The 72089-nt window shown below is 34.8% G+C and overlaps 5 protein-coding genes across 6 annotated transcripts; 4 read left to right on the top strand and 1 right to left on the bottom strand.

Moving 5' to 3' along the window:
* Positions 1-14140: 14140 nt before the first annotated feature.
* LOC133032438 (beta-galactosidase 13-like) lies at positions 14141-19820 on the bottom strand. Its single transcript, XM_061106382.1, has 19 exons — positions 19349-19820; positions 19145-19240; positions 18869-18981; positions 18699-18765; positions 18502-18594; positions 18253-18396; positions 18056-18150; positions 17843-17948; positions 17668-17752; positions 17459-17577; positions 17200-17367; positions 16921-17099; positions 16728-16837; positions 16513-16622; positions 16311-16418; positions 16113-16217; positions 15868-16013; positions 15416-15761; positions 14141-14504 (listed from the first exon to the last, which is right to left on the bottom strand). The coding sequence occupies exons 1-19, from the start codon at positions 19535-19537 to the stop codon at positions 14379-14381; spliced, it is 2505 nt and encodes an 834-aa protein (XP_060962365.1). The 5' UTR covers positions 19538-19820; the 3' UTR covers positions 14141-14378.
* A 15771-nt stretch (positions 19821-35591) lies between these two features.
* On the top strand, positions 35592-38684 carry LOC133031924 (uncharacterized). Of its 2 annotated transcripts, XM_061105702.1 has the most exons (11): positions 35592-35866; positions 36003-36183; positions 36272-36346; positions 36522-36759; positions 36855-36979; positions 37233-37266; positions 37348-37394; positions 37504-37644; positions 37739-37803; positions 37906-37978; positions 38079-38684. In XM_061105702.1, exons 1-11 carry the CDS (start codon positions 35770-35772, stop codon positions 38242-38244), a joined length of 1242 nt encoding a protein of 413 aa, XP_060961685.1. In that variant the 5' UTR covers positions 35592-35769; the 3' UTR covers positions 38245-38684. The 2 variants fall into 2 exon arrangements, with proteins under 2 accessions (XP_060961685.1, XP_060961686.1); XM_061105703.1 differs by lacking the exon at positions 36272-36346.
* Positions 38685-48805: 10121 nt separating this feature from the next.
* LOC133032489 (rac-like GTP-binding protein 5) lies at positions 48806-52060 on the top strand. The gene is made up of 7 exons (XM_061106455.1): positions 48806-49341; positions 50160-50247; positions 50332-50441; positions 50531-50594; positions 51201-51265; positions 51394-51459; positions 51551-52060. The coding sequence occupies exons 1-7, from the start codon at positions 49243-49245 to the stop codon at positions 51650-51652; spliced, it is 594 nt and encodes a 197-aa protein (XP_060962438.1). The 5' UTR covers positions 48806-49242; the 3' UTR covers positions 51653-52060.
* A 5108-nt stretch (positions 52061-57168) lies between these two features.
* On the top strand, positions 57169-58369 carry LOC133032002 (uncharacterized). The gene is made up of 2 exons (XM_061105810.1): positions 57169-57387; positions 58061-58369. The coding sequence occupies exons 1-2, from the start codon at positions 57169-57171 to the stop codon at positions 58367-58369; spliced, it is 528 nt and encodes a 175-aa protein (XP_060961793.1).
* Positions 58370-65642: 7273 nt separating this feature from the next.
* On the top strand, positions 65643-67248 carry LOC115704810 (ubiquitin-conjugating enzyme E2 10). The gene is made up of 4 exons (XM_030632021.2): positions 65643-65852; positions 66415-66542; positions 66650-66754; positions 66865-67248. The coding sequence occupies exons 1-4, from the start codon at positions 65783-65785 to the stop codon at positions 67006-67008; spliced, it is 447 nt and encodes a 148-aa protein (XP_030487881.1). The 5' UTR covers positions 65643-65782; the 3' UTR covers positions 67009-67248.
* Positions 67249-72089: the final 4841 nt, after the last annotated feature.

Here is a 72089-nt window from a genome sequence, read left to right as displayed (position 1 = left end):
AGGGTATTTCTAAAGCTAGGGGTAAAATGGTCAAATTCCATAACCCCGCTTAATCCCGATATTTTATTTTCTCTAAAATAATTCCCACTAAGAAATAAAGTTCTAAACTTACTGATGTGATCAAACTAGCCATCCATCGCATTTTCCGTTGTCGCCGAGCAAAAATTACAAAAATTGCATATTTCACATATAAGACAAATAATACCCCTAGAGTTTAATAAAATCTCCGAAATTGAGAAATTATAACTCTAATGCTCATTTCTAATATTGGGGTCCACAAATAATTAATTTCATAAATAATCATAAGCCTAAAAGAAATTAGTGCTAATTGCCTTTACTAATTCAAATTACTAAAGCGGTCATTACAGATTTTATTTTTTATTATTTTATCATATATATGTAGCACATGTCTCTGCTTATATATATTATTAGTTTGACAAGAATTTAAAGTCAATGATTTGGATTCTAAGATCATGTGGTGGTCGACTATCTCATGTGGCACTATTCTTTTTTGTTGTGACTTTCATCTCATTTTCTTTGATTTTATTGTGCTGCTTTTGTAAATGCTATAGAATTATTTAGCAAATCGAGTTGTAAAGCTACTGCAACTAGTTTTAAATTATAAATGTTAAACTTATTCAAAATAATATTTTATTTTAGGAGTGCTTGATATAAATAAGAATTAAGTGCTGATACAAACGAGTGTTCACATTTAGTAAAAAAAATCAAAAGAGAACAGAGGGATGCTAATATAAAATCTTGACTTGAAATTTTCGTGGCTTGTGCTAGCTACACATAACCTTTAAAATTGACAAAAATATCAATTGGCATGTAGACTATTGACGATACAACGTGAACCAATAATTTGATATCACATGGACCAACCATTTGAAGCAACGTGTGCTTATCAATTCACACCATGTGGACTTATCAATTTGTGACAAGTGGACTAATCAATTTACACCACGTGAACTAATTAATTCATGCCAAGTGGACCAATAAATCCATGCCATGTGGACCGAGTGATGTGTGCCACGTGTGTGCTACGTGGCAACCATGTCATCTGCCACATATTATAACATGTCATGCCACATAAGTGTACACATCATCAAACACATCACCTGATGGCTCATCATCTGATTCATAACTTAGTGGGGTCCACTTTATTCTTTACCTACTAATATGAATAAGTGTAGGTGAAGACCCTTTCCCCACGAACTTTTAGCTACACATCTCTACAGATTTATATTTGTAGGTAAACCCTATTCCCTACTAATTGTGTAGCTTTTCCTACACTTAAAATTAGTAGGTAAAGACCCCATTTTCTTGTAGTGTGGGAGCTGATCATAGGTATGGAATCTATAACTTCTATAAGTATTTAGAAGTGAAACGATGATTTCCTTCGAGCTTGGCTGAATAGAGATAAATGATTGAGATCTCATTTCAGTAATTATAGTAATTTACTGAAATATCATTTATAGGTTGCTAAGTGTTTTAAGGATAAAATACATTGAAGGGTAGAACGGTAAATTTTTCCCTATTCATCTATAGAAGATCTTTGACAATTAGGATTGTAACAATGGATAAATCATAACGTATCTATATCGTGGTACATATAGAGCGTTCTATATAACTTAGAGTGCTATTCAATTCTAAATCTATAGTGGCGCAAGGCGAAATTAATAAGTTGATATACTTATTGAAAGCTCGGTTATATAGGCCTATGGTCCCCTCACTAGTTGAGATAATATTACTTGCAGACTCATTTAATTGATTTTAATTAATCAATTATAATTTTAAAATTAGACTATGTCTTATTTAAGACTTTTCACTAAGTGAGGGCTTAATTGTGAAGAAAAGAAGTTTTAGGGTCAATTTTTTAATTAAGAGACTTTGTATGGTATAATTAATAAATTACATAAATGATAATTTTATTTAATAATTAATTATAATTATTAAATAATTTTGGCATTTATAGGATTGAATTGGAAAATATGGTATTATTGAAAAGAAGAATAAGTGGTTTAAATAAAGTGGCAAAAATCTAACTAGAGATTGGTCCACTATTGTGTACGGCCATAAGTGATTTTCGCCCAATTATTTTATTCTTTTTTAATCCACATAATTCAACCCTAAGCCCTAGTTGAAAACTATAAAAGGAACATGATGCTCTCATCTCATCCACTTGACACTTTTTCAAATTAATGTCAAACCTGATTATTCAACCAACCTAGATGAGAGAGTTCCTTCTATAGAGATTTCACCTCCTTCATTGTTCTTCACATTCGAAATACCTTGAGTGAATGAGTGTCATGCCCACACATAGCAAGTCAAGTACTCAATCATAGTGAGTAAGACGGTGGTAACCAAACCCGAAGGAAAGAAAGAGATCCAGGTTCAGATCCTAGTAATGCTCTGCTACAGAAAGGAATCAAGGGCTAGAGATCTTAAACGGAAGGAGTCATTATATTCTGCTGCAATCAGTGTAAGGTTTTCTTAAACCCTTATGTGTTTATTTTCATTTTTTTTAAGAATTCATATTTAGGATGTTAATTCAATATACTTGTTAGTAAATCTAGATCCTGGTAAAATATTTTCAACAAACCCAAAAAACTCCCACTTGCACTAATATAAAACAAAAAGTGCATTTTAAATAATCTCAACACTTTGATATCCAGATCAAGTGTAGTATGTAGTATTCTCTCCGTAATAGGATCTGACAGTTTGTATTCAATACAAACTTTCATCCACCATTATATTTCCTTAATCACAAAATCCTTGATATTGTGAAATTCCTCTCTATATGTCTACTCCTCTAAGGATACTAGATTCTTTACTTTTTGGCAACTACATCTGTGTTAGTGAGGAAGTAACACTAGTAGTTAATAAATTATTAGTACTATGCCAAAAACTGTATAGAACATTCCATAGACTGAATAAGTATCTTTCCTGTGACTTTAACATTCAATCTCACTGGTAGAGTTAGAGACTTTAGATAGGTTTTTACACTTCTCCAAAATCACTGCTCCACTCTCGGAGTAATCACCATCTCATCAATAGACTTTCTAGCATCAACGCAAGTCTAGAAGCCTGATTTGGTGTAGTCTAAGAATATTAAATACCACCCTTATCGACTAACATATAGTTCCTCTTCTTGATCTTAAGATTCACTTGATTTTCATCCAATGTTCCTTTCTTGGATTAATCTGATACCAACTCATTACTCCCACTCAATAGTAGGTGTCTGGTCTAATGCATACAAAAGCATGTCTGAGACATCTCACTATTGATCCTAAGGAATTATTTTCTTGGCCTTTATCTTTTCTGGAATAGTTAAAACTTTTCCTTAGATAAATAATATCTATGTCTAAAAGGCGAGAAGCTTCTATAAATGTAGCCATTAAAAAAAAATCAGCAACTCACTAAAGTAAGTTGCTTGCACTAGAGTAAGTAAAATTTCTAGGCACCACAAGCCATAGGTTTAGATACTCTCAAACCTATAATACTAGGAACAGGAAGTTTTATTAAGTCCATTGAATAAACTTATTATCAAATTTTCTTTCTTATCCTTATAATAGAAAACTTTTGGTTACTCCGTATGAATGGTTTCAACCATAGTTCTCTTGGCTTTGCTTCTTAGTTCCTTATTATGACAATCCATTACTTGTTTAAACTAACAATGGATTTTCATCACAAGTGTCTTCCAAGTCATAACAGGGTGAGCTCCTTGAAACACTCCCACTACGACAAAGTACTGTGACTTTCTGTCTAAGAACATAAGTGGTATTGTCCTCTTCGGTTAGCTTCCACAAACAACTTGAATAACATAAATAATACAACTAAGTTGAACCTAACCATATCAAGATTAAGATCCATACACCTAAGATCAACCATTGATATTGACTTAGAAAGATATAACGGTAAGTTTATGATATCTTATCCAAGATTAATACCGATCTCTTCCAATATATACTCCATACATCCGATACTGGTAAACTTTGTTAATGCCCTGGAAAGGACATAACACTTATCCAAGGCATCAAGTGAATGTTATGTCCTTTCCAGGGCACTAGTCAAGTTTACACCTTGGATTGACACAACCGAAGAGGACAATACCACTTATGTTCTTAGACAGAAAGTCACAGTACCTTGTTGTAGTGGGATGGTTTCAAGGAACTCACCCTATTATGACTTGGAAGACACTTGTGATGAAAATCCATTATTAGTTTAAACAAGTAATGGATTGTCAGAATAAGGAACTAAGAAGCAAAGCCAAGAGAACTATGGTTAAAACCATTCATATGGAGTAACCAAAAGTTTTCTATTACAAGGACAAGAAAGGAAATTTTGATAATAAGTCTATTCAATGGACTCAACAAAACTTCTTGTTCCTAGTATTATAGGTTTGAGATTAGCTAAACCTATGGCTTGTGGTATGCCTGGTAATTTTACTTACTAGAGTGCAAGAAACTTACTTTAGTGAGTTGCTGAATTTTGCTTTAATGGCTACATCTATAGAAGCTTCTCGACTTCTAGACATAGATTTTATTTATCTAAGGAAATTTTTTTACTATTCCAGAAAAGATAAAGGCCAATGAAAGAATTTCTTAGTATCAATAGTGAGAGGTCTCAGATATACTTTGCATTAGACCAGACACCTACTGTTGAGTGGGAGTAATGAGTAAGTATCAGATTATTCCAGGATAAGAACATTGGAATACAATCAAATAAATCTTAAGATCAAGAAGAGGAACTACATGTTAGTCAATAAGGGTGGAATTTTTTTTACTCTTAGACTACACCAAATCAAGCTTCTAGACTTGCGTTGATGCTAGAAAGTCTATTGATGAGATGGTGATTACTCTGGGAGTGGAGCAGTGATTTTGGAGAAGTGTAAAAACCTATCTAAAGTCTCTAACTCTACCAGTGAGATTGAATGTTAAAGTTGCAGGAAAGATACTTATTCAGTCTATGGAATGTTCTATACAATTTTTGGCGTAGTACTAATAATTTATTAACTACTAGTGTTACTTCCTCACTAACACAGATGTAGTTGCCAAAAAGTAAAGAATCTAGTATCCCTAGAGGAGTAGACATATAGAGAGGAATTTCACAATATCAAGGATTTTTTGATTAAGGATATGTAATGGTGGAGGAAAGGTTGTATTGAATACAACCTGTCAAATCTTGTTACGGAGAGAATACTACATACTACACTTGATCTGGATATCAAGGTGTTGAGATTATTTGAAATGCACTTTTTGTTTTATATTAGTGCAAGTGGGAGTTTGTTGGGTTTTGTGCCCTAAATAAAATCTATTTCAAAATAATCAGATTTACTAATAAATAAATATGTTGCACGGTTCACATGATTTATTTCATGATTATGTTTAATATATAAATTCTATTAATTCCAGAACATATGTATACATATATATTTGTTCATGATTATAGTATCGTCAGCACAGTGGAATATAATCATGATTTTATGTTCAAAAGTTTAATTCCCGTGATTTGTCAGTTCACTGAATTTAGACTGGCATGATAATCAGCGATAAGGTATACTTACACCTTGGATAAGTGTTATGTCCTTTCCAGTGCATTAGCGAAGTTTACCAGTATCGGATATATGGAGTATACATTGGAAGGGACCGATATTGATCTTGGATAAGATATCATAAACTTACCGTTATATCTTTCTAAGTCAATATTAATGGTTGATCTTACGTCTATGGATCTTAATCCTGATATGGTTAGGTTCAGCTTAGTTGTATTATTTATGTTTTTCAAGTTGTTCGTGGAAGCTAACTTTTGGTTCTGGCAGATATTTACATCTTGGGAACATGGTAGTTCAATTGAGTGGGAGCGCTGATCATAGATATGGAATCTATAGCTTCTATAAGTATTTAGAAGTGAAATGATGATTTCCTTTGAGCTTGGCTGAATAGAGATAAATGATTGAGATCTCATTTCAGTAATTATATTAGTTTACTGAAATATCATTTATAGGTAGCTAAGTGTTTTAAGGATAAAATACATTGAAGGGTAGAACGGTAAATTTGTCCCTATTCAGTGTAGATCATCTATAGAGGATCTTTGACTATTAGGATTGTAACAATAGATAATCATAACGTATCTATATCGTGGTACATATAGAACGTTCTATATAATTGAGAGTGTTATTCAATTCCAAATCTATAATTGCGCAAGGAGGAATTAATAAGTTAGAGAATTTACTTGGTAAATTCTAGATCTACTTATTGAAAGCTCAGTTATATAGGCCCATGGTCCCCTCACTAGTTGAGATAATACTGCTTGCACACTCAATTAATTGATTTAATTAATTACTTATAATTCTGAAATTAGACTATGTCTTATTTATGAATTTTCACTAAGCACGGGCTTAATTGTGAAAAAAAGAGGCTTAGGGTCAATTTGTTAATTAAGAGACTTTGTATGGTCTAATTAATAAATTACATAAATGATAATGTTATTTGATAATTAATTATAATTATTAAATAAATAGTTTTTGCATTTATACGATTGAATTGGAAAATATGGTATTATTGAAAGAAGAATAAGTGGTTGAAAAAAAGTGGCAAAATTATAACTAGAGATTGGTCCTTTAAGTGGCCGGCCCTAGTGTTTATTTTGTTCAATATTTTATTCTTTTTTAATTCATATAATTCAGCCCTAAGCCCTAGTTGAAACACTATAAAAGGAACATGATGCTCTCACTCATCCACTTGATGCCTTCAACCAAATCAAACCTAGTTTTCTATGTTAGACAACTAGTAGATTTACTAACAAGTATGTTGAATTAACTTCCTAAATATGAATTCTCTAAAACAATGAAATAAACACATAAGGGTTTAAGAAAACCTTACATTGATTGCAGCAGAATATAATGACTTCTTCCGTTCAAGATCTCTAGCCCTTATCTTTCGAGATCTTTACGGTGTTAAATGCTTCAACGAATAACCATCCATAAGGGGAACAAAGTCTAGCGTCTCGAGGTTATATTGAAAATAATTAACCATGTAGGACCAACAATGGAGATCGAATATCCTTATAACTAAAGCTCATTATTTTAAAAGAGTTGTATTTTCATTTGATACTTATTTTAATCCATATAATTAAGCCCTAAGCCCTAGTTGAAACACTATAAAAGGAACATGATACTCTCACTCATCCAACTCTTGTCAATTTAACTATTGACTTCAACCTAGATGAGAGAGTTCATTCCTTAGTTATTTCATCCTCTTTCATTGTTCTTCACCATATTCGAAACCTTGAGTAAAAGAGTGCCATGCCCACACATAGCAAGTCAAGTACTCAATCATAGTGAGTAAGACGGTGGTAACCAAACCCGAAGGAGAGAAAGAGATCCAAGTTTAGATCTTAATGATCTGCTACAAAAAGGAATTAAGGGCTAGAGATCTTAAACAGAATGACTCATGTTATTTCGCTGTAATCAATCTAAGGTTTTACCCTTATGTGTTTATTTCATTGTTTTAAAGAGTTCATATTTAGGATGTTAATTCAACATACTTGTTAGTAAATCTAGATCCTGGTAAAATATTCCCAACAACTGGCCTCAAATTTGTGTGTTGATCTGGATGTGTTCATGTTGGTTTATGTGTTATTTGATGAATGTATGTGAATTATGAAATTTTTCCATGAAAATAATTTTATTTTCATTCTAAAATTATTTTATTTGGATTCCTTGTAAAAAATTAAGCAATTTTGGTTTTTACGGAACTCAATTCTGATAAAAATTGAGAAAGTTATGGTGTTTTGATTTTTCGAGTTCAAGAGGTGTCGAGTGGGTGCTCGTGTGCACCAGGCACTCAGACTCGAAGCTGCATCTGCCCACGCCTTGGGGAAAAAATCGTGTCTGAGACACGTGCATTCGGACAGGATCATGCGCGCGAATACCCTGCTAGCAGGGTCATCTTCGCGCGGATATGCTTCCAGCCCCCCCTTTCCCGCGCGCGTAATGGCTGCTTGCAGCCTATTTTGGTTGCACGTGCAGCCTTGCTGGCAGTCACTCCTCTTGTGTGATTTTTGTGGAATTTTTCCCCAAATTTCGAATTTTCCCAATTCAAACCATAAAAATCAAAATAAAATATTATTTTTAATATATTTAAACTTAAATATTAATTTTAAATTAATAATATTTAATTTTTAATAGATTATTATTAATTTTGAATTTTTTGAGGTTTAAATTTAAAATTTGATTATTTTATTTTTTAATTATGGTCAAATTTTAAAAATTTGTTAATTTCTTTAATATTTATATATTATTTAATTATAGGATCAAATATTTAAATATTAGCCATATTTTAAATTAAAAGATAACTTTATCCTTTTAATTTAAAATATTATATTAAAATTATCTTATAGGATAAATTAAATAATTAATAAATTTGAAATTAACCTAGATATTTTTATAGATATTCTAACCATAATATTTTTAAATTTAAAATTGGTTATTTTGTTAAATATTTAATTGTTTATAAATCATAAGTTAAAAAAATGATATTTTAAATATTTAAATGACTTCGATATTTTTGTAGAAATTTGAAAAAGGCTTAATTTGAGATATTTTGATATATAATTCGGATAATTATTATTTATTTATTATTTTATTCTTAAAATAATAATTGCCTAACCATATTTATTCTAAAATTAGTTTATTTTGTTATTTGCATTTTATTAAATTATAAGATTATAAAATGATACTAAAAATATCTATTTAGTTATTTTCAAATTATTTATCTTATTAGATATTTAATTTGATAAAATAATTCAAATAAACCTAAATATTTTAAAATTAGTTTAATTTTAAATTTTGAAAAGATATTTTAAGTTGTTTCAACAACCCTAAAATTTTAAATTTACATGGACATTATTTGTTTTATTTAATTGCTTATTAATTTTTTTTTTAACAAACATATTTCTTTATTTTATTTTTTTTTTGACGTGGTGAATTGAGTCACACATGATTAACCACGATCGGCGGTACAACTTCCTCGAACCAGGATAACTTATTGTCTAACCGAAGGGCATGTTTTGTCAAACCATGAACTGCAAAAATCTTATCGCAAGCTACATGTGACAAAACTGCCCCCGGAAATTTAGACAATAAAGCTATAACGTCTTCAAATAGCACCCAATCTCATTGAAAAACACCTTCCCATTAATAATAGTTGTCACCAGAGCTAGCGAAACTGAAAAAATACTACAACACCAAACCAAAAAATACAATTATATTAGAATAACAATTTATAAAATAACAATTAAAATACAAACTTAAAATTTGACCCACAACCCATAACACTAACTCAAAATTACTAAAAACTAACAAAATTTTTAAAGTATAACTAGCCAAAGGTATTATCCTTTGGCTAGTAACAACCTACTAGCACCATATTTGAAACTACTGAAAATAAAAAACAATTAGATTAAATTTAAACTTAAACTTATCGGTAAATTTTATGTAATTGTAGGCCCTCCACAAAACAACCTACAAAATAATAAAAAATAATACTCCATTACAACACAATATAATGAAAAATATAAAGTGAAAAGTGATGGTAAATCAATCAATATTAAAGAAAAAGACTTAAAAAGATTTGAAATACTTATCTGTTAAAAGTGAAAAGAATCGTCAAAGTAGAAATTATGAGCACAAAATAGATTAATTCTCTTACTCATTGACCATACCATACAATACCCTAAACAAATAGGGACAAGTCATAATAAATGACACAAAAACCATAAAAGGCACAAAAACCGTAAAAAGCATCAAAACTATCAAAAAATTATATGAATATGATAATGATAAGTAGATGATTATTATTGATAATACATATTTATTATGTAATATTTATTAATATTTAAAAGTCAATGATCTAAATTTATAAATATATTTAATTAAATTTATTATAAATGAATATAAAAATAAAAATATTAAAAGAATGACATAAAATTAATTATGAATAAATAAATTATTTAATAAATGGATTAGTCAATAAATTTAATAATGGTTAATCACTAATCATTAAAATATAAAAGTAAAACAAAATAAAATAAACGTTAATTTAGATCTTAATATCCAAAAAAACCGTTAATTTAGATTTACTAGCTAATAATAAGGGAAAAAGAAAATATAAATAAATGCTAATTAAAGAATATAAAAATTTAATATAAAATTACCAAAGATTTAAGGGAAATTTTTATTAATATACGTAATACACATAATAATAACATAAATAACCTTGATTAATTTATTAGTCTTCTAGTAACGTGACACATCATCATCTCTACCGCAATACCAAAAAAATCTCATACCGAAATCAAAAAGGAAACCTGCCAACTCCCTCCATGAATGCGGGTCCTTTGAACAATATGTGAAACACAATACCAAAAACAAAACCTTTAAATTTACTTTCCTGTGATTATAGAATATCAAAATCACAACTATAATCATTCTTAAAAAAAACTCCATTAACGAACAAAAAAGCTTCGTTCACAAACAACACAACATCAATCAATCTTCATAACCGAAATCGTTTCTTAAACTATCGATAAGATTTGCAAAATTGTTTCACTAAGAATATATATAAGATCAAAGTCACAATTTAAGACCATTTCACCACCAAAAACTCCATTAACGAACAAAAAAGCTTCGATTACAATCGCCACAAGATCGATCACGAGTTCAGTACTGAAATTGTTCCTTAAATTACAAAAAATACCTAAAAATTAGAGATGGAATCGTTGCTGGATAAAGGAACAACTCAATCGACACTTTAGAAAAATTGATCCAAAATTTACTTTGTTGTTTTTTTTTTTTCTATTTTCCTCAATTTCAAAAGTAACTTTTTGGTTACTTATGATGCTGATAAGAAACTAATCAGTTACTTTTTCATAAAAAAAAATATTTTTTTTTTCATATTTTATAATTTGAGATACATTTTGGTTACCTCTAAAATTTATTTAGAACACCTTAATAATCAAAGAGTTATTTCTAGGTTTTATTAATACGAATTAGCATCTTCAAGTTTATTTTTGCGTAAAAAAATATTGTTATTATTATTGTTCTATCTTTTCTAACAATATACTATAAATACCATCAATCAACTAACATATACTATAAACCAATAATACAGCTTCTTCATCCTGAATTCTATTTTTTTTTTTTTACATTTTCAAAAGTAACAATTTGGTTATTTATAATGCCGATAAAAAAACTAACTAGTTACTTTTACATTAAAAAAAACTTTATTTTTATATTATATAATTTTAGATGCAATTTGGTTACTTCTAAAACTTATTTGTAAAGATCTTATAATCAAATAATTATTTTTTAAGTTATATTATTGTATAATATTTAAAATATATTTGGGTAACCTTAAAGTTTATTTTCGAAATTAATAGATTATCATGTATTATAATAAGCTACCATTATTATGTACCAATTGTTTTTTTTAGATAAATGTACCAATTATTTTATATATTTTTTTGTTACATTGAAACCAATGTATTTATTTTTAGATTATATTATATTGTTTTATTGTTTTAAATACTTTTAGGTTACTTTTTTTTTTCTTGTGTAACATTATTTATTTACAATAGGTTACAATAAACTTAAAAAAAAAGCTCACACAACTAATAAACTAATAAAATTTATAAATAAACTAATAAGTTACGCAATAAATTACATACAATAAACTAATAAGTTACAACTTTTTCTTTTAAAAAAAAAAAATCACGTAACTTATTAGTAAAATTTGCAAATATTTAAATTACTAATTATCTAAATTAATTACCAATAAGTTATTTTAAAGTTATATTTTATGATATCTTAACATTATTTAAGATACATTAATCAATATACTAAAAAAAATTAAAAAAACGGCAACTAATCAGTATATGATTGGTATTATGAGTAACTTAATGGTTTTTTTTATTCTGGAAATAGCAAAAAATAATTGCCCATACACAAACTAACAAGTAACAAAGAAGATTCTACAACAGAAAATAAACCATAACTCATACCCATGAGCTCTGTGCTCTGTGAAAATAAAAGTAGAGAAGAATAAGAAAAAGAAAAAAAAAACTAAAAAAATGAGAAAATAAAAACACAATGACTGATATTAACCCCTATAAATACTCTACTCACTCCTACTTTAAATAAAAAAATTGATTATAAACTATTACTTACTCATACAAAACTAAACAACTAATTTTTTTCTAAAAAAAGCCTACAGATTGTGGCACGTAATTCCTTGTGGACATGATGGGCTAATGGACATGATGGGTTGATGTCAGAAACATAAAATAAAAACCAATTAAATTAAAAAACGGTATTAAACGGTACAATTTTAGTATTATAATGGACCCACCGTATTTTTGAAAATAAATTATAATTGATGTACTTGGATGTAAATTTTCCAAGATTTAATGCATATATAAACATTTAATAAAATTAAAATAGTTAAAATTGTCATAAAATATATAAAAATTAATGTGATTTAAAAAATTTAAATGTATGAAATAAATACCAAAATTAAATACAGAGATTTTACTCAACATAAATGGCTAAATTACTTGATCATACACCGATGCAACTCTAAGCCGCTGTCTTCGGTGCTCCACCATTTCTCAATCGGAAAACAAGCTCAGACAATTTTAAAAGTTACCAATCCGACACAAATCTCATCCAAACGATTAAAGAGTGGTGGGATGCTATAGTTTCTCTTAGTTTGATCACCATTAATGTGATTAATATTTGGACTCCATATATAAACAGAAAGAAGAGAAAAGAAGCCTCAATAATCTCAATAAATGAATAAACTATAAGCAGTATATATAAAGTCAAAAATATTAGAGAATGTTACAAAGCCTTATGCAATAATATTATATATATAATACATTATATATATGAATGCGTTGAAAATATAGATTGATCACATGAAAATATACTAAAGATGATCATAAGCATAATCGGGTTAAAGGCATAGAAAACATACCTAGCTCTCATTGGAAAGAAAGAAGGCGGTAATTACCCAAAAGAAGGTCGGAGTAGCGATCTCTGCAAAGGGACCATTGGGCAGTGACCTCGGAGTCACTAATGGGCCAAGGCCACAAACCGGGAGTCATCGGAGAAGAAGTTTGCGGAATAGGAGGAGGAAGCCTTAAGGAAGGACCAGAGAAATCGAGAGGAATACAAAACTCGAGAAAAAATATAATTAATTAACAAACATATTATTTATTTGATCTAAATTTCTATGATTAACTTGTTGATAGATCCAAAGATCTGATTTTAATCATTGTTTAATTGTCAATGTGTAAACTTAGAAACATGATTGGGCCCATCTAAATCAATTTGACATGTGTGAGTCTATATGTTTGCTTTTGAGCTTAGATGCATATAGGAAGTCCATTTATTTTCAGATATTTAGATGGACTAGGTTACTAAAATAGATATCACTTTATGACAGTTTTATTTAGGCTCTATTGGGCTTATTCATGTTAATAGCGACTTTTCACATATGTATGTGTCATATTTGTGAGTGATATATGTGTGCACATATTAATACTCCTTATAATAATTTATGTTTTAATTTTTAGTTTTAATGATTAAAGTAAAAAGGATAATAGGTATTTAATTTGTATCTATTTATCAATTACTATCTATCTATTTATAAAAAATTATGTTTGTAGATAATAGCACATTTTGATAGTGTAAAAAATTAAAGAAACAAAAATATTAATTATGTTTTTCACAATGGAGGGAAATTTCTTGGTGTGATCAAAGCTCCCGAATTGTACCTTATATACTCGAAGAGAAAAAATAAGACGAAGATTTGAGTTTGGGTGTGGGTATGGTTTGATTTTGATTCTGATGTGTTGGTTGAAATATAGGTTTTTCATTTATTGTATGGTTCTAATATTTGAATTTGTGTACATTTTTTATATGCCCTTGTAATATGCTAGCTTGGTAAATTTGTTGTAAGCGAGACCATCACCGAAAGAAGATGAAAAATAAAAAAAAATGATTTTTCTTTTGTTTCATATGTAGTTTTAAATATTTATTTGAAAGAAAAAAGAATAAAATCAACCAAAAGAATGCATATCCATCATCTCCTATCAAATATATCAATCAATATAGCTTCTCTTTGGAGCAAATAAAGTTTTGTATATTTGCCAAACAAAAAATTATGTATTATATATATAGAAAAGAAAAAAAAGAAGAAAAGGGTTGAGAGTTTTAAATGGTTGATTGGTTGAGAACATAAACAATATGAAGAGACTCATGTTTTTGATTCTGACGATCCCAACTTTTACTTTTTTCAATCCTCTACTCATTAATCCTTAGCAGCACACTTTACTTGGATCGCAAGCGTTTTCATTGTATCTGGGCAATGATCACCATTCTTGTCGAAAACCTCTCTCTTTGCTGGCACTGTACAACTTGATTTTCCCAAGCATTCCTGCTCAAAACAAGACAAAACAAACAATACGTCACTTGTAAGTTGTAACTATATTAATATTCTTCAAATAAAATCAAGAAACCAAATTCTCTTTTATATATTGATGAGTTAATTGCGGCAAAATTCTTAATAGTTTCACTTTGTTAACAATTAATTCTAAAAACTCAAATTTTATCGATAAAACTTCCAAAACTACCGTATCGTTAGCATTTAAATACCTGAACAATCTAAAAGGGCAATTAATAGTTGAAATTTAAATTTTAAAGTTAATTGCTAGCAAAGTAAAACTATTAGAATTTTTGCAACAATTAATCATATACAGTAGAACCTCTATCCAAGAATACACTTGGGATCAAGAAAATAATATTCTAATTGAGAGGTTATAACTAAATAGAGTTACACTTGAAAAAAAAAATTAAAATATCAATGTAATGAAATTACCAATAAATAATTCTTAATACTATATTATATTAAAATTATTTTCGAGTACATATAATATTTATATATGTACTATAATTTGAAATAAAATTATTAATTTTACATAAATAAATTTATAAAATATATGTATATATTTTTTTAAGATGTAATTATTCCTATATAGAGGTCTATTTTATTAATACGGGATTTAAAAAATGCATAACTAATTACAATATAGAGGTTATTCTTATTTATAACTGTCCCAAATTGGACTTTATTTTTTTATAACAAATTAGAGGTTATTAAATAGAGGTTCTACTCTATTTATATAAACCATATGTTAAACGCAGATATAAGATATGTGTTGCTGCAATTATAATTTACTTAATCAAAAGATAACAAAAGAGTTGCAGTTGAACTAAATAAAAAGATATCATTAGATTTTTTTTTCTTAGAAGGGCATATAGCCTCTTAGTATAATGTAAGATATATACCTGTTCAACAATTCCCTTGGTTAGAGCAGAGTCGCATTTTCCGACAAAGAAGCTTCCGCAAGCGCCTTCTGGGTCGCCAAAGCTTGCAAATTCAACGGCTACGATCTTCTTGTGGTTAGGACACTTGAGGTGAGCCGCAGGATGTAAATGATCAACGACGGGTCTAATGTCATTTTCTTCCCTTGCCCATGATTTGACGTGGGGTGGAGCTGTCTCTGTTATGATACTACAGATGGTGTCTCTGTTAACAGTTAATATCTCGATGTCGTCTGGGTTCGCTTTCTCCTCCTCCAAAATAACAAGAAGGTTTTTCTTTGGCTTCAGGTATGATCTTGGAATGTGGTATCTGATCATAAACAAATGTTTGAGACAAAATCCTCACTTGCTTTTTTCTTTGTATTATATAGTCAAGCGTAAAGTATGTTTGTTTTGTTTTGTTTAGGGTGTCTTACTCTTCTTGAGAAGGTTTTCCAAGAGGAGAGAGATAAGACATCCAATACCGTCCGATGCTTTGGCCATTAACCCAGATCATTCCTTTGCCCATTCCATTCATTCTGATAGCAACCGGGTCTTTACCTTCAGGGGCATGAAACCGTGTCTGGATAAATCAACAAAACATACATTATATAAATGTAAATATGTCTGATTGAGTTAAAGTTAATGCTTGTCCAAGGTAGAAAAGTTCTGAACACCTTACCTTGTACCAAGTGAGAGCTCGTCCTTCTTCTTTGACTTCAGTCCACTCAATCTTCTTTGCTCCACTTTCAGAAAACACATGATTATTTTCTCCAGTCAGACCAACCTGTAAAATGCTCCAATTTGGTCAATAAATTTGTCCATTTAATTCAAACTTAGCTGTTATGATATTGGCTTTAGTTTTTATTTTATTTTTTACCTGATGCCCCCAACCATTTTGTGTAAGATCGATTGTTCCAGTGTTCAAACCAAGAATTGTGATAGCTCGGGGCCCAGCATATCTGTGCTCCATATAGGCTCCACTATCCTTAAAATTCAAAAGAAAAGAAACTGGTTTTTTTAGTGGCGAATTAAACTTCATTGAGTGAGTGAGTTACTTAATCAAGTTATGAGTTGCTTACAGGGAGTCCAACTGTCATGCCCAACACTGATATATGATTAGTCCCAGGCTTTAAGGTTATGGCTTTTTGGAATAGAAACCCCTTCTCTTCATGACTCCCATGTGCAGATCCTGAAACCAGAGGCCTCTTGTCTTAGTTGTAAAATCTGACTCTCTCTCTCTCTCTCTCAGTTGATTCTAAGTACTTAATTGAGTTATTGAGTGGCTTTGCCTTACCAATATATTCACCGTTAACAAATGCATGCAGTGCATGGCCAAGACTTGCAACTCTTAAAACAGGTAGAATATCAGGCCTCATTGGCAAGTCATGTCGACTTAGTTCAATGCTGCAATTATAATACTTATCACATTAGAGTTAATCCGTAGAAGCGAGAGGGAGACCTTTTTCAATTTTAACCATGAAATTTACCTGGTGGTGTACCATCCATAGTCTGTGGTATCTTTAAGCATGCCATAGAGCTCATTTGGTATTTTGCTACTAACATGCAGTTGATGAACATTTGGAATGGGCTCCGGAGACATCTTCCATTTAAGATTTTTGGTTTCTTTCGGTCTGACATAATTCCTTGCATTATGTTGTGATACAATCTGTTTTTGAGACACAAAAACTCGATACATGTGAGGCTTTCTCTTATGGAATATGAATATTAGAGATACTATGTAAATGATAAAAATGATAAGTACTTACAATTTCAGTGTTGTAGACCACATTCTTACAATCAGGAAGAATACTTATGGACCTTGGTGGCAGGTAAAACGTGTCACCCTTAAATTTCACAGTGTGTCCGGCTTTGGTGCTGTTGTTGGTTAAAAAAGCAGCACATATGGATGTTCCTGGCTTCTCATAAAGCCGAACCTGCATAAACGAGACCACTTAATTAGTCTTGTTTCATTTTGACACAGAATTTGTTCTGAATTCCATTTACTCAATCAAAAAAACTTATTACCTCAGTGTGCTTGCCCAACCTTTGGACTCCAGAAGTTCCCCAAAGCAAAGCTTTCTTACATAGATTCAAAGCCTTGTGTAAGTCTCTTAGATGACTCCACTTAGGCTCCCGTTGTAAACCTACATAAAGAGTAACAAAAATTAGATTGATCAGCTACATTAAGAGAAGAACAGCACTTGTTCAATCCATGGAGATGGAACTTTTTTTACCATATTCATCAAGAGGAGCTTCATCATAGTATCTAGTTGTAGTGAAAACAGCACTTGTTCTAGCAAAATTAGTCCCACCATGGTACTGCATTGTTTTTTAATCATGAAAACCATTAAGATTTCCAAAATACAAAAAAGTCTGGCTGTTAGATCAGAATAAGATTCATTTTTATACCATATAGTAGTTGTTCAGAGTTCCATTCTTAGAGAAGAACCGGGCTACCGAATATGCAATGTCTTCTACTGCTCTTTGAGAAGGAGGATCTCCAAAAACTCGGTATCTGAAAAAGTACAAGAAAAGTTGGGCATCGCATTCTAAATTTAGGACACACAAAGCTTAATAAACTTCAAAAAAAATTGGTCATAGATCAGAAGTACATAAACTTACTGAGCAGTCCAATTCTCAGTCCAAATAGATGGCTTGTTGGGCTTATTAGGACCAGTGAAAGTATCTCCACAATGTCTTCCATTGCATGTGTTAATCTACAAATTGTTTTGGTTAGAGTTAATGCCACAATCAATCTTATGTTCACTCAAATATAATTAAAATTAAAAAAAAAAAAAAAAAGATTCACTGATAATTACCACTGGATCAGGAGCATCTTTCTGCTTGCACATGACCCATGGAACTCCAATTTTCAATCCCACAGCCATGTTTGCAGCCCACTGAACATATCTAGCTCCCAATTCTCTATATGCAAGTTGGACATGGTTGTACTCATTTTCAATCTGTATTATATAAAGTTATCATCATGAAAATAAAATAAAGAGCCAAAAAAAATAAGAATTTATGAAAAAACTAATAAATCACAAAAGTGTGACCCCATAGCAAACCTGTGCCAAAATAATTGGACCACCTTGTGGAGCAAAAAGCTTCTCTTCTTTCATCTTGTTTATAATCATCTTCACATATTTTTTCATGTGGTACTGCAAAAATGGTAAATTGTGATCAAATTAATCCTTCCATGGAAAGTTATTTATTAATATCACTCACTTAAACTCACATTGGGGTCTTATAAAATTTGTGTTACCTTGAAGGGTGCATTATCAGAACGGAAAATGATGTCAGGGACTTCTCTCAACCAATATGGAAGACCTCTGAAATATAATATTTTTCGTTACAATTAAAAAGGAAATCAACATATAACAATATGAAGATAAGTAGGGGATAATATTAATATAATTATGTTATATATGTTACCCATGGTTCCATTCGGCTTGAATGAAAGGTCCAACCCTGAGCGTTACATACATTCCTTGTTCACCAATCAATTTAATGAACTTCACCAAATCTTTGTTTCCTTCAAAATTAAACTGCAAAAATAAACAAATATAAGCCAAGAGAAGGAAGTACATAATTTTATATATATATATATATATATGTACGTACTGAATTTTTTTTTCTTTTTTGAAAGCAAAGTACGTACTAAATTAATGTAACTTCTATAAAGAAAAAAGATTAAAAACGTTGTTTCACCTCGCCTTTAACAGGCTCATGAATGTTCCAAAAAACGTATGTCTGGATCACATTCAAACCACCATGTTTGGCCTTCTGAATTAGATCTGGCCACATCTGAAAACAGCCCATGTCCACAAAATGATCAGAAATTTATTATATCTTGAATCCATGATTAATTATATATATATCAGCTGGTTGGATTCTAAATAATCAAGTAATTACATCTGGGGTACTACGCGGATAATGAATGGAGCCAGAGAAAAGAAGCTCTCGTTTTCCATTGATGATCAAAGACCTTCCATCATAAACAACACCCTGAATATGTCTCCCTCTTTGAGAAACGACAGTAGAAGACAGCACAACCGAAAGAATGGCGAGTACTAAAAGCACATGCCGACCATCAAACACCATTGTTGTCCCTTCCCTTCTCTTCTTCTTCTCTCTTCTCTTGTTTATTTATATATATATATTCTTTTTATTCAAGAGATTTTCTCTTTGCTCAGTTTCTGGGAAGACAAGGAAGAAGAGTAGTATAGTAATGGTTTGTTTTGCCAGCTTTAGAAAAATGGTATATTTAGAAGGTGAAGGAGAAAGTCCATTATAATAAATTCTAATTTTAGGAAATAATGTTAAGGTAATAAATATAATAAGAGCTTTTTGTTCTGTTTTGATCTCTAGGTAGTGATTGTTTTGCTTAGGTGTTGTTGTTTCAAGTTTTTATGATTTAATCTTTTTTATTTAATTATTTTAAGTTACTATTGTTAGGCAATAGAGGACGATTCTTTTGGCATTTCATTGTGGAGGAACCACACCCAAGAGAATTACTTATATGTGATGACTTTTCCAACTGTTTTAACGATTATTTAGATTTTGATGTCATCACACATGATAACCTCTTTTTATTTAAACATGTTAATCATTTTTAAAATTGTTAAAAATAATATTTCCTTCATTATTAGTTAAAAAAAAAGTAAAAACCAAAAGAAAAAAAAGAAGTTTTTTAATGGTAATCTGTGATACATAAAGTTTAGATCCCTTGCTCAAATATTGTGTCTTATTTTGTCAAACTAATATAATGTATGAAAAATAATATTTTTTATTATATATAGTATAAATAATTATATTATTAAGTTATATATCATAAATAACTATATTATTATGAGAATTAATAAAAAAAATTAAATTATTCTATTAATTTTCTTTAATTTTGATCAAGTTTATACAAATTATAATATATGCCTGCAAATAGTTTCTATCCATCAACACAAATATAATTATTAAAATAATTTGTTATGTGATTATTATCTAATATATAATTATTCATAGAGAGTGATTAAAATAATATATTATTATAGTGATATAAGGAATTAGAATATTTTGACAAAAAATTATAATATTTATAGATAAACTATAATGTATGCATATTATTTCATAACAATGAGTATGATTATTTATATTTATTTGTTGTATGATTATTAGCTAATATATGATTAAAAATTAAAAATATTACTCACAAAATTTCTGACTTATAAAAGTATAATAGTTATCAAAATAATTTAAATTATATTAAATTACAAACTATTTTAATGGAAAACAAATATAAAAGTTAAGTAAGTAATTTAAGATGTAAAAGCTTCAAAACTACACTTTTCATATAATTATAAATTATAGATTATTTACTATATTTTGAAGAACGAGAACAACAAACTATGGAATTCCAAGTATGATGATGTAGATATTATTGTAAATAGAGTCAAGGAATCTGTAAAGCTCCGAATTCATGTAGTATGGCCCAAAAAAGTTAGCGCAAGTGATTTAAAATGGTTTCAGATATTGTAAAAACTAGGTAACGAGCGGTTGTTTAAAAACTTTTATTTATGTTGTAAAAATAAAATTTATATTAAATATATTAAAAAAATTATTAATTAATTAATATGTTAATGTCCTATGAAAAAATACTAAAAATTATAATCTTAATATGTTAAAATATTAAGTCACATTATTTAATTAAATTATTATTATTACTATCGTAAGTTTGTTATATAAATTACACGTATAATTATTTGTTAAAATATGTGAAAGATTAATATTGTTTAAAAGAAATTACTACAAACTAAATCAACCACAAAATAAATAATCTAAAAAAAAAAAATAGAGAGTCAGCTCATTATTTTTATAGCTTGCACTAATAATGAGCATTAAAAAAAAGAAAACACAAAATCTAATAAGAAAAAATTAGCGAATAAGCATATCTTTTTATTATTATTATTATATTTTTTTTAAGATACCAAGTTTAGAATGTTATAAAATTAATGTAAATTATTCAAATATTTTGTTTATGTTTTTTTTTTACCATTAAAATGTGTTTTTTCATTCTAAAATAGTCTATTGATTTTTTTTAAAAAAAAAATCTATAATAATAATTATGAATAGTAATATATAATTGTTGACCGAGGTTTTCGGCAACCGATAAAATATTATAAGATTATAGAGCTGTAAGAAAATTAGAGAAGGATTTTTACGTGGTTGGGGCGTTAATGAGCCTTAGTCCACTAGTCTATCTTATTTATGGATGTATTTAATACAGAGAATGAATTTGGTGAGTGTTTCACTCTTATAAATACAGAGAATGTTCTTGGTGAGTGTTTACTCTTCTTGCTCTTGTGCAAACCAAGATTCTCGACCCCATTTAATGAGCTTTGAGGGGGTATTTATAGTGTTTTTGGTGGGGTGATCCCCAGAACTATTGTACAAGTGTATCTGTAAGTATTCATAAAGTTGGGCATTCCCAATGAATATACCATTTGTAATGCATGGTCAAATCCCTAGGTGCTGTAGGGCTTTTATGTGGAATGTCTTTATTGTCTTTTTACTGATGTGACTCTTCACAGTGTAGCCGTCGATAGACTTAAATGATCATTACTTTGTAGCTGCAGGTTGGGGGTTGTGCCGTCAGACTTTATTGTGTGTAGCAGTCCCAACACGCTTCCTCCCATGCGGCATTAAATGTGACTTGATTGCTCAGGGGAAGCCTGACACCTCGCGGAGATGCCTTAGCGTTACTTGGGCTTCTGGGAGCATATGGGGCTCCCTATGCCTTCTCCGGGAGGCATGTCCCGGATGCTGCCTTATTACATAAAGACTTAGCACATAGTTTGAATGTTAAGTTGTTTGATCCACGCGTCCTTGTCTGGTTGGTCCACATATATTGGGCAAAATCAGGGGCAACATTTACCCCCCAAGCCTTGTTTATTTGAAAAATAATACAAGGCTTGTTCAAGTGCCTCCGGTCGACTCCTCAGTTTCCTGGCACGAGCTCTGAGCGCGTGAGGGTGCATTTAATGATGGCTTTTAATGCAGCGATTCACTTTTCGCAGAGATCGATTCGTTTCACGCCCATTGATTGATACGACGCATTAATGGTGTCAGACGGATACTCAAACGTTTCCACCGCCTTAATTACAAATCAATCCGATCTATTGATCTTTAGGAATTTGAATCGTGCGTTTCCCCAACCGTTCGAGTGGTAGGTGATAGTGCCTGTTCCTCATGCATTTTTGCCTATAAAAGCCACCACATTTCCTTCATTTCGATTACTTCCCATTTCTTGCCAAGTTTGCTCAAGTTTCCTAGAGAGAAAAAATCCTCTGACCAAGAGAATACCTTCGAACACTCTGCAAATTTTCCAGTCCACCTTCGTTCACTACTGTCAATCCCTCTTATCTTTGTTTGATCTACAGCAGAACCCCCAGTCTCAGCACTTCACTGTAAGTTTCTTGCACCCCTTGCTTTACTGTTAATGTACATGGCATGCTTTACTTATCCGTTCGTTTTTTCAGGGTTCGGTATTTGAAGTTTCTGGGAATGCATTCTTTTGGATTTTTCACATAACAGTTCTAGATTCACCATTTCTGGTGTTAGTACTACTCTTGTCACGTATTTATTATTATATTATTTTTTTTTTTGCAAAAGACCATACGTTCTTCGTATACTGGTCGTCTAGGGCATAGAGGAGACTGCTTTTTCTCGATTTTCTGCCCTTTCTTTTTCTTTTATGCGCAATGTCGTCTTCTGTGAATTTTTTGCACCCGACTTTTGTCCAGGAAATCCTTCTAGGGTTTTCTGTTTGACAGATGTCCGGAGGGGGCCTCTTTCCAGCGGTTAGGGGACCCCCATTCCCTTTTTCTTGGTTTAGGGTTTGGTATGGGGCCTAACTACTGGAATCTTAACTCTTTTTTCAGAATCAAAACATGTCTGCATCTGGTTCAAAGTCGTCCAAGAAGAGTGGTAAGCGTCTGGCTACCCTTGAAGATGTCTCACTGGGTCTCGTTGCCCATGAGGGGTATAAGTCTCGGGCCATCGGATGGGAGGCGGCAGAGCTTCACTCCACCCTAACCTGCCCCCACCAGCTGGAGAACATCGTGGAGGTGGCTGGAATCAAACCCTCAACATTCGGGATGTATCACTGGCCGCCCCGTGATGCGGAGACGCCCAATCATAACTATGGCGGCTTCGGGGCTTAGAGCCAGACGCACCTGATGGCTGGGGCCATGCTTCCTCTTCAAGACTACTTTGTTAATTTTTTAGTTTTTGTCGGCCTTGCGCCATACCAACTGATTCCTCAAGCATACCGCCTGCTCTCAGGCTTATTTATTTTTTACTCCGCCCGGGGATGGGGCTCTCCCAGTCCGGCGGAGATTTTGTATTTTTATGAACTCGTTTCTGTCCCCAAAAAGGGGGAAAAATTTAAAGATGGTTTTTATGGATTCCGGGCCCACCCTGCCAATGATGGGGTGGTCCCTTATAATAGGCAAACTCATGTTAAGGAGTATCGCCACCGTTTCTTCTTCTCCTCCGGCATCCGAGCAGTGGAGCACCCGGAGCTTCTCACGGAGTGGGTCACAATTCCTCCCTATGAGCGGACCGCGCCTACTCAGGTCTTTCTCCGGAGGGCCCAGGTCTTTGCAACTTATGACCGGGCGGAACTTGACGTCGGGGGCCTGGTCACGACGGAGAATTACCGGAAGGCCAAGCTCATCTTGCCGCATTAATCAGTGGAGGACTCTAACCTTTCTAAGGTTATTTGCCCAAATGTGAGGGTGCCTGCTGCGGAGAAGACCTTCCGGGACGAAATCATCGCCACTGCCGAGAAGAAGTACCAGGAATATCTCTACCGGAAGGCTCAGGAGAAAGCTTACTCCAAGGCTCAAGCAGCTTCCGAGAGGCCACTTCGTGTGGGGAGCCCAGTCGAGAGGAGAAGCTAGGCGATCGCTGGGAAGCCCCTTCGCATTGGGGACTCGGCTGAGAGAAGGGCTTCCAGGCCAAAGCCTTCGGCTCAGGAGCCGAACACTGGGGCTCCTGGCGCCAGCACTTCCGGCTCCGATAAGTCTCCTTTAGCAGTACATTATGTTCCTTCTGTTGGCGAATATGCCAGTCTTAGGCCTATAGGGTTCGATGAGCGTCTTCATAGGTTTAGGATGCCCTCGACCCGGTGGGGAGACCATATGAAGGAATTTTATTTTTCCAACTTAGGATATTTCCTAGGTCGGTCCCGGATGGGTTCTGGTCCTCCGGAGCCCGTTCCCTTAGACCCTTCGGCTTACATTTCTTCCAGCTGGTTCCGGCCTTCGGACAGCTATCTCGGAGACGATGCTGCCAGCGTTAAGATTCGGAACTTCGCTAGGGCCGAATTAGAGAGTCAGGGTAGGACTAGCTTGATTGTTATATCTGAGTGTTTGTTGTTTTCCATGGATGTTCTAACACTTGCCTTTTTTCTTTTGTTGTAGCAGGTACTTCCATGGATGCCATTCTGGCCGAACTTGCCGGGGCTCACACTCCTGATGCTCTCCCTCCTTTAACTTCCTCCCAGATGGCCACTCCTTTGAAAGCTTCTTCCAGTGCCCCTCCAGACACTATTGACTTAGTGGATGAGGAGGTGCTTCCGGGAGAAGGTCAAGAAAAGCAATGGGGCTTTTCTGAGGAAGTTGAAGAAGGTAAAGAAGAGCAACGAGCTCTTCTTGAGGAAGTTGAAGAAAGTGAAGAGCAAGAAGTTACTCTGATTCGCAAGCGCAAGGGCAAGATGGTTGCCCAGGAAGAGCCCAAACGGCAACGGAAAGCTAATACTCCGGCCCATGGTCTTGATGGTGGGATCTCTCCCGAGATGGAGGAACACACAGCCCCTCCCAACATTGTGCTGACTCCGGTTCCTGGAGATGAGGCGAGACAGGAGCTCCGGATAGCTAAACACAACTACGCCATGGATGAATACTCCCGGGGATATGCTGACGTGGAGGCTCTAAAGAGAGTTTTGCGAGTTGAGATGCAAAATACTCTCAACGACCCGAACTACCAGAATCCGTGGGATCTAAATTTAGATCCCTTGTCGGATTAGTTCGGTCGTTTCCTCGGGCCCACACTAGCTCCCTTTGCCGCGGAGATGACCGGCGAGTTTGCGTCCCAGCTTACCCGGTGTGCACCCAGGCGGTTCGCTGCTTGTGCATCCTTGAATTCCATCTTCCAAGTCCAGGATCTCAGCCACTCCCTCACCGTGGTAAGTATTTTGTAGTTTACTTTTCTCCTTATTTTTTTCCCTTAAAGATTCTTACTCATACTTGTATCCTTTCCCAGCTTGCTGCTGAGGCCGGCCGCCTTTCCAAGAACATAATTAATCATGGCTTCGTCCTGTCCGACTTTGGGGGCATGGACGAAGTTAAGAAGATCCTTCAGGACCTGACTGTTGAAAAGCGGCTTTATCAGGAGGATGCCGAGCGCCGGGAGGCCCTTGCCAAGGCCAGTGAGGAAGAGGCCAGGCAGAGGGAGGCACAAGCGGAGGCGATGATCCGGAAGGAGGCCCTTCGAAGGGATAAGCTGGAGGCCAGGCACCAGGAGGAGCTGAGAGCGGAGGGCGAAGCTGCTGCTAAGGCCAGGCGTGAGCTTCGGGAGGCTAGGGAAGCCTTGGATGAAATGGCTGCCAAGGTGAAGTCTTTAGAGGAAGTTCACCAGGCAAACTTGGAGTCTAGGGCCGGCTCGGCCGTGAGGCGAAGGAGCTCAAGGACTTCAAAGACCAAGCCTTGAAGAAGGCAAAGAAGGATGAGCTCCTTTCTCCCACTTCCTGCAGCCGGTGCGTCAAGCGTTTCGACAATGGCGTTTACATGGCCTGGTCTACAAATGACCAGAATATCAAGCTTAACTTCTATCCCAAACCCCCAGAGATGATTGCAAAATTCCGAGAGAAGAAGAAGAAGCTTGATGCCATGCTGGAGGCGCGCATTGGTCCTCGCCTTCCTCCTCGTATCGACTAGGCCACCCTGAGTTCCACCCAGTACAACCAAGATTTTACTTTCTTTCTTCTTTTTTTTTTTTTTTATTTACAGCTAATTATCTTGTACTTAAGACAATTTCTATTTACATAGTTGTTTTTTTTTTAAAAGGGGAGACAATATTTAAGGCATGTCCCCGGGCCCTTTGTATATATTTTAACCTGCCCTTAGGGCTAGGATTTTTATATATTTATATATGATCTTTTTTGATGCACATATCTTTCTTTTGGACCTGCCCTTTGGGTCAGGATGTTTATACATATGCTTTTCATTTTTCTTTTTTGTGCATACTCTTTTTTGACCTGCCCTTTGGGTCAGGATATTTTGACCTGCCCTTTGGGTCAGGATATTTTACTTAGTTTGTTTTTTGTCTGTCCGTGTGGTATACCTTAGTACCCCCCTGAGTGGCATAGAAACTTTGTTTTTAAGGCACTAAGTTTTATTTAACATGCGGAGGCTGTATACATTTAGACGGTACAAACTCTTTAAATAAAATCTAAGTAACACTTTTGGCTATTGGTAATATTTTCTGAGGTGATCGGCGTTCCAGGCCCTTGGCACGATGGTTCCGTCCATCCTTTTTAGCTTGTAAGTGCCTGTACCGATTTCGTCCTTGATTTCATATGGTCCTTCCCAATTTGGCCCAAGTACCCCCACTCCGGGTTCTTGGGTGGCTGGGAAGACTCTTCTTAAGACCATATCCCCAATAGCAAACTTTCTGTTTTTAACTTTGGAGTTAAAATATTTGGTCACCTTCTTTTGATAAGCTGCCATCCGTATTTGAGACTCGTCCCGGAGTTCTTCAACTTGATCCAGAGCTTCTTGAAGCAAAGCCTGATTCGTGGCTGGATCGTAAGTCGTTCTCCTGTGGGACGGGAATAACGTTTCTACCGGGACCATCGCTTCGCAACCGTACGCCATTGAAAAAGGCGAGTGGCTGGTCGTGGTCTAGGGGTCGTCCGGTAGGCCCATAACACTCTTGGCAACTCTTCGGGCCAGTTGTTTTTGCAGGCCAGCAACTTTTTCTCAGGGTGACCTTTAGGATTTTATTGACTGCTTCTGCTTGACCGTTTGTTTGCGATCTTGCCACCGCGAAGAAGCTTTTCACTACTCCGTGTTGGTTGCAGAAGTCAGTAAATTCTTCGCAATCAAATTGCTTTCCATTGTCAGAGACTATTTTGTGAGGCAGGCCATATCGACACACTATGTTTTTGATAACAAAGTCTAGTGCTTTTTTAGCAGTTATAGTCTTCATGGGCTCAGCCTCCGTCCATTTGGTGAAGTAGTCTACTGTTACTATTGCATACTTTACTCCTCCCTTTCCTGTTGGCAGGGACCCAATAAGATCTATTCCCCAAACCGCGAAGGGCCAGGGACTGGTCATCAGGGTAATTTCATTGGGAGGAGCTCTCGGTATGTTCGCGAACCTTTGGCACGAATCACACTTTTGGACGTAGTCTATACAATCTTTTTTCATTGTTGGCCAGAAGTATCCCTGTCTCAATATTTTCTTTGAGAGGCTGGGTCCTCCTGTATGATCTCCACAGAACCCTTCGTGGACCTCTAGCATGATTTGTCTTGCTTCAGGGTCCGATACACACCTTAAATAAGGCATGCTGAGTCCTCTTCGGTAGAGAATTTGATCCATCATTACATAACGATGAGCCTGATACTGAATCTTTCGAGACAGTGCCCTTTCTTGGGGCAACTCACCTTTTGTTATGTATTCTATGATGGGGACCATCCAGCTGGGTTCTTGCCCAACCGTTATTATGGCCTCTTTTACTTTGATGCTTGGCTTTGCCAAGCGTTCTACTGGTACTACCCCCAGCCCTTCGATTTCACTATCTGAAGCTAACTTAGCCAGACAGTCCGCGTGAGTGTTCTTTTCCCGGGGGATTCTTTCTACTTTGTAGTCCGTGAACTCGTGGAGCAGTTCCCAGACTATTGCTACATATGCGGCCATTCGCTCGCCGCGTGTTTGGTACTCTCCCGATATCTGATTTACGACCAGCTGGGAGTCGCTATAGACTTCCACTCTTTTGGCCCTTACGGCTTTTGCTAACCTCAGCCCTGATATCAAGGCCTCGTATTCTGCCTCATTGTTCGAAGCTGGGAAGTCGAACCGTAAGGCTGCCTGGAGTCGCAATCCGGTCGGGGATATCATTGCCACTCCTGCTCCGGATCCATTTTCATTGGAGGCTCCGTCCACAAACACTCTCCATGTGGGGACCGATGGTGTTGGTGCATTTGCAGTTGCCTCAGCTTCATTGCATTCGGTAATAAAGTCTGCCAAGGCTTGGCCTTTTATGGAGATTCGGGGAACGTAGTGTAAATCGAACTGACTTAACTCCATTGCCCACTTGAGGAGCCTTCCGGACGCTTCAGATTTTTGGAGGACTTGCCGAAGCGGGTGGTTGGTCAGTACCTTGATCGGATGTGCTTGGAAATATGACCTTAATTTTCTTGAGGCCATCAGGAGGCAGAAAACCAGTTTCTCGATGATGGGGTACCTTGTTTCTGCTCCTATCATGCGCTTGCTAACATAGTACACGGGATGTTGAGTTTTCTCTTCTTCCCGGACTAGGGCAGCGCTGACCGCGTGCTCGGAGACAGCTAAATATAGAAATAGGTCCTCTCCGAGAACAGGTTTTGACAGGATAGGAGGCTTGGCCATATGTTCTTTCAGCTTCTTGAATGCCTCCTCGCATTCGTCCGACCACTCAAACTTTTGACACTTCTTCAGTATGTTGAAGAAGGGGATGCACTTATCTGTAGACCGTGAGACGAAACGGCTCAGGGCAGCAACCTTTCCGGTTAGGCTCTGCACATCTTTATGCTTTTTGGGGGATGGCATGCTCAGGAGGGCTTGGATTTTCTCTGGGTTTGCCTCAATCCCCCTCTGGCTGACGATGAAGCCCAGGAACTTCCCTGACTTGACCCCAAAGGTGCATTTCTTTGGGTTGAGCTTCATGTCGTATCTCCGAACTATCTCAAAACACTCCTCTAAGTCGTCCGCATGGCTATTGCATGCTTTGGACTTGACGAGCATATCTTCTACATATACCTCCATGTTTCGTCCCAAGAGGCCTTTGATTATCCGGTTGACCATTCTTTGGTAGGTCGCTCCGGCGTTCTTCAGTCCGAAAGGCATGACTAGGTAGCAGTATATCCCCTTATCGGTCCTGAAGCTAGTGCATTCTTGGTCCGCCGTGTGCATCTTTATTTGGTTATACCCGGCGTACGCGTCCATGAAGGATAGTAATTTGAATCCAGAAGTGGCATCTACCATCTGGTCGATCCTGGGTAGCGGGAAGTAGTCCTTCGGACAAGCTTTGTTTAGATCAGTGAAATCTATACAAACTCGCCAAGTTCTGTTCGGCTTGGGCACCAGGACCGGATTGGCTAGCCATTCCGGATAGTATACGTCGCGGATCATGCCGTTGGTCAGAAGCTTATCCACCTCTTTCTCTAGAGCCTCGGCTTTCACCGAGTCGAGAGGGCGTCGCTTTTGTTGGACTGGTGGCATGTCCGGATTGACGTTGAGGACGTGGGTGATGACGTGGGGACTTATGCCAGTCATGTCCTCTTGGCGCCATGCAAAAATGTCGATGGCGCCCTTCAGTATTTTTATTATTTTTTCTTTTTCCTCCGAATCTAGGCTCCTTCCCAGCGGGAGTACTTTGGTGGAGTCGAGGTCGCACACTGATATTTCCTCGACATCCTCCATTGGTTCCACAATTTTTTCGGACCCCACCCGAGGATCCAACTCATCTTCTTCAGCCACTTCTGGCTCAATGGTTTCCCGGACCATCAGCACAGGCAGGTGGGTTGCAACATTGTAACATTGCCTTGCTTCCCCCTGGTTTCTTCTCACCGTCCCGATTCCAAACTTCCCCGGGTAGGGAACTTTAAGCACAGGTGCCGAATGGACGTGACTGCGCCAAAATCTACCAAGGTCGGTCGGCCGAGGATCGCGTTGTAAGCGGTCAGGCAGTCCACCACCACAAAAGTGCAGTACTTGAATGTGCTCTGGGGGGTGTCCGGACACAAGGTGACTGGGAGTCTTACTTTTCCCATTGGGATAAGCGTCGTTCCATTAAACCCTGTGAGTTGGGAACCACTGGGTGAGAGGTCTCGGTCCGTCAGGCCTATTACAGTGAAGGCCTCCTTGAAGAGTAGATTCACGGAACTTCCGTTGTCAATCAAGACTCTGGCCACCACTTTATTAGCGATGGGGGTCTCTATGACCAACGGGTCATGGTGAGGGAAGCGCACCGTCCTGGCATCTTCTTCCGTGAACGTGATGGGTTGATCCATCAGCCGGGGCCTCTGAGCTGGGAGTTGAGTGACCTCCCAAACCTCATTGTGTTTTACGGCCCCAGCATACCGCTTTAGCTCTTTGCGGGTAGTTCCTCCAATATGAGGACCTCTGGAGATCATGGCTACCCTCCCGTTGGGTCTGGGCGGCAGACCGAGGATGTGCTGGGCATCGCCCGCAGGAGCAGCTAGAGCCAATACTCCTGCTGCACCCCCCAGTGTTCCCTGGGGCACAACCCCTGTCGCCTGGCCCGGATTGAGGTGAGGCAGCCTATTCTTGATCCACTCATAGAGGTGGCCCAATCAGATCAGGTTTTCAATCTCGTCTTTGAGATTCTTGCATTCGTTGGTGCTATGACCAATATCGTTGTGGTACTCGCATCTTTTGCTTGGATCCCTCCGGGAGCTATCTTTGTACAAGGGATGTGGTCTCCGGTAGTGCGTATTTTGCCTAGTAGCAAAGTACACACGCTCTTGGGAGTCCGTCAGCTCCGTGTACTGGGTGTACTGGGGAGTGTACCCCCTTTTTTGACGCTTCTCCCCCGTTCGGGTGCTGCCTTTGGAGGATCTTTTGCTCCTCGAGCCCTGAGAAGGGCCTGCCAGGCTAGCGGTTGGAGCGGAGTGCAAGGGAGCTTGTCCCTTTATCCTCGAGGGATTTCCAAAATGAGATGATGCGGGCGCCAAGGGTTGGCCTTGACTATATCCGGGGGTGGCAGAGAACTGTATGCCGCTTATTGGTGGAGCCGTGGTCGGGACTGTACCCGAGGGCGGTGCTCCGGGCATGTACACTTCTATCCCAGTGGGATAGTATCCTCCATAGGCCACTATATGGGCCTCTTCAAGGTTGATATATTTTTGGACTCTCTTCTGGAAGTCCTGAAGGCTAGCAGCCCCCTCTTGTTGTAGTTCGTTCCAGAAGGGAGTTCCTGTACGGATGCCTGCCTGGAGAAGCGCAAGCTGTTGTCCGTCATCAACTTTCTTGGTCTTCGAGGCTTCCTCTCGGAACCTCTTTATATAATTTTTCAAGGTCTCGGTGGGCAGTTGCTTGATGTTAGTCAAGGCACTGACCTCCAGATTGACCTTTCTTGCGGCGAAAAACTGTCTCTGGAAGTTGGTCTGTAACTTGTTCCAACAGCCCACAGATCCTGGTTCCAGCTTCTTGAACCATTCCTCCACGGACCCACTTAAAGTAAGCGGGAAGCACAGACATTTTGCGTCATTGCTGACTCTCATGACCGTCATGACACGGTTAAACCGCGACAAGTGGTCGCTTGGATCGGAGTTACCGGTATAAGCTGCCATTTCGGGCATCTTAAAGTTCTTGGGGAGCTCGACCTCCAGGATGTGCTTAGCACATGGCTCCCGGTCCTCGCAGTCTGAGTCGGAGTCATCCCCTTTTTGTCTTCGGGAGACTCGGGCAATGTCTTTTCGAAGTATGGCAAGTTCCGCCATAATTCCTTCATTCAACGTACCCGTGGAGACTGCGGGCCCGTATCTTTTTTGGTCAAGGTGATCCCGGAGGTCACCTTGATTCCCATTGATTTGATTTCTCAAATCAACGAGAGGACATCTCTGTCCTCTTCTTCCTCTACCTCCGGGCTCCTGGTGCAGGGAAACGCTTTTCCGGTCCTCTCGATCCTGAGGGCCAAGACTCCTTTTTTGGAGCTTGCCCCTCTGCGGACATTTCCCTTTAGGGAAATCTGAGCGGACCTTTCGCGGATCCTGCGCCTTTTTCTTTCGCTCCGGGGTAGAGGTAGGGTTTTTCTTTTGGTACCCTTCAGCGGGATACCTTATGGGGCTAGGCTCCCTAGACTTTTGCTGTTGGGTACTAGGCGAGGATTCCTCTGGTTCCTTGCCGAGTCCAGCAGTCATTGCCTTGGGATGCACGTGGATGCCAGCCGCCTCCATGGCCTTTTGCATGGCCAGCATCACTTCTTGCATTTTTTGGTTTTGTGCTTTTTGGGCTTCGATCTCGGCTTCGTGATTGATAGCTTTTTGCCTGAGAAGCACCAACTCTGAGTAGCTACCTTCATCATAGGCATACTCATCGAGGTTTCCCTCGCAGTCATCATCAAGAATTCCTTCTTCTTCTTCCTCAGAACCCTCAGCTGCTCTTGAGGCTACATCTTCCTCATTTGGATCTTGAGCATCTTCTAGTGGGCGAGGTTGACGAGTACTTCTGGTCTCCACCATTCTTGTGAAGTGAAGTGTATGTTTGCAGTAGCTTTCTTCAGCTCTCAATGAAAGCACCAAAATGTTGACCGAGGTTTTCGGCAACCGATAAAATATTATAAGATTATAGAGCTGTAAGAAAATTAGAGAAGGATTTTTACGTGGTTGGGGCGTTGATGAGCCTTAGTCCACTAGTCTATCTTATTTATGGATGTATTTAATACAGAGAATGAATTTGGTGAGTGTTTCACTCTTATAAATACAGAGAATGTTCTTGGTGAGTGTTTACTCTTCTTGCTCTTGTGCAAACCAAGATTCTCGACCCCATTTAATGAGCTTTGAGGGGGTATTTATAGTATTTTTGGTGGGGTGATCCACAGAACTATTGTACAAGTGTATCTGTAAGTATCCATAAAGTTGGGCATTCCCAATGAATATACCATGAGTAATGCATGGTCAAATCCCTAGGTGCTGTAGGGCTTTTATGTGGAATGTCCTTATTGTCTTTTGACTGATGTGACTCTTCACAGTGTAGCCGTCGATAGACTTAAATGATCATTACTTTGTAGCTGCAGGTTGGGGGTTGTGCCGTCAGACTTTATTGTGTGTAGCAGTCCCAACACGCTTCCTCCCATGCGGCATTAAATGTGACTTGATTGCTCAGGGGAAGCCTGACACCTCGCGGAGATGCCTTAGCGTTACTTGGGCTTCTGGGAGCATATGGGGCTCCCTATGCCTTCTCCGGGAGGCATGTCCCGGATGCTGCCTTATTACATAAAGACTTAGCACATAGTTTGAATGTTAAGTTGTTTGATCCACGCGTCCTTGTCTGGTTGGTCCACATATATTGGGCAAAATCAGGGGCAACAACAACAATAATAATAATAATAATGGTGAGTGTTATAAAAATAAAAGGACAACATTGATAATAAATAAAGACAGTTAATTAATATTTAATTCTTAAAATTTAATATTTATATTAGTATTTTTTTTATTAATAATAAAAAAAGATACACATTGAAAAAATATATATATCTATCAAATTATTTATTTTAAGGATCAATGATATTTTTATAACTGTCAACACTAATAATAATAATAATAATAATAATAATAATAATAATAATAATAATAATAATAATAATAATAATAATAATAATAACTAATGTAAGTTGCGTTTTCATTTTTTTATGTTTTTGTAATATATAGATAAATATAGATCAATATTTATGTTAGTTAAAAATTTAAAATTAATATTACACAAGTAAAAATATAATTGATTATAAAGTTATAATAATATGATGTTAAAATTAAATTATAAACCTTTTCAAGATTTTCTATAAAAAAAATACACTAAAATATAATCACTAAACAAATAAATTTAAAGACAAAAAATATAAGATATGTTACTTCATTACATTAATACATAATCATTCTCTAGGCTGTTAATACGTTATATATGAATTTATCAATAGATAAATATTGAGTAATAACTTTATTTTTTAAATTATAGAGTACATCACCACCTTTAAATTATAAATATTTATTTACGTGGACCAATAAAATTGTGACATTCCACCATGGCAGTTAACAGCTAAAAATAGATGGAAGTGTTAAACTGCTAGCAGAACACGAGTTTAGGAGGTTTTACCACTAGAATTTAAAATTGGGGGTTAGTTGCAAAAATTTGGCCACTTAAGGAGGTTATGCCGCAAAATTACCCTTCAAAATAATATACGTGTATAGTAAAAAAAGGTATTTAGAAACATTAGAAAAACATCTCTAATTAATTAAGTAATAAATAATATATTATAATTTAAATTTTAAAAATCTCTCTAAAAAAGGTCTACCCATAATAATTTCATACTATTTCATATTTATTTGTAATTTTTTTTCATTCCCCTAAACTCAACCTTTTTAAAAAATATGTTTCTTTTATTGTTATAAAGTATTTTTTTTTACCAACATAAATAATGATACAAATAGTTGAAAGATAGTCTGGTCTCATCAAAATGGATGGCAATTTGTGTTCATGGGTCATGTTCGTGTTGTGTCAACAAATGTATTACAAGTATATGCTAAACCCAACCCATTTAATATTGTGTCAAAAAATAAAATTCAAATACGATTCATGTAACCCGTTTATAAATGGTGGAGTGAGATACGATGATGACAATAATGAGTTTGAATATAATGACAACTATAAATGAGATACGGTGATAACAACGATTTTGAATTAACGTAGTCCCGACTATAAGATAATGATACAACACTTCTGAGATTACATAGTCATTTTTTTTATTGATTTATTGATTATTTTTTTTAAGCCTTGTGTAAGGATTCTTTAAATTTTCTTTTTATTATAATGTTTGAAGATATATTTTTATTTCATTTATTTATTAAATAAAAATTGTATGATAATTTTTATTTTATTTTACATTTTTTAGGCCTCAATTTTATGTAAGGATTCTTCAATTTTTTTTTTATTTTAATGTTTGAAGATATATCTTTATTTTATTTATTTATTAAATAAAAAATTATATGATAATTTTTATTTTATTTTTACATTTCTGAATGAAAAAAATTAGTCAAATAGTTAGTCATATTATTAAAAAAAATATCAAAATATAAACGCAGGTTAGACGACGTCGTGTAATTGCAATGTGAAATACTATACAAAGCTTTGTTCCCTCCAAAATAAATTAGTCTCCCTCCAAATTTCAACTCCAAAGGGGTCAAGTCCCCAACCTAAAAAGAAAAAAAGACGACACAGAGATTTCATACTTAAAAAATATAAACTCGGAGCTCCGACCCCATTGTTGCACCATCGCCATGTCAAATCGCCAAGATGATCTCGACCTTCTTCTTTCTCTTCAAGACCGCGTTTTGGAAACTCCCCCTGCTTCTCCTTCTCGCCCCCATTCCCCCGGTAAAGTTTTCTAATTTTGTTTTCTTTTCTTTCCAACTTACTTGAACAATTGCTCATTTTCGCTCTCTATTCATGGATACTAATGAGATTCTCTCTCTCTCTCTCTCTATATATATATATATATTTGTTTCAATAGAGTATTGCTCAGATGAGGGACCTCCGAGCCGAAAAGGACAGGCGGACATGTCCGTGTTTAGGGAAGCTGTTCTAGACTGTCTTGACTACGAGCCAGATCATATACAAAAGGCTTCAAAATCAAGCCAGACAAAGCTCTGTAATGAACCCGGGGTCGAGAGGTTTTCGGGTCTACGAATTAGGTACATTTCTTTTTCTTTGTTCCTTCTTGATTAGTACAAATCTAGGTAAACTAAAACCCTTTTCAATCATGCCTTTGTAATTGTTCAGGAATGAGGCAGTGACCCCTGCCGAGCTTAAGAACCATTTCTCAGACATTCGTTTCGTTCGGTTATCAACTATAAAGTATGTAATGTCTCTTAATAGACAGACATGTTTGCATTTTTATTTCTGTCATTAGTGCTCTTTAGCTACTTGAAGAAGCATAATCTGTGTTGGGGATTCCTTTCCCTAATAAAAAGTATATAGAAAAGGGAAGAAAGTTTGTATGTTTTGACTAAGCAATTATTATTATTTATAGGAATCTGTTGATAGGGGATACTCTTTCTGGGTGTTGGGCAACTGTTGGAGTATTGACTGAGAAGGGAAATCCAAGGACTAGCTCAACAGGGAAGAGCTATTGTATATGGAAAATCGGGTGTTTGGATGAAACTACTGTTTCATTATTCTTGTTTGGTGATGCTTACATAAAACTCAGCAAAGAGCAAGCTGGAACTGTGTTTGCTCTATTTAATTGTACTGTCCGCAAAGATTCTATGGTATTAGATTGTATGCTGATGTTTATTTGTTTTTGTTTCTCTTATAAATGTTTCGAAATGTCAGCACATTCTGTGTTTGTTTATTATGCTTTCAGGGTCAGGGTTTCTCTTTGAGTCTGTATTCACCTAAACAAGTCTTGAAGATTGGTACTTCAGTTGATTATGGAGTTTGTAATGGGAAGAGGAATGATGGAGTTGCTTGTACATCAGTCATAAACAAGTAGGCCATATTTATTTTAGGCAAAAGGAAATATGTTGTATATAAAATATGCTCATTACAATAAGTTCTGAACTCTTGTGACTATTACAAGCAATATTCTTATTCTCTTTTTGATAATGAACATGTTTGAAGAAATACTTATGAGGATCGGTATGAAAATTATCATGTGCAGTGACATATTCGAGAAAAAAATAATTGTGTGCAACATATTGATTTTGTTTGTGGCTTAAATATCGAATTTCTTTTTCTGCAGACGTCGTGGGAAATATTGTAAATTTCATAAATCGGTAAGCATGACTCTGCAATGCCACAATTTTCTTTTCGAACAATGTTGCTAAACTGATACTCTTCATGCTACAATTTAACAGAAAGAATCACAAAAGTATACCACCATGCGAAGTGAGCTCAAGGGAGGGTAAGTGATGAATGTACAGAGCATAGTTGATTGCATAATCCACTCTTCGTATACTTGATACATTTTTTGCAATCTTAGTTTGATGAAGCCTTTCATATCTTGTGCACAGGAACATCAGAACAGCGTTTAGGGATCCACCCAGATCGGAAGGGATATACATGGTTGATCCACTGGCTGATAAAACAAATTCAAGAAAACCCAAGCAACCTATGAAACTATTGTCTGTTGAAGGACTCAAAAAGGCATTGAGGTTTGTCATTGGTGGTAATCCATTGAAAAGAAAATTACTTTAGTGAAATGTTTATGTTTTGGCAATTTGTTTGCTCATTTGTTGCAGTAAACAGTAATGCAGGTAAAGTGACAACAAATTCGTACTCGCAAGGAATAAGATTTCTTACAGAGATCACAGGTCAGAATCCTAAACTTTTAGCTCTTGCTGGAGTACCTTTTGTGAGCTTTTTCTTTTTTCCCCGAGATAATTAAGGATTATGTGGCGTCTTTTTTATTGCAGGGAAAGCAGGAAGCAATAACATAAAGAAGGAATCAGCTATGCAAAACCAAGAATGCAATAGCTTTCAGAAGAGGTAATTCAAGGTTCTTTTTTCTGCTGTCTGTATCACATTCGTATATGCATGCCAACTTTTAAACCTTTTCACTGATGATTTTGATGTAAGCATTTCTCAGGAAAGCATCTAGTTTGAACACACATTCTTCTGAAGCTATGAGAAATCAACAACTCAATGCAAAAAGAAATAAAACTGAAAAGGAGCAAACTTCAGCAGACAAAACCAAGCAGGGAACAGAAAAGATGATTGAATTAGATTTTGTTAGCTCAGATGAAGAAATGTGAGCCTTAAAGCCATTGGTCCTCATGATCACCTTGCCAATAATGAACATTTTGACTAAGAAAGTAATACGGCAAGGCTGTAAAGATTTTACAGTTCTCTGTCTGATATAACCTTTGGCAACACTTGCTTTACTCAGAAGATACAACTCAATGGAGCTAGTGCCTCTTAGATTGGAGTCAGCCAGGCATATTGTTATTTCACTCCCTCAATATGGTACCGATTTTCCAAGACAAACCAATTTGGAGGGTTGTTAAGAGCTATCTGATTTAGTCACTAGCACAAATAAGAAATTGCAAGATTTATATTTGACAGTTACTATCGTATATTATTCTTGTGAGCGAGGATGTTATTTGCTCTAGTGTTGGACTAATAAATTAATGTTCTAGTTGGACTCAAACAGTCAGCCTCAGGGCATACCATAATCGAAATTGACACTTGGGTATGTGCAGCGTACTGTTTTACCTATTAGTTATTGATTAATTTATTTGGCTTAGGACTTAGTCATGCAAAATTTTATCATTATACCAACAAAACTCTCATTTTTATTCCTCTGATCTCAATTTTCCAATCAGCAATTGAGAAGGTTGATATGTATACCTGTCAGTTTAATTACTAATTAGGATTAGTGGACAGTTATAAAAATACTAATGTAACTTATAAGCAGGGGAAGCTGTTGAAAAAAAAGGCTTATACAATTGAAGAAAGAGCAAAATCAAGGACAATAACATGGGCTTGTAGTTGGTAATCAGTCAATAATTTTTCGCGTATTTTACTCAAAATTTAAGTTGACTAACAAGGTTTGTAGGTACGAAATGGTGGTATTAGTCACCTAAACTATAGGCCAGGTGGTGAAGGTTGGTGTTCATCATTATATATTTTAACATAAGAAAATGCAGCAATTTCTATGCTCCAATTCAACATAAAATAATGAGTGAGTGGGTGAGGTGATGGTCGTGGTGGTGGTGCATTTGGTTTTTCTGCTAAAGAAATAACTTATATGCATTTATTTAATGGATTAGAAATTGACTGTAATTGAAATGAGATTGTAAGTACTAAGTAGTAGTATGGATAGGTTCTTGATCATCCGTGGATTGATTATGCACATGGGAGTTGGTATAATAAACCTTATGTTTTCTATTTGTATGTAACTGGAAACGAATCATAACTATTGAAATTTACTTTGGAATCTTCTTATGTGTCAAGAGATTCAAGATAGAAAATTTTGAAGCTACATTGATAGGGACTGCGGATCCATTGTTTTAGGCACAAAAAACATGAGTAGATTTGTAGTTTCCTTGGCATATTATTAGGCCAGTAATGGTAACTACACATCATATTACATTAATGCATAACGTTTTAATAATGATCCAGACTAAAAAAATGTAAACCTCTTTATATAAATATTTATAATATATATTTATATATATAATACTTTTTAATGGGTATTCATTGATTGTTATTAAAAAAATTTAACTATAAATATTAATTTTAAAAATATTAAATAATTAGATTTTAATCTAAAGATGAGTAATAATTTTTTTTATTGAATTTTTATGTTTAATTTAATTAGTTAATTACAAAAATATCAGAAAATATTTTTTTTATGCTATATCAAAAGCATATTTATACAACCAATATAAAATTAAATTCAATTTTTTTATCTTCATTTTTTTTTTGTCGAATAACTTTTTTTTTTATTATGGAATAACCTCAGGCCAAATAATGTAAAAATAATTTTATTTAAATAAATAAAAAAATTAAACATAACAACTCAAATTTTCCTAATGATACCCATTTAATTATCTTTCATGTAATATTCATTATATATATTTTCATATATAAATATATATTTCAACGTGGACAAATTGTTAGGTCATTGCTTTCATGAAAGCAACATACACAATAACCTACTCACTTTTACAGATTTAAGAGATGACAATACCAATAGATAAAGTAATGAACTAGCTAAACATAAACTCAATAAAAAGCTTTGTTGTGTTAGGAACTATAAAAGATTATCAAATTTAGTGTTTAATAGTACTCATTATTAGGAAGTTAAGTGTTAAAGAGAAGTGATATGAAAACAAGTGAAAGAAGTTTAGGGTATGTACTATGTAGTAGTCTTTCGGTACACTCCTTTCTGATAGACCAAGAATATTTATTATGTGGGGAGTTCATTATTGTGAAAAATATTTATGCTTACCTTTTTAAATTAATTTATTTAATTTTGTAGGGTTTTTTTTTTTTTATCATTTTGTAATATATTTATTAAATTAGAAGAAAAATATTTAATTTTTTAATATTTCTTTTACTGGGGCTACAATACCCATAGCCAACAAGATGAGTGTATTCTGATTATAATCGTGTATGTTGTAATATTATTTAAAATCTTTACACAATTTTAAAATTTTTTAAATAAGTTATTGTCTAAAAAATATGGTTCAAAAAAGTTACTTACTATGCGTGTTATAAAAAACAGTCAAGGGCGCAATAAAAAATATTTAAATTTAATTTTTAGTATTATAAATTTTATAATTTTTTAAAAAAATTTATAAGCTATCTTAAATAACTAAATGTATGTGAAAAAAATTCAACTAAATTTTTTTTAGATGTTAAAACAAATAAGATAAGAAATATATCAAAACAAACCTTTGAGTGTGGTAAAATTTTGTCAAGAAGTTTGTTTTATTTTATTTATATTTCTATCAACTATGACTTCGTACATGAGATGAGTTATTAGTGACTAAATATGTTGTAATCTTAAATGTTTTCAATGACTTGACTATGATGGGTAGTTGGAGATGGTAATAACAACTCAACCACCAAGGCCAATTTGCACTAAAAGATTGGTCAATAAACTCAACTCAAAACTAAAGCCAAAGGGCCACCAGGCTAGCAACAGTAACCATTAACCAAACCAAGTTGTTCGTTCATTCATTCATTCATTTCATGCATATGATTTGTATATTTATTCTCTCTTTAGTTGACACAACACAATTTTCTTTTCCTTCAAAGCAAAGGCTCTCTCTCTCTCTCTCTCTCTCTCTCTCTCTCTCTCTCTCTCTCTCTCTCTCTCCATCCCCACATCTGGATAACATATTTATATCATATCATATCATCAGACATCAATGTTAAGTTTGGACCATATCTTTCCTTCTTAATGAAGGCAATCTCAATCTCATTATTTAAATTTAAAGCCAACTTTTCTTTCTTCAGACGACAAAATTTCTCGCCAATTAGAATAACAACCATATAATCTTGTCATTCAACCCTAACGAGAGTAATTTGCAAAATTAGTTAGTACTAAGTTAGTACTAACTTTGGAAGAACAATTAAATTAAAAGAAATTGTTAACTCCCTCCCAAAAGTTGTCATCTTTTTGCATTTTAGTCAATATTATATTTGGTTGGCAATTTTCTATAGTGTTATCTCTTGCTGTATCTTCAATTATCATAGAAATTAATACCAAGATTTAAGTGATCCAATTACAGCATAGCATTCTAAAATCATTGAGACATTATTCCTCTTTTCATTAAACTTCAAAATAGGTATTGCCTAATTGAGTTGGGACAATTTTTTCTTCTTCTTTGTAAAATATACATTAATAAAAGGGAAGAGAGATCCGGGACCCTAAAAATTAATGCCATTTTAAAACTCGAACAAGAAAGCTTTTATTGTCACATGTGTTTGTATTTTTCTCCTTTATTTATTTTCTCTTAGAAAAATCCCCTTAATTCTCTTGAAGTAACACTTAGTATAGTTGATACCCTATTCATTTTTCATTATAGAGAACTTTTAGTATGGTTGTAACTCATTTGTTTTTTTAAACCTTACTCCCTATTTTAGCTAAAAAAATAGGTTAAACCTCACTTCAATTATAGACATGTATATATCCCAATAAAGTTTATTACAGATTTATTATTGTTAATTTGATAGTGAATATTAAAATGACTAAATTTAGGTGGCGTTTTATTGGGAAGAATAAAAATATAAAAATAGGAATAAAAATAGAATAGAATAAAATTTAAAATGTATAAAAAAAAAATTATTAATTTTTTTTTATATTGCATTGGAATGATCATTTCTTCTCTTTCAAAATAAAATAGTCATTCTACTAAAATGATAAAAAAGCCATTCCATTGGAATAATATTCCAATACTTTAAAATGCAACTAAACAAATGATATTTTTTTTTTCATTCCATTCTATTTCATTACCTCCAACTAAATGTCACCTTAGTGTATTAATTCAGATAATTAAATGCACATCGTTTAAATAAAAGTGATTCTTTATCCAATTCAGATAATCGAGTAAAGAGTTATAGCCGTTTTAGTTCAAAAAATTGGACTTTTTGCCACTGCCAGGAATTTGGTTAATCGGTTCCCAAACACTTAACCACTTTTCTTGATCTCGATTTACTGATTTAGAAATGGTGAACCAGATTGCCCAGTGGCAGTCTTGTTTTTCTTGTCAAACGACTATATTTCACCCCGATACTATATAAACTCGAGTTTTACTCGAAAATTCAAGTTGGCTGAGCATTCATTTCATACACCTAACATATTCAAGTGAGTATAATAAACTCCCAAGTTTAAAATCCAACAAACACTTTTCACACACTTTGAGTCAAAATTTGTGTTTAATTTTTAATGTGTGCTTGCTAATCACTCTAGGTTTTCTATTGTATCATCATACTTCTAGAGATTTTGCTTGTAATTCCAAACACATTTCTAGATTAAAATTGAGGCGAGGTTGAAACCGATTTTGTAAATAACCCGGTTAGAGTGAGATTGTCACTGCAACAATCCGAGAAAGAGGTTGATAGTCCTTTGCGGTGCAAAACTATTATAAGAGGTTTGGAAATACCTTGGTGAAAATTTCTCGGATGTAAGGGTTAGTCAAGCCCGTTAACTTGGCTCAATATTGGAACTTAAAGCTAGGTCCATAGCTTTAAAGACCAAGGATGTAGGTGGCTTAGTTCTACCATACCTTGTAAAAATCGAGAGTTTACAATTTCTTACCCTTAAATTCTCTACTTTACAAGTTTAATTATTTGCCATACATTATTGCTTGCTTTATTACTTGCATTTGTTTGATTAAGAGATTAATTGCATAATTTTATGTTAAAAGTTTTAATTTACTAAAATTAGTTTAAATTTCCAATTCACCCCCTCTTGGAAACATATCTTGGGTTAACGATTGGTATCAGAGCAAAAGGTCATTTATTTGATTAGATTTCACAATTTAGAGCATGGTGTTTCCAAGTAATTTAGAAAGTAACATGTTAGAAGTTTTGAGCTCAAATAGTGCACCATACTTCAATGGAGTAGATTTTTCTTATTGGAAAATTAGAATAGAAACTTACCTTCAATCTATGGATTATGATTTGTGGCATATTTTGTCTAGTGATCCTTACATTGCTAAACATGTTATAAATGGTGTAGAAGTTGTTAAGACTTATGAGGCATATGATGAGAACGATAAGAAAATGCTTTCTAAAAAGATTTGGGGTCAAATGGTTGATAAAACTTGTTTTGAAGACTTTTTGGGAAAACTGCTTGTTGCAGGAAACTTGCATACTTGACAAACTGGTGAATCAGTTCACAGTAGGTAACGATCCCAATGTCTTTTTTGTCTTTTCAATTGCAATTTTTACCACATAAAAATCCTACCATCAAGTTTCTATTCCCCATTCAGATATTCCAACCCTAAATAGAAGCCTCCAACCCTATTCTCTAAAATTTTCACTCTCTAATGCTTCATCTTCAAGAGTAAATAGGCAAGAATCCTCAATGCAACAAAGGGAACAAAGGTCCAAGGCAAGGAATGACCTCTTCTCCCATAGAAAATATGCAAAAAGATTCAATGAAGACTTCTCACAAAGAGATATTCTAAATGGTAAGCAATGAGATCTCAAAGCTCTTGAGTATGTCAATTTCAATTCTCTTTTTGAACATATGGGATGGAAAACCTTGTTAGAAATACAAATCAATATCTATCCTAGGCTAGTTAGGGCTTTTTATGCTTGCATTAAAACTCATTGCAATCCATATAGTGTTAAGGGAATCCTCAAAGGGGTAGCATTTGAGTTAACCATAGACAAGCTTAATAATATTCTAAATGCACCCAACGATGGCCTCTTGCTTGACCATAAACTCCGCCTTATGAATAATACCACCTTCAATTATTACCTTTTCAAAAATAATGTGTGCATAGGTGACAACTTTCGTATAAAACCAAAATGAACCTTCATCACCCTTTAAGGAAAAATCCTCCATGCTTTTATATGCTCTAACCTTGTTCTTAGAAAAGGCCATCAAGATGAAGTAAGTGCAATTGATCAAATAATCCTATACAACATCATCTTGAAAGACAACCAAATCAACCTAATTTACCTTATCCTAAAAACCATCAATGAAGTGTATAAGCCTACCCTAAAAGGAGCCTTACCCTATAGTTATCTTCTTAGCTACTTGTTCCCGCTCCTAAGAATCCCAATTGAAGATGAAACTGACATTTATGAACCCAAGGATTCTGACAGTCTTGGTGAGATCACATTCAAATTAATGCGCTACAAGTTTAATGAAGTGGAAAAGAAGTGGATTTCTACTAAACAAGGTTCACATGCCCATGAGGAAGCAGCTTTGGTCTCAAGTGAAAGTGAAGAAGAAGAGCAAGAAGCCCAAGCTCAAAGCGAAGAGGAAGCAAAAGAAGAAGTGTCGCCAATGCCACAAGTCCCTCACTTTAATATCGAAGAGGCTTTTGCTAACCTTCACACCTCCATTGCTTCCAATTTTAACACCTTGAGAGGTGAAATGAACACTCAAATTTCTACTCTCCAAAATGAGATGGCTACCATAAGAAGCGGCATTGCCACTATGTGGAGTGACATGGAGTACGAATTTACTGATGCTCAAGAAGAGATGGCACAATGAAGGGCTTGCATGGATCGATTTGGACCTCCACCAAATTAGCTCCCTTGCATTTGTTTTTAGCATCTTTTCTCATGTTTATTTGATTTAGTTTATTTGCGTAGGCTTAGTGCCTTTTAGATTTTATGTGTTAGTTTGTTTTGTTTTTATTTTGGATGCTATGTGTTTGAATTTTTATGGTTAATGGTATGCTTTGTTTTATCTTTTTATTTGTCTTTGATATTGTGAATTCCTTTGCCACCCTTTCTGATGAATCATATGGGAGGAAAATTTTATGATTTTTTTTTTTGGTAACAACTTCAATTTTTTTTTGGATATCTAATGCTTTTTAAACTTAAGTATAAAATTGAGTGAGAGTTTACAAAATCATGCAAGGGAAAACTAAAAGGTAAATTTTTTTTTACCATTGCACACACTAAGGGAGAGCTAATCTAATATATCTTGCTTCAATTTTTCCTTTTTCTTTTCAAAATAATCAAATATTTGATATCATCAAAAAGAGGGAGATTGTTAACTCAAACTCTTAGGTCTCCTTGTTGTGACAATTAATAAATATTTGATTATTATTTTTTACTAACGATTTGTTAATTTTATAGCACAATTAAAAGGTAAAATAAATTTGTCTAAGATAAAATTAACTCCAAGGGTAAAATGGTAATTTTACCAAAATTCTCGAAAGTGACTCGAATTGGATTTCGAGACTCAAGGAACTCAAGACAAGGCTCCATGAAGATTTATTTATATTTCCTAGTCTTGTATAGTGATTTTCAAGTCCATACTCAAAAACGTTTTAAGTACAAATTTTGGTTTATTAACTTGTGCGACAAGTTTTCTCACCAAATGATATAAAAATTTTCAATTGACTTTTTAAATCACATATCATTTAACTAAGAAAACAAAATTACAATTTCTGAAATCAGATAATTGAGTAGAGAGTTATAGCCGTTTTAGTTCAAAAAATTGGACTTTTTGCCACTGCCAGGAATTCGGTCAACCGGTTCCCAAACGGTTAATCGGTTCTCCTGATCTCGATTTACCGATTTGGAAATGGTGAACAAGATTGCCCAGTGGCAGTCTTGTTTTTCATGTCCAACGGCTATAAATGGCTATATTTCACCCTAACACTATATAAACTTGAGTTTTACTCAAAAATTCAAGTTGCCTGAGCATTGATTTCATACACCTAACATATTCAAGTGAGTTTAATAAACTCTCAAGTTTGAAATCCAACAAACACTTTTCACACACTTTGAGCCAAAATTTGTGTTTAATTATTTAATGTGTGCTTGCTAATCACTCTAGGTTTTCTATTGTATCATCATACTTCTAGAGTGATTTTGCTTGTAATTCCAAACACATTTCTATATTGTGATTGAGGTGAGGTTGGCACCGGTTTCGTAAACAACCTGGTTAGAGTGAGAATGTCATTACAACAATTCGAGAAAGAGGTTGATAGTCCTTTGCGGTGCAAAACTATTATAAGAGGTTTGGAAACACCTTGGTGAAAATTTCCCGGTTGTAAGGGTTAGTCAAGCTCGTTAACTTGGCTCAATATTGGAACTTAAAGCTAGGTCCATAACTTTAAAGATCAATGATGTAGGTGGCTTAGTTCTACTATACCTTGTAAAAATCGAGAGTTTATAATTTCTTACCCTTAAATTCTCTACTTTACAAGTTTGATTATTTGCCATACATTATTGCTTGCTTTATTACTTGCATTTGTTTGATTAACATTTTCACCCCCTCTTGGATATTGGTTTCTAAAAATGTCGATAAATATTTTGGTATTTTAATTGAGAGATGAAGAAAGTAGTGATACCAAAATGGTTGTATACTGCAACTGTTGTTGCCACCCAAACCACTGTTGGTAAACCTAGTAATCATGATGCGGATATTCGTATGGACGATGTGAACCCTAATACTCAGACAAAAACAAGAGTCAATGGAGACCCGACAGAAGCAACCAATAGTCCTACTAGGAAAACTCAACATACTAAGAAATATGTTGATGAAAACCCCATCAATGAAGATCCAGAGGATGATCCCGAGGACGATAATCCAAAAGACGATGAAAAAGACAAAGAAAGGGAATATTATTATGAGCTATACCCTACAGTCGTTGACATGGCTAAAGAACATGCTGAAACTAAGAATAAGTTGGCTGCTCAGGAGGAATTCTCCCATTGAATGGAAGAAACTTTAATTAGAGGTCAGAATTGAGTTAGGAGAAGTGGAACCTGATGAAAATATTCCTAATGATCCTGGTCCTTAGGAAAACAATGCTACAAAGAAAATAAACCCAAAAGACCCTGAAACATTTGATCCTGCAAAGGATAAAGGAAAATGTGTCATGGGAGAACCAACAAAAAAAATTACTCCCACTACTCCACAGAGTGACACGATTACTGCCAACTGACCTTTACGGAAAAAAGAAGGCGATCAATGCTCCAGAGTAAAGCCACCTGATTAATCTACAAGGCATAGTTACGATAAGCTAAGTACTAAGGAACAAAGGCCTACCGCTCAGGGAAGGAAAAACTGCCCTAGTAATCTTATTAACCCCAGTGATGGACTAGAGTAATCCTATTAACCATAGTGATAGAGTAGATGAGATTCACCCAATTTTAGAAGGTAGTTTTTCAACAAATGACCTCCAGGCACGTTTAGACACAAAGAAAGAACAAGCCAGATGTGAGAAGGTGAGACCTAATGGAAACGACCTAAGGAATCATTTTAATGATCGAGTCTGTGGGTGTGAACTCCAAGACGACACCAAGTCTAGAAGACCTAATGGCTGAATTGACAAAGCCGCAGAATGTATTTCCCGGAGGCAAAGTGGAGTCGTATCTGATTCAAAAGAAGAAGATCAGGAACCACGTGTAAGAAGAATAATAGAGACACTCTTGTCAAAAAACTTTAGAATGCTTCTAATGGAGCTGTATGAAGGTAGGATAGACCCAAGGGCCCACTTGTCTAAATACATTTGATTGGTGCAAGTAGCAAAGAACACTAAGTGAGATTTATTATATCCAAAATAATTTAATATCTTTACTAAGAGTATGCTAAATTAATCTATGAGTTGTAACATTAACATTGCGTCTAACATAAGGAAGAGATGCACCGAAAAATTAGACCATAAAACTTATATAAACCAGAATTAGTAGATAATCTGATTTTTATATTATAGATCTCATTCTTACATATTTTTTTTTTTTGGTAGAATTAGTAGATAATCTTGACCACTATAAACCAGCTGTAAGGATTTGAGCTGGATTTCCTTAATATAATTTCGCCAAATCATAATATAATCTAATACTAGTAATCATTTTCTAGGGAGCGGCCTTATTAATCTATTATTTAAGTAGGAATTTGAGGGAATTTGAACCCTTGATGACATCCTTTATTCTTGCACAAATAACTCCCTAAACATGATTTTCCTTTTCTTTTTCTTGCACAAAAAACATGTCTAATGAAATCATGATATAATATTTTAATTTTAAATTAAAACATAACGAAAAATTTAAATTTATTGCATAATCGTATTGGTTGTTTGGTCATATATTGCCATCACATTAATACCATTAAAACACAAAATAATAAATTAAATATTAAAATGAAAAAAAAAACATTGTTAATAAAGAAAGAAATAGATAGGAAAAGTTAGAGAGAGAGATTTTTTTTTTGAAATGGAGAGAGAGAGATTGAGTGAATAAAAAAGGTGTGTACTGTGTAATTAGTGGGGTAAAATTTGTGAGGGATTTTCAGTTTTAGAGATTTTGAGTTACAGTCAAACTGTATATCATATTTATATGATTGCAGCTGGCAAGAGCTGGCTCTCATAAGACTAAACCCCAATCCACTCCATTTCTCTCTGTCTCTCTTAGGTGTCTCCTTCTCTCTCTCTCTCTCTCTCTCTCTCTATCCTAGTTCTCAGGTCCTTTTTCTTTTTCTTCTTCTCTTTGTCCCAATGTGCCTGGTTTTAAAGAACAAGTGTTTCAATTCAAATTAGGGTTTTATAGTCTCATAGGTGAACAAATCCAAAAGCGATCAGTGGAAAAAAAGAAAAGAAATGAGTGCTTCAAGGTTCATTAAGTGTGTCACGGTGGGTGATGGTGCCGTCGGCAAGACTTGCATGCTTATCTCTTATACCAGCAACACTTTCCCTACGGTAAAGAAAACAAGACTAATTTTTCTTCTCCTGTTTCTTTATTGGGTTCTGTTTGTATCCCGGGAAAAAGTGGAAATGTGAGAGATAAAAGAAAGAAAGAAATGTTGGGGTTTTGCTTTCTTAAGTTTTTCTGGAGATGGGTTTCTCAGTTTGGATTGGTTTTATGAGGTTTAGTGTTTTGTGCTTGTGGATTCTTTTCTTGGTTTTCATGTGTAATTTTCTCTCTCGTGTTTTTCATCTTCCATTCATGTTTGTTGCTTTCATTTTTTCGGTGCTATGTCTTTCTATCTTTTTCATGTTTCGATTTGTTGCTAAATTTGGTGTGAGTGAATGCATCAATGTGTTTTGCTGGGCCACTTTTCAAGTGTTGGGATTTTACTCTTGTCCCTCTACCGAGTGAAGGACTCAAGGACTTTTAATGTACCGAGTAAAGCATTTTTGTTTTAGACATAACAAAAGGAACACAACTTTCTATCAAATCAAAACCTGTAAAGCTATTTATGTCCTTTGCAGCTGCAGGGTGTGAAGTGAATTCTTGTTGTTTTGCTTAACCTAAGTAAATTAGTGTTGAGACTGTAAGTATTTATATGTATTAATACTTGCTCAGTCACTTAATTGTGTCTGATCATTCATTCTCAAACACAAAATGGTTTGTATTTAGACATTAGGACAGAACTTTCTTCTTCTTTTTCTTGTGTATTGTTTCGTTTCACTCCTTCTGTGCCTTGTAGAAAATCCTAATTTGTTGTTGTTGTGAAAAAGGTTTTGCAATATAACTATCTTTACTTTTCTCCTGATAATGATATGTTTTGAAACAGGATTATGTGCCAACCGTGTTTGATAATTTCAGCGCAAATGTGGTTGTGGATGGGAGCACTGTTAATTTGGGACTGTGGGACACTGCTGGTAAGCTTAGAACTGTTACTCCCTGCTATATAGTGTTCCACTGCTTCATCATTTGGAGTCTGATGATTTAGAATTATAAAACAGGGCAGGAAGACTATAACAGATTAAGACCTTTGAGCTACCGAGGTGCAGATGTTTTCCTGCTTGCTTTCTCTCTTATAAGCAAGGCCAGCTATGAAAATGTTGCCAAGAAAGTGAGATTTCCATATGGATTTTTTTTTTGTCTTGTAACATATGATTTTATGATGTATTAATTATATTTTCCCCCTGTTTTATATTGTAGTGGATTCCTGAATTGAGGCATTATGCACCTGGTGTACCCATAATTCTTGTTGGGACTAAGCTTGGTTAGATTCTCCACTCCTTTTCTTTTCCCTTCTTTATCAGGTTATATTTGTATGTGCTTTTTAATTGTTTCATACTGTACTAGTTACCGTTTCTCATATGAGAGATGCTCTCTTAGATTAGGCTTCTGCCTCCCTATGGTTGATTGTGTCAAATAGTCCTTTACAATTTGATTTATACTTAAAAAATCTTATGGCAGGTTAATGGGCATCACTTCTTGTAAACTTTTACCTATTTGTTTGGACATAATCAGATTCAAGTTTGAATATAATATTAGAGTATTTGTTTGTATCCAAAAGCAGGGGTTTGTGCTCTTTCACACAACCTTTTTTGTGAAACTTGCATGCTTGAAATTCTAGTGTTTGTAATAAGAATGATATGGAGATGAAGTCTTTGCAATTCTTGGTTTGCGTGATGCCAATATCAGTGTTGGGCCACAGTTGGTGTTAATTTCTCTCAGTTCATCTCTAAGTTAATATGCCCTGATATGGAATCCATATCAATTACTTCTTAAGTTAGTTTGTCACTTTTATACATCTTTCCTTCTTCTATTCCACAAAACAATGTTGACTGTTAGTTTTAATGGGAGACTTTTTTGCTTATTCTAGATCTTCGGGATGACAAGCAGTTCTTTGTTGATCACCCTGGAGCCGTGCCCATTACCACAGCCCAGGTAACATCCAGTGGATTTTCAGTTCATAACTTTGACCTCAGTTTAATTTTCTTTTCTACTCAACTGTTTAGAGGGGGGAAAGGAGTACCTGATTTTTTTTTTCTTCTTGTATTGTTTTTCTCTTGTAGGGGGAGGAACTGAGGAAGCTGATAGGTGCCCCGGTTTACATTGAGTGTAGCTCAAAAACACAGCAGGTACATTAAGAGTCCTATTCACCATTAAAGTGGTAAATTGGCATAGTTCTTTGTTGAAGGGATTTATGTAATGTTTGCTTTTTGACTGCAGAATGTAAAAGCAGTATTCGATGCGGCCATCAAAGTTGTTCTCCAGCCACCTAAACAGAAGAAGAAGAAGAGAAAGACACAGAAGGCTTGCTCCATATTGTGATTATGAAAAAAGTGACTGTATGTTGGGAGGAAAGTGGTGACCAGTTAACCCTTTAAACCGATTATAGTCTTTCTCGGTCAGTATTGCATCTCATAAATTTTTCTCACCTGTCGAATGCGACGATCTGTGGCTCACAGTTTTCAACAGGCAGAACTAGGAAAACTCTCTTTAATGCAACCAAATGTTCACATCATCTGATTTGTATATTAATGAATCAAAATTGTGTTGGTTCTTTTTGGGGGTTATAGATATTCCTAATATATCTTACCCTCTATGAAATACTGAACTTTTTTCCTAGCGTAGGCAAACTTATAGTCATGTTCTGTAACCTCATTTTTAGTACACTTACAACTCTTAAGGATCCTTTTTCTCTTATGTTATGATTATGGATATCTCATGTTTGAAGCACCTTAGCTAATATCAATTACACAATAAGTTTTTTTTTGATAACAAATTACACAATAAGTTAAATGGAAAGGTTGATACTGACTTTTGGAAGTGGAAAAAAAAAACAACTGATATAGAAAGTGAAAGAAAATGAAAGAGAATATCTACATTTTCATAGTGGAAGGAATATATTGGCGTTGAGGGGTCTCAGCTTTTTTGATGGAGCCATGGAACGCGGTTCTTTTATGAACCCATCAACTTCAATATCGTTTTAGATATTGAAATTTTCGTAAACCGCCCAACCCGAATAACCCGACTAAACCAAACCGACAAAACCGAAAAAAAATACAAACCGACATAACTTGACAAAATTCTAAACCGCCCAATCTGTAAATTGGGCGGGTTGAATTTTGACCCAAACCGCCCAATGAACCCGCCCAAACCGATTTAACCCGATTAAGAGTTTTTTTTTTTTTTTTTTTTTATATATATATATTATATATTATATAATATATAATAATATATAATATATATATATTAAAAAAAACCCAATCCCTAAATTGAATTTAGATTTGGAATATTATGTATTTAATGTTATTAATTTTTATTTTAGTTGAATCTGAAAAAAAAAAAAAAAAAAAAAAAAAAACTCCTAATTCGGTTTGGGCCATGTTAACCCGCCCAACCCGCCCAACCCGTCGGTCGGGTCCAGAATTTTTTTTTTTAAATTGGGCAGTTTGCATGCAGAATTTTATAACCCGATTTTTATGTTGGGTTGGAAAATATATAGTATAAACCGACTAAACCGACCGATGTACAGCCCTAGTTTTAGATTCTTTGGAGGCCAACCCTTTTCAGCTAATCACGAATATATAATCTCTCTCTCTGCACAATATATTTATATATATATTATTTAAATAAAATAAGACGGCATGGGATAATATATATATCTCTGGCTAAATAAGAGCAGTTTAATTCGCAATATTCTGCGTCATTTGCAGCCATGAAAACCGAGGGGCCAGAATCCTATTTTATAAGAATTCTTACCGGTCTAACATGATATTAGAATCAAAATTAAAAAAATTTCTAAAAATTAAAAAAATTTCTAAAAATGTTAAAAGAAAAATAAAAAACACGATTCCAAAAGTAGATAGTTAAAAGAGTTATTTGTGATTTAGAGATAGTGTCAAGGGGATGTTACAAAGTTTCACATTGTTAATGTATAGAAATATAATAGAATATATAGAATATATAAGATCAAAAAACTATTCCTATAGTAGAATATTGATTGAGATAGAACACATCCTATGCATCCAACAATTCTAACCAGAATCAACAGACTTTGATTACTATTTGTCACAATAATACACTCTTTTATATCTACCCAAGTATTCATTGTCATTATCCAATTACATTCTTCTAAATTACATCTCAACAATGTTTGATCAAAATTGAGTTTGATTTGAGTGAACTCACAAAATAACTTTTTTTTTTTTAATTATTTTGCACTATGTTCTAGTTTTGATAATATTTTTTGCAAATGATTTTCCATACACCAAACATATGATTGAAAATTTTAAGGCACCCGATCCAAAATTTTAACCGAAGCCAAAACTATCAAAATAATCCAAAGTACATGGTGAACTATAAAAATGTCTATTTCCACGGATAACCTCATCCAATAATGCTTCTTTTCATCTTTTTTCATGATAAATTATCTGTTAAATATTATTTTCTTTCATGATCTTTGTATTTAGGTTCTTGATTTTTTTCTTCCTTTCTATATATTTGTAGGATGAGTGTTGTAGGAACACCTCTTTTGTTCTTATTGGTAAGAACATTTTTATTTTCAATATATGGAAGAAATTATAATCCAAATTTTTTTATATGACAATTGATACTATACTTATAACATATATTCTATTAATTTTCGAAAAATTTCAAATAATTTACAGTGTTAAAAGCAATATTAAAATATTTAGTTGTATTTATGATTAAAAATTGTGTTAATGTTTACTTAAAAACATTTATTTCATGTGCTTATGTTTTAGCCTTTTTGGTACTATATTCGAATTTTTTTAAAAATTAACAGAAAATTTACTATAATTATTATAAGTTTAAGACCATCATGAAAAAAGAACATAAAAAAACACCTAAATTGTGTGTCGTCAATTTGGAGGCATGTTGCACCATAACACATCCCCTATCACATAAAAATTTGGTGTAATGGTAAATTCTTAGTCAATTTTTTTTCTTCAAAAAGTTAAGGGTTCTAATCTTATCAATTACATATTTGAAAATTTCAAAGTGACAAATGTTAGAAGACCTTGTAAAGAGATAAGAACTCTTTTACTATACTTAAGATCTGACAAATTAAATTAAAAATTGTATTTAAGATTTTGCTAGCAAATTTTTTTTTGAGTCTGCCACTGTGTAGATAACCGCATTGTAAATTAAATTTTGAACAAGCCTACTAAATTTTTTTTATACAATTATGCTCAACATGAACATAATACAAGTAATTTCATAAAATATAAATATAGGCGATACATGTTTATTATTGCCACTAAAATCATTAATTAACGAACATCATATTAATATTTATTTAATAAAATTGTTTATTTTTGTAGACCAAATTTAAATGTAAATTTTTTACATAATAGATCAAAAATTTAGAAAAATTACAAAAATAAATTAATATGGAAAATTTTTATTTTTAGGTGTTGAACTTTTTTATTTAAAAAAGTACATCGTTAGTAAAAATAATAAATTATTTTTTAGTTGTTTATAGTTTATTTATAGTTGTATTATATTTGTTATAAGATTATTTTTTTTGGTTGTTTTGACTGTTTTATAGTTAATTTATAGTTGCCATGAGGCTGTTTTCTCATTATTTTTTTTAATTACTTTCTTACTTTTTGCTAAGAAAAATATTTTTCGTAATTTTAAAACTTTACAAGCATATTTTTATAAATAAAAAATTTAGGTCATAAAATTGTAAATAAAACATAAAAAATATATTTTTAAAATTCTCTAAATTTCTCACTAATGTGATAAATTAAATACATTATTTTTTTTTAAAAAAAAAACAACACATGTCCCACTTAATATATAAATCAATAATCTAACTGAAATAATAAATATTTACATAACCAAATTATGATATTTTGTAAATTATGACTCTAATGTCATTTTCTTTTATTATAAAAGTCTACTTGGATTTCATTTAAAGGTACTCTTGTACGTATTTTTGTGTTGTAGAAAATTATTGAATGATGATTGCTAAATGTAGAAATTACACTATATATGGGAAAAATATAAGAGTTTATTTTTTTATGGCATAAATAAATAATGCTAAGGGGTTATTTTTTTTATTTTTTATTTTTTACATTTATATGAGTTTTTTTAGGAATTATTTTACAAATACACAAAAACAACAAAAAAATTACAAAAATACGATTTTAGGGAATTTTAAACATTTTTACGATTTTTTTTAATTTTATTTACAGAAAATACGTTCTTTTTATGTTGTACTCTTGTTAATTTGTTGTTGATTATTTGTTATTTTTTGTTGTTGTTGCTTTGATGTTATTTTCATGTTACTTTTATGTAGTTTTCTTGTTGTTTTCATGTTGTTTTTATGAAAAACCGTAAAAATGTAAAAAAAAATTCTGTAAACGTAAAAAGATAATTTTTTTTACAAAAAATAGTGCCTTATGTAATTATCCCTCTTTTTATGCCATATTTTTCTAAGAAAAAAGAAGGAAATCCCATATTTGTAAACAATAATAAGTTTTATCGAAAAAGTCGTCGGCGCCCGAAAAGTCACCATCGCCAGAAAAGCCACCGTCCCTGGAAAAAGTTACTGAAAAAGTCACCAAAAAGTAGATGTCTCAAATATAAACAAAAATAGAACCGATTATAATTAAAATATAACTGGTTCTGTAACATAAAAAATAAAAACAAATAAAACAAAATAACTCAAACTAATTATAATTAAATTAGAATTGGTTCTATAACATAATGAATGAAAATAAATAACACAAAATAACTCAAACCAGTTATAATTGAAATATAACCAGTTCTGTAACATAAATAATAAAAACAAATAAAACAATATAACTCAAACTAATTATAATTAAATTAGAACCGATTTTATAACAATGTTATAATGAATAAAAATAAATAACAAGAAAGAACTCAAGCCGATTATAACTAAAATAGTTACGGTTATATAGACATAATGAATGAGTATTTTTGAAGTAGATATGGTATGAGTGTAATTATTTGGTGGGTTAGAACATGTTGAATGGATGTTTTTGTTTAAGCTATTTTATTTAACTGGTTTTTGTGTGTGAGTTTTTATCATAGTTGCTTTACAGAACCAGTTTTTTTTGTCTTAAATTTTTAACTAGTTGATAAATATGATCGATTTCTTTATATTATATTTGAGTTATTGTGTGCTATTATTTGTGTTTATTTATTTTGTTATGGAACTGGTTCTTTTCATATTTATGCCTCAATATTTTTTGAAATTGATCTCCATTTTTTTTTTAAAAATTATAATCGGTTTTATGAGGTATTATGTGTTATGAGATTTTTTTTATTGTAGAACTAATTTTGTTTTTAATTTATGTTTCAGTATTTTAGGAACTGATTTCCCTTTTATATTTTAATTGTGATCAGTTTGAATTATTGTGTGTTACTTGTTTGTATTCATTATGTTATATAACCGGTTCTATTTTAGTTATAACCGATTTTGAGTTATTTCATGTTATTGGTTTTTATTTATTATAACACTGTTATAGAATCAGTTCTATTTTAATTATAACTGGTTTAAGTTGTTTTGCGTTATTTATTTTTATTCATTATGTTACAAAACCAGTTATATTTTAATTATAACCGGTTTGAGTTATTTTGTGTTATTTATTTTTATTCATTATGTTATAGAACTAGTTCTATTTTTATTATATCTGAGACATTTTATCCCCACTTTGTTGTTTTTTTTTTTAAAAAATTATAACCGGTTTTATGAGGTATTATATGTTATGAAGTATTTTATTGTGAATACTCATTCCCTAACTCATCGCACGCATGGAAATGTTGGCTGGATGGCTCTAAAACTCGACATGGCCGAAGCATTTGACCGTGTTGAATGGAGCTTTCTAAAGAGAGTTATGGAAAAATTCCTTTTTCCACCAAACTTTATCAACCTTATCATGTCTTGTCTCTCCACTGCATCATTCACCCTCTCCATCAATCAGCAACTAACTGGCTCTGTAACTCCAACCCGTGGAATTCGTCAAGGTGACCCCCTCTCCCTTACCTTTTCCTGCTATGCTCGGAGGGTCTCTCTTTGCTCATAACCCAACATGTCGACCAACGCCTCCCCCGGAAGCATGCCCTCGGTCTCAAGATCTCTCGGGCAGCACCTATCGTTTCCCATCTTTTTTTTTTCGCTGATGATAACATTCTTTTTAGCGCTGCACCCCAATTGCAGCCGCTCAAATCAAGGATATCCTTCACACCTATAGCCTGGCTTCAGGTCAACTTATCAATTATGCCAAATCATCCCTTTATTTTTCACCAAACACCTCTGTCTTAGTGAAGGATTAGATCACCTCCTTGCTCAACGTGCCTATTCGGGACTCCATCGAGAAATACTTGGGTTCACCTCAATCTTTTGGGCGTTCAAAAAAAGAAGCCTTCACCTACCTCTAAGACCGAGTGTGGTCCCACCTCAGCAGGTGGAACTCAACTTTCTTCTCTAAATGACGCAAAGAAATTCTCCTTAAATCGGTGGTCCAAGCGATTCCGTCTTACGCAATGACCTGCTTTAAGTTTCCCCACTACTTCAATAAAAAAGTTGAGCCTATGATGGCTCAATTTTGGTGGCGAGGCACAACTCAAAGTAGGAAAATCCATTGGAAGAGTTGGTCATCGTTGTGTAAATCTAAGTTTCATGGCGGCCTCGGCTTCCGTTCTATGAAAGCTTTCAATCAAGCGTTGTTGGCCAAACAGGCTTGGCGTATTCTTCAGGCTCCTTCCTCTCTTGTTGCCCAGCTTCTCAAAGCTAGATATTACCCCCACTCATCTTTCCTTGACTTTGGTAAGGGGCATCACCCTTCTCTTGTTTGGAATAGCATCTCTTGGGGCAAAACACTCCTCCAATCTGTGTTACGCAGTTCTGTGGGTAATGGTACCTCCATATCTATCTACAAGGATGCTTGGATTCCGGGATATGGGAAAATACTTTATCTTCAAAAGCCAGCTACTCTTGATCATAAGGTTTCTAGCCTAATCTCCCCCAACGGAGATTTGGATTTTTAGCAACTTTAACATCTTTTCCCAACCGACATCGCCCAAGCTATCCAATCCATCCCTCTTCTGCAATCTCCTTGCCAAGACCGTTTGTATTGGTCCCGTACCCCACATGGTGCTTACAATGTAAATTCGGGATATCACCTTGCCCATGACATAATACACCAACTTGATCCTTCGACCTCTACCACCACTCGTCAAGAAAAATGGTGGAAGATGATCTGGAACATGGAAATACCCCTAAAAATAAAACACTTCATCTGGCGAGCCTCAGTTAATGCGGCCCTAGTCCGTGAGGAAGGCATAGCCCAACATCATATTTACCACGTTAGCAAGAGGATGGTAGGAGTAGATGTCTGGTACTAGGGATTTTCGTGGTGCGGGTGGTGCAGGTTGTAGCTATTTTTTCAAACCAAACTGCATATGCGGTTTTTATAATTTCTCAAACTGCAACCGCACTGCGAGATCTTAAAACCGCAAAAACCACACTGCAAAAATGTGGTGTGGTGCGATGCGGTTTGAGCAATTTACTCTATCATAATTATCAAATATTATAATGAAAATTGAAAAATCAAACTAATGAAGATTTAACAATACAAAACAAAAAAATCTTATTAAAGTTTTAACATCATAACATGTATAATAATCATCAATCATTATATTGAATTGTCTCTATAAAATAAAGTAATGTAGACATATATTATATATATATTTGTTCTTATATAAAAAAAATAAAAATCATATTGTAAGAATTAGTAACTTTATAATATATAGTGTAGTGCAATTTGAACTGCAATTATTAATTCAAAACTGAAAACCACACCGCACCGTGCGGTTTGGAAAAAATATAAACCGCAACCGCGCCACAAAAGATTTCAAACTGCATTTTTTAGACGGTTTGATGAATATGGTACCCTTTGATAGAGAAATCAACCTACTATCTACTAATAGCATCCCGAAAGCTGCGACCCTACTTCCAAGCACATTCAATCAAAGTCTTTACTAATAATTTACTTTGAAAAGTTTGGCAGAAGCCAGAAGCTTTAGGAAGATTGCTTTAATGGGCCATGGAGCTCAATTAATTTGACATTCAGTACATCCCATGCATCTCGATCAAGGGGAGGGCCTAGCGAACTTCATTATGGAGTGCAACAAAACTGAGGAAACTGCCAATACACTGGAAGTAATTGCACCCACTTGGAAAGTGTATGTAGATGGGGCCTCGAACAAAAGTGGATCGAGAGCAGGAGTAGTGATGATATCTCCCAAAGGGTTACGACTTCAGACTACCCTACAATTTAAATTCCTAGCCTCCAATAATGAGTCCAAGTATGAGGCCTTGCTAGCAGGATTGAGATTGTCTAAAGTTATGGGAGCCAACTAGTTATAAATTTTTAGTGACTCCTAGTTGGTTGTTAAGCAAGTACTAGGAGAATATTAGACCCACAGAGAGAATATGGCCTCTTATGTCTCGACTGCAAGGAATTTCTCCAGGCACTCAAGAATTACAAAATTGAGCACAAGAAAATGGTCAAGCATAAGTTGTGAATAAGATGTTAAAGGTCGCACACAAGAATAAACTTCTAGCCTGTAAAAAAAATTATCTTGAAGAATTGCTACAGGTACTCTGGGCATACAGAACCACTGCCCGAACCACCACTGTGCATTCTTCATTTTTAATGGTATATAGATGTGAAGCAATGGTCCAGTGGAAAGCACCATTACCTATAGGACTACCTACGATCCAACCACCAATCCATCATTGCTACAAGAATCATTGGATCTCATAGAAGAACTATAGGAGGAGTCATAAATACATCTGGCTGCATACCAAAGGAAAGTGGCAAAATACTTTAATTCAAAAGTTAGAAACAAAAAGTTCTCAACATGAGACTTGGTTCTAAAAAGAATCTTTCTTGACTCACAAGATCCCAGAGTAGCAGTATTGGGTCTGTGATTTTGAGAGCATGGAATGCCGATAATCTCTGAAAGTATTATCAATAATCATGATTACATTTTTTGATTAAAAAAAACCTTTTGTGAATTAAGAAATTTATGTAATATATGATCATTTTTAAATTATAAGAACAAGTTCTACAAAGTGATTCAAAAAGGATTGAATTGTTTTAGTCACTTAGGGGGAAGTGCATAAGTATAATTAAATGCATTGAAATATTACTCTCAAAATCAAATGTCAGATAAGGAATTAAAAGAGCCTTGGGGAAAGGTAAATAAGAGTGTCTCCCCGATAAAAAAGAAAAAAAAATTAAAGATTACAACTCCAAAAGAAAAGGTTATAGTATTTTGGTAAGACAAGATAACTGCTTTAAATTGTTGGGGCATAGGCGTGCCCAAACTTTAGGGACATCTGAGAATAAAAGATTGCAAGTTAGAATAAAAGTTGCACATTAAAAAAAAAAACTTCAAAAGAGGGAAGATAATTTACTGAAGCATGGTCCTTCAAAAGGCCAGAGATCAGGGTCTTACCAGACTTACTATATATGTCTTGCAGCTGCTCATCTACCTGAACCAAGAACCTGTCCAGATAGTTATGGATAATCTCTTTTACTTTTTCTTCCCAGTCTGGAGTAGATCCCTAGTTGGATCTTTGGCACTCCTTACTTGACCTCCTAGTAGGAGAAGGACGTTCTTCTTAGTTACCCACCATGGGCTGGTTGGCTGAAGGAGCATAATGAAGAGGTGGAGAAAGTCCTGATTGGATGGAGCTTGACCCCTCCTTTTGAAACCTTGTGCCCACAGATTTCCTCTTGACAAATTGTTCCAATTTAGAAGCCGTACATACAAAGACTCAAAATGTTGGTCAGAAATTAACTTTAAAAGACATAAGTTCAGTGTAAAGTAAAGAAGTTTTACCCTTGGCCTGCCCAGAAGCGTCATCCCAGGGAAGGATATATGGAACTCTTGTCATTTGAATTGGACTCTTCACTCTCCACACTCGCAATACCCTTACCCTTGCCCTCAACAATTACTACGCAGAAAGTTGTGGTAGACTCTGATCCCTAAGGCCTAATGACAACAAGGGCCTCACTCAAAGACTCTCCCCGCTAAACCCTCTTCCTAGCAATTCTCTCCCTCTTGGTTTCTTTTTTCTTCTCAGAAAGGTTATCAAAGGGAGCTTCAGTCTCAAGTTCTTTCCTCTTGGTTCTTGTATTCTTCTTCAAAGAAATCTTATCAAATAAACCTTAAGGTTTGCCCAAAGAAGGGTAGAGAGTAGAGACCATACTTGATGAAGTTCTTTCTCGTCACCAACTTGTAGATATTTCATCTTGAGGTGAGAAACGAGAGGATATGGTTGGCCCTATCCCTGAGTTGTAGGGTAGGTATTGGCTGATCAAAGGTGGGAGCCCATTAGAAGGTATGATGCACAACCTTTGCACCATAGCCCATAAAATAATCCCGGGCATAGCCGCCAATCTTAGACATGGCGGGATCATTCCTGCCACCAAACCAAATGTAGCCCAACTGGCTGAAGTAGAAGTACCTTGATTGACCCTGACTAGGGTTGGATTTTAGGTCAAAATACCATCTGATCTCGAAGGGCGAAGGTTGTGGCCAACCCATATGTGCATATAAAATGAAGAGGGAAGACATTTACTTGATCCCATTTGGACTCAACTGTGCTGGGCAGATCCCAAAATAATTGGCTATGTCTCAGAAGTACGAGTGAAGTGGCAGGATAGCCCCTGCTCAGCATGGGGACCAGAACACACCATCTAGTTCTTAGGAGGGGAATATTCTAGGTATTCTTCACCTGGCGAGTCAATGTCAAGCCCCCCAACTAACTTTTTGCCCACGAGATTCTTTAACCTTGCATGAGTCAGTGTAGATAAGGGAATACCCAAGTAGCCTCTGGCTCCCCTCTTTGGGGCAAAGGCACTGGGGCTGCCAATTCCTCCTTAGCATGATCAGTCCCAGCATAGGATGGCAGCCCATCTTCATTTAGAGGCTCCCTAGCATCATTGTACCCCCTAAGAGGTTTTTTGTAATAACATCACAGTCTTTGACTAGCCTCCGGGCCGGTCATGCCCTTTTTTTAAGCTCAGTAGGCCTTTCAGCCTACTCAACATGCATCTTAGCTTAGTTGGCTTGTGCAACCCATCCTATTACCATCAGTTTAGCAAGGTGGGGTCAATTGAAGGAGCTGCGCAATAGGTCTACTTTGTCCTGGTCAAATTTGGATCCTGATTGGTGTACCGTGCAACTATCACGAAAATGTTAACTTTAGATGGTTTCTTCAGAAAGGAGGATCTACGTCCCTCTAGCAGGGTGTTTGGGACACCTGGTCGAACAATGTATGTCCAAGAAGCTAGAAGAAATTTTTTCCAACCCCAGTTTAGCTCCCAAATGGATCGACCATAGTTTTCTCTTCCAATCCATTCAGTGTGGTGGTGGTGTTGGATTTCTTATTCAGGAGAACCACTGTTGACTTCTAAGTCAAAAAAACTGCTTGAAGAGCTGTTTGGAGAATCACTAGATGAAGAACCATTTGCGTGGAGTGCGAGATGATCTTTAAAGAGAAGGTTGAGAAGATCTACGTCTATCCAGTGTTCACCTCACCAATAGTCGCGCAGGTTCATCTGTGCAAAGAGGGAAAGGGAGGTAAACATCTAGACAACATAAAGACCATATGGGCAACATATAATCAGTCGGCTAGCAACAAAAACACCTCGAATAGGCCGGCCAGGTTCCCTAAGAGATTTAAGATAATTCTACAAAAAGAAGCCATAAACCTTGGTTCTTTGTGTTCTTCAAGACCCATAATCAAAAATGTGGGAAACAAAGTCAAGATTCAACCTTTTCAGCTAAAACCCTACATTAACCTATCCTAACATACCTGGGCAACTGTAGTGGTTGGGTTTCCCTAAACCTAAGGCATGTAGGCTTTTTAACCTCCAAAAATGGTGTAAAATAAAAAACACAGATCTTTTAAAGAAAAAAAAGAAGGTTAAAGGAACTTACTCACTAGGTGAATCTTGGGGCAAAGCGTGGACGTTGACGAAGACGACTGTTGGTTTTCCCTTATGCAGTGGAAGACAAAGGAAGAACACGAGGAAAAGCTTTGAGTTTCTTGAAGTTTTTCTTATTTTTCTCTAGAATCTTTTCTGGAAGAAAAAACAAAAATGAGGGATTCAAGAAGAAGAAAGGCCTTTATATAGGCCTCATTTATTTGATTTTCTCCCAAAATTAATTAAATGGGAAATTAATTCCTAATAAAATCATCACGGGGAAATAAAAAGAGCAAAAAGTGAAATTATGGGGGGAGTGCAACCGTCAACATGATCTCCCATAAAATGTGTTTTAAAATTGTCACAATGAGAACTGACATTTAATAGTGAGTTGAAGAGGCTGAAGTGTGACCATTCACAAAGCGCCTGGCTAGGTCACCAACCTATCAGCCAGGGAAGACAAGAGATCTTGCAAGAATGATTCCACGAGAAAGGACAAGTCTCGAGAAAGGTCTGGCTAGGTGATTAACCTACCAACCAAAAATAACACTTCCAGGAGTGTCATATAAGGCTACATGAGCCTTGATTTTTTCTTCAACAAGCTTCCACAAATATCTCAAACTGAATCCTACAAACTTGGATCTAGCAAATCTATCTAAGAATAAAGGAGCTTCAACAGATCTTAATTGCACCCTAGAATGTAGGGATATTTATTCTTTGTTTACTCCTTTTACGGAGCTAATGTAAAAATCTTCCCCTTATAAATAGTAAATAAATTCACAAGGAGAAAGGACCGAGAGCTGAAATCATACTCAAACATCTAAGAGCACTTTGGTGAAAGATATGCTCTATAAACACTTTGAGAGCTGTAACTAGAATTCACTTTGTCTTCCTTAATGATCTGCCCGATATTATCTCACATTCAATACAATTAAAAGATGAGTAGGTCATTATCCATATACAAGGGGGCCGAACCTCTATATATCTTGGTGTTCTTTATATATATTTATTATTCCAAACTATTTATTGTTGATTAACTTGTGATTATTTGACTATGAGTCAATTGTCTATTTTTTCAGTCGACAAAGGTCATAGTAGTAAATGTGCTCTCTTGTAAGATCATCTCCAATGGAGATACAAATAAGCAATGTAAATCTAAAATATAGCTCACTTAAAAAAATATACTTCAATAATGTGCCAAAAGGTGATGTAAATTTGGCACATAGCAAATGTTGTGCCAAATGATACAAAATTTGCATCATCATAAATATTAATAGTATTATTGACTTTTATGTCACTTTTATTATTTTATTAATGTATTTAGCTATAACATTGATGATGAACTATTTATATTCTTTTTCTATTGTTTTACATAATAATAAAATAATAATATTAATGATAAAATTATTATTTTTTTTACTTTTAATAAACAAAATTAAATTTTGCATCAAGTTTTGTAATTGTACATTGGAGTACAATACTAAAAATTGATGCAAATATATCACAAAGTATTTTTTTGTGCTAAATATAGTACAATTTTTGCATCTCCAATGAAAGATATGGATTAAGTATTTTACTGATCCATAAATGTGTAATTCTTTTTTTTTTTTAAAAAGTCACAAAGGAGAAAGCAAGAATGTAGTAGTATAGGGTGTTTCTATAATGTACTATCCAAAAAAAGTGTATTGATGCATTCTTTACTGTTTCGATATTTAAGAAGTTTTTTCAGTCCAGTTCTTTTTTATAGTTGTTTATATTATAATTATTTAAGACATTATGTAAAATTTTGAAAAATTCAGTATAATTTACATTATAAAAAGTAGTATTTAAACAATTTATTTTATACATGTATAACTATAAAATAAAAGAATCACGAGTGTAATAGATTATTTAAACCCTATTTATAACGTGCTAAATTTTTTTAAAGTTCTTAAAATTTTATAAAATTAATCACAACCTATAAGACCATTAAAATAAGTTAAACTAAAATATTTATCTAAATATCGAAATAAGTAAGAATGTATCACTATACCCTTTACCCAATAACATATAGTTTGACAAGTAAGTAAATCATCTTGTTAACTCATCCAAACTTTTTTGTGATATTTGAAAAAGTAAAGAAAGCACTATCATTAGTAAAAAGTAAAGTTCATAGATAGATAGATATTTGTTTCGGCTACAAAAGGAAAATAAATTTTTATGGAATCTATTCTGTACCCACTTTGAGCAGTCCAAAAGAAAACAAATGGGTCTTTGCTTTCGGCCTCTCCTTAGAACCACTTGTCTTATTAAATTTATTTATAAATACACCATTTTTTATGTCAGTGTTGTCCATAGAGAAGTTCTTCATCTCAGTCTCAATATCTCATAAAACATTGATCATCTTCATAAAAAGTCTCATACATATATTGTATACTCAGCACTAGCTTAATTGAGAAAACTTGCTTTCCTTTCAATGGCCTCAAAAAGAATATTGAAGGAGCTGAAGGACTTGCAAAGAGATCCACCAACTTCATGCAGTGCAGGTAAACATCACATAGCATAACATAATACACAACTATGTTTATTATATAAATATAGTCATTTCCGAAAATAACTTTAAATAAAACGTTATATTTATAAGGGTAAATAGCGGTATAAATACTTAAATTTTTAAGTTTGTAAGTGACATAAATTTAATTTTTATTTTCAGCGGCACAAGTACTCAATGTTTGTAAAACTATAATTTTCTTTCGGGCCACAAGACAGATTCCGTTTTAAATTTATTAAAAGAACATTTGGAAGTAACTGATACTACAAGTTTTTATCTAGAACTAATGATCTAGAATCTGCACCTTATATGTGTCTTGTTTAAGACAATAACAAAGTATGAACTGACAAAAGTAGAGAAAAATTTCAATTTTATAAATATTGGGTACTTATGCTACTAAAAATAAATATTAAGTTTATGTTACTTACAAACATAAAACTTTAAGTATGCCGCTATTTACCCTATTTATAATTAATTTATTTTACTAATTTCAATCTTTACATTTTTTTTTTCTAAAATGGAAGTGTTACATTAGATCATTTGGTTAATTTTTTCAGGTCCAGTGGCTGAGGACATGTTTCACTGGCAAGCGACAATTATTGGTCCAAACGACAGTCCGTACGCAGGGGGTGTATTTCTTGTAACCATTCATTTTCCTCCTGATTACCCATTTAAACCCCCAAAGGTACTTAATTTTTCATACCAAACCCAACTTCACCAATTTACATGCACAAATATACTGACATACCTATTTGATTTATTATTATATTATTATTGTTGTTGTTGTTTAAGGTAGCCTTTAGGACAAAGGTGTTTCATCCAAACATAAATAGCAATGGAAATATATGCTTGGACATACTGAAGGAGCAGTGGAGTCCGGCTCTTACCATATCCAAGGTAACCAACTAACCCAAAACCATGTGATGTTAAAAATAAAAATGCATGTTATGAATTTATTTATTTTTCCAATTTTTAATTTGAATTATTATTGTTATTGTGTTATGCAGGTTTTACTATCGATATGTTCTCTGCTAACGGACCCAAACCCAGATGACCCATTGGTGCCTGAAATAGCTCATATGTGCAAGACTGACAAATTCAAGTATGAATCCACAGCTCGTAGCTGGACTCAAAAATATGCCATGGGCTAGTCTCTATCTATATATAATATATTCAATATTAATAATATTAAGAGTAAACAAATACTATGTGTTTTATGGAAATATTGACACAATAATATATGTTTTCAATAATAGTCATTTGATACTATGTAATTTAAAATGATACATATTTCGTATCTTGAGGTCCAAATCTAGTCAACAAATTTTATCAATATGACAAATTTGTTTTTACTTATAAATAATTGAATGTGAATCTAAAACTCAAATAAATGAGTGTTAGTTTGGTTATATTTATAAAATTTTATTAATCAATTTAATTATAATATGCTAAATTTGTATTTAGATAAAACAAAATATTAAATAAGTATCATTAAAAGCATAGCAACCGAATTTGTATTTTAATTGTTGTAATTTTGCAACACCTCAAACAAAATTCGATTACAATTAAAGAAGAAAACAGATTATAAAATAAAAAAGAATTTAGAATAAAGTTAAATATGCATATCCATAATTGTTAGGAGTGTGTCCTAACAATTTATTAGATTTGAATAAATTGTTAATATAAAGAGAAAGTTAAGGAACCAATGACAAATTATTAGACCACCAGAATAAAAATGACATTTCCAATAATTTAGAGTCAAATATAATATTAACATTATGATTTGTAAAAAAAAAAGAGAATATTATTGTTTAACTAAAAGCGGAAATGAAATTAAATTTCTCTTAAATGTAAGAAAAAAAAAAAAAATCTCAAGACAATCTTAACACTAAATTGTAATTCAAGAATAAATGTGTCAACTTAGATAACGTTAACTTCAATATAAGTGCCCACTTTAAGCTTTAACTTTCTCTCACTTGGCTTCGTGAGATCCCTTAGTCCCTACTTGTGCTTCATTCTTATCCTATTTTCCCTAGCCTTTGTTGGACTTGCGTTGAGAAAAATATTAAGAAGATTCATTCTTCTCCTTTTTTAGCTTGCTTGCCTCAGCTACACAGTGTGAAATTAGGTCAGTAACACTCCATATTTTATTATAAGTGCTGTAGGTTGTTTTGATAAGGCTAAAAGAGATAGGAAGTGTATGAAGAGCACGATAAATAAAGTAAGAGTTAGGAAGAGGACTATTATGACCTTTCAATTTGGACTGAACATTCACAATTTTTAAAATAAAATCTCACTCCTTTTGATTCACCACACCTAATGGCTGTCATGTCATCTTTATAAGATGTCCAAGCTTCAGCATTTTCACTAGTATCGTATAGTTTTTCTACAATATTGGAAAATTCTTTGGCATTTGTAGTGTCTGCAGGCAAACCACTCAATAGATGTTCATGAATGGAACTTTTTATAACAATGAGGCTAAGATATTTTGACTTTTCCCATTATGCATGAAGAGTTTTCTATGCAACAGTAATGATATCAGTACGATCAACAGGTTTTTCTTCTCGCAAGTATATATCCAAAACCATTATGCCTAAAGTAATTTTTACATATCGTTTCCAAGCCTTAAAGTTAGAGCATTTAGAATTTAGATGGAATTATTTATTATTGTTCAAAGAAAGGAGACCGAAAAATTAAAACTTGTTTAAGCTATATGAGCAATGCAATTAGAAAATATTATAGAGTCAACTGGTCATTATAAACTTCCATTTGGAGGTAAGAATATAACACACATATGATCTAGCTTCATGAAGATAACAATAAAGAAAAAATATATATCTGTTATCCAATTTTTTTTTTCACTTGACGTGGCATGTCCACGTAAGCCAAAGATAGAGTACAGGTGGAGTACAACCTCGCCAATAGCAGAACAGAGCCTCCATACAATATATAGCAGAACCGTCAAGCAGCATTTGAAGGGAGTGAAGCGAGCCCTCAAGGAGCTGTACCAACATCCTTGGCCCACCAAGAGGAGCATATAGGCCTGCCAGGGTAAGCCTATAGGCCGGCCAAGATCTATGCACAAGCTGGCCAGCCAAGAAGTGACTTCCGGACCCAAGGAGACTTTGTTCGAACAAGGGAACCTACCTCTTCATGGAAACGATGTACAAAGCTATCCTCAACTTACAAAAGGCTGGCTTCCACACTCAAAGGTTGGCCTCCTCTTGGTGGAGCGATAGTGACTTGCCAGACCCTGCAAGCCTTGTCCTGCCAGGTCTTGGTAGGACCATGGCCAACCAGGATTGACCTGACAGGACCATAGCCAGCCAGACTTCCTTGAAGGCCTATTGACGGCTAAGATTAACCTGACAAGAATCCATGTACAACAATACACTTGGCTGAGAAGTTGGGCCCCAAAAGCCCAACAGACAGGCTAAGAAGTATCTAGAATCTAAGGGCATTTTGGTCTTATGTAAATATCTAGCTAACTATACTATTTTCAAGGGATTTAAGTTGTAAACCTAGGGTTTAAGGCTTCCTATATAAAGGCCTTAACCCTAGCCTAGAAACCTAAGTTCTCTAAGTTGCCTCTAAATCACTTAGCCTCTCTCTCTCTCTCTCTCTCTCTCTCTCTCTCTCTCTCTCTCTCTCTCTCTCTCTCTCTCTCTCTCTCTTGTACACCCCCATTAGGGCTCTTCCTCTCTTCTCTTCATCTCTCTCACATGCCTACACTAGGCTAGCCAACACCTAAGGCTAGTAAGCACCCTAGGCTGGCCTACTTTGTAATCCTAAGGGTGCTATAACAGATCTCACCAATAGTGATCTGGATAATATTTCCCTCGGTATAAATACAACCAAAAGGGGAGTAGGTCATTACCCACAATCACAAGGGGGCTGAACCTCTATAACAAATCTCTATGTTTATTGCTTTTTCATTCTATTTGTGTAACACGTGGCAAGCATCAGATTTATACGACCCAGTTGTTAGTTGATCATTTTTTGAGATCAACAGTTTGGTGCTTTCATTAAGAGTGAGAATATCGTATCTAATCAAATGCCATGGTTAATACAAGAAGAATTCTCGTCACACCATCCGCATCTTTGGGTCTCCCTCAAGACCCACAGACTGTAGGTCCAAATACTCAGGTTCTAGTCACAATTAGAATCTCGATGAATACTACGAATGTGGTGAATCTTGTCACCACAATAGGCGCCACGAGTCTAGCCTCCACTAGGAAGAACTATAGTGACCTACCAAGTCCTGTAGTCCTTGGCCTACCAGCTCCTGCAGCCCTTGACCTACCAGGTCCTTCAGCCCTTGTCCTGCCTGATCCTGCAGGCCTTCTCCTGCAAACCCTGCAGGCCTCGTCCTGCCAGATCCTACAGGCCTCGTCCTGTTAGGTCTTGCACACCTTGGGTGGCCAGACCTCCCCTGTAGGCCTATCGGCAACCAGGATTACCTGGCAGGACTCTATAGCGGCCAGACTGATACATGCATCCCGATGGATCCAAGTGGTAGGCCCATGCCTCCAAGAGTAGACCCACCATTGGCGCCTCTAACTGAAGGAAGAATCCTTGGGAGGCACCCCCAAGAACAACAACCGGGTTTCACCCTCAGTCAAATGCAGGAGAGACGAGACTAGGAATTGGCAAGCCTCACCTGGGCATGGGAGAAGATCTTGAGTTGGCCAGACTCAGGGAAATTGTAGGCCATGCAGGCCAAATTGAAGAATCAGATGCTGCTAACTGCGATATATTCGCTCAGCAGAGATGCAAATCTCTTGAAGAACCATGCACTGCTGACAGCGATATATTTGCTCAGTAGAGATGCAAATCCCTTGAAGAACCACGCGTTGCTGATTGCGATGTACTCCTTCAGTAGAGACACGAATTCTTGAGATGGATGGATGACCAAGATCACATCCTTCGATCTTGCCAAACAGAGTTAGATCGCCGCAATAGAGAGGCCAGCGATCTACTAAGGTAGTTCAACTAGAGAATCGATCGAAGAGGCCAAGATCTCATCAGAGATCCACTTAAAGGAAGACTTGTTGATAAATTAAGGAGGCTCTATCGATATGCTGATGAACCCAGTTCCCCGTGAACTAGGACAAATCTTCCCTTACCAGAGGGAGGACAAACCTTTCCTCAAAGGTTAAACGATAAAAATTGTCAGATCCTGGCAACCAGCGGCATGGAGGGCCAGCTAGGGATTTTAGGCTTAACAACAGCCCCCTTTGTCCATCTTATGGCCAACCAACCACCAACAGGAGTTCCCATGGCCGGCTAAACTCCTCTAACAGTCCCCATGGCCGGCCAGACTCCTCCAGCAGTACCCATGGCCAGCCAAACTCTTCCAGCAGTCTCCATGGCCAGCCAGATAAAAGCACTCCCTCCCCAAGGGGAGCGAGTCACCCGAAGATCAATTTTCAATCGACAAGGACTGAGAGCGGGTGGAAGCACCCAAAACAACAATTTGAGAAGTGAAGTTAATCACTTCAGATAGTTGGATCCACCAAACACCAACAGTTGGTGTGATTTACTCCATGTCAACACACAAACTCTACCAGCTAGGCAGAGAAGTGTGGGCGGCTAGGCCCTGCCCAGATAGGGCTGACTGACCATGTACAAGCACTAGACTCAGGGTTGGCTGGCCTTGAGTGTACCCTCTCCCAAGGTATGGCTGGTTAGGCTCTGTCCAATCTGAGGTTGTAGCTCAATCAAAGAAGGCTAATTAATCGAGCCTCTACAACAATAGATCCTTCTGTGCAAGCACAGTTGGATCAAATATGAGATATGCTCAAGGGCCTAGCTAGTCCAAAGCCCTTAGAACTTGAGCTAGACAGGGCTAGGGGATCACCATTCTCGGCATACATCAATGCCTTGCTCTTGCCCAAATTCAAGATGCCAACTTGGAAAATGTACACGGGAAAAGAAGACCCTCTAGTACACCTGAAGTACTTTGAGATCTAGACGGATCTCCTACAAGTATTTGGAGATGTGCAATGCCGAATTTTCTGGCAATTCTTGCTTAAATAGCCCAACACTAGTTTTTCAAGCTAGCCCCAAGAAGATTCAATTCTTGGGAAGAGCTCTCCTGCGAGTTCTATCTTCATTTCTCTACTTCAAGACAAATACCTGCCCGACTGGAGGATCTTGTTGAAATAAAGCAAAGACAAGATGAACCCTTGAAGGACTACATTCAACAATCATAGCCGAGGCCACCTAGGTC

This window comes from Cannabis sativa, chromosome X, assembly GCF_029168945.1.
Source record: "Cannabis sativa cultivar Pink pepper isolate KNU-18-1 chromosome X, ASM2916894v1, whole genome shotgun sequence".
Classification (NCBI taxonomy): Eukaryota; Viridiplantae; Streptophyta; class Magnoliopsida; order Rosales; family Cannabaceae; genus Cannabis; species Cannabis sativa.
Note: the sequence above shows the minus strand (reverse complement) of the source record. Positions and strands in the feature narration are given on the sequence as shown.

Excerpts from the sequence above, each read along its gene's own strand:
- LOC133032489 (XM_061106455.1), top strand. The coding sequence starts at position 49,243 with ATGAGTGCTTCAAGGTTCATTAAGTGTGTCACGGTGGGTGATGGTGCC. Across the intron at positions 49,342-50,159 it reads CCAGCAACACTTTCCCTACG|GATTATGTGCCAACCGTGTT; the intron begins GTAAAGAAAACA and ends GTTTTGAAACAG. Across the intron at positions 50,442-50,530 it reads ATGAAAATGTTGCCAAGAAA|TGGATTCCTGAATTGAGGCA; the intron begins GTGAGATTTCCA and ends TTTATATTGTAG.
- LOC115704810 (XM_030632021.2), top strand. The coding sequence starts at position 65,783 with ATGGCCTCAAAAAGAATATTGAAGGAGCTGAAGGACTTGCAAAGAGAT. Across the intron at positions 65,853-66,414 it reads ACCAACTTCATGCAGTGCAG|GTCCAGTGGCTGAGGACATG; the intron begins GTAAACATCACA and ends TAATTTTTTCAG. Across the intron at positions 66,543-66,649 it reads ACCCATTTAAACCCCCAAAG|GTAGCCTTTAGGACAAAGGT; the intron begins GTACTTAATTTT and ends TTGTTGTTTAAG.
- LOC133032002 (XM_061105810.1), top strand. The coding sequence starts at position 57,169 with ATGGCCGAAGCATTTGACCGTGTTGAATGGAGCTTTCTAAAGAGAGTT. Across the intron at positions 57,388-58,060 it reads TTTCCTGCTATGCTCGGAGG|GCTTGGCGTATTCTTCAGGC; the intron begins GTCTCTCTTTGC and ends TTGGCCAAACAG.
- LOC133032438 (XM_061106382.1), bottom strand. The coding sequence starts at position 19,537 with ATGGTGTTTGATGGTCGGCATGTGCTTTTAGTACTCGCCATTCTTTCG. Across the intron at positions 19,241-19,348 it reads ATCCGCGTAGTACCCCAGAT|ATGTGGCCAGATCTAATTCA; the intron begins GTAATTACTTGA and ends GGCTGTTTTCAG. Across the intron at positions 16,838-16,920 it reads TATGGATGGTACACCACCAG|CATTGAACTAAGTCGACATG; the intron begins GTAAATTTCATG and ends TTATAATTGCAG.
- LOC133031924 (XM_061105702.1), top strand. The coding sequence starts at position 35,770 with ATGTCAAATCGCCAAGATGATCTCGACCTTCTTCTTTCTCTTCAAGAC. Across the intron at positions 36,760-36,854 it reads CTGTCCGCAAAGATTCTATG|GGTCAGGGTTTCTCTTTGAG; the intron begins GTATTAGATTGT and ends TTATGCTTTCAG. Across the intron at positions 37,804-37,905 it reads ATTTCTTACAGAGATCACAG|GGAAAGCAGGAAGCAATAAC; the intron begins GTCAGAATCCTA and ends TTTTTATTGCAG.